Source organism: Mytilus edulis, chromosome 1, assembly GCF_963676685.1.
Source record: "Mytilus edulis chromosome 1, xbMytEdul2.2, whole genome shotgun sequence".
In the NCBI taxonomy this organism is placed as follows: domain Eukaryota; kingdom Metazoa; phylum Mollusca; class Bivalvia; order Mytilida; family Mytilidae; genus Mytilus; species Mytilus edulis.
Window position 1 is genome coordinate 17,763,619 of NC_092344.1, and position 56,568 is coordinate 17,820,186.

At 32.9% G+C, this 56,568-nt stretch overlaps 2 protein-coding genes across 2 annotated transcripts; both read left to right on the forward strand.

Annotated features, from left to right (window-relative positions):
• Positions 1-12,171: 12,171 nt before the first annotated feature.
• Positions 12,172-26,836, forward strand: LOC139525368 (transcription initiation factor IIE subunit beta-like). The gene is made up of 3 exons (XM_071320614.1): positions 12,172-12,270; positions 24,946-24,999; positions 25,316-26,836. The coding sequence occupies exon 3, from the start codon at positions 25,339-25,341 to the stop codon at positions 26,206-26,208; it is 870 nt and encodes a 289-aa protein (XP_071176715.1). The 5' UTR covers positions 12,172-12,270; positions 24,946-24,999; positions 25,316-25,338; the 3' UTR covers positions 26,209-26,836.
• An 8,724-nt stretch (positions 26,837-35,560) lies between these two features.
• LOC139526282 (uncharacterized) lies at positions 35,561-46,092 on the forward strand. Its single transcript, XM_071321413.1, has 9 exons — positions 35,561-35,823; positions 36,930-37,155; positions 37,832-38,139; positions 38,845-38,979; positions 39,392-39,490; positions 40,073-40,293; positions 41,064-42,239; positions 43,465-43,723; positions 44,453-46,092. Exons 1-9 carry the CDS (start codon positions 35,662-35,664, stop codon positions 44,972-44,974), a joined length of 3,108 nt encoding a protein of 1,035 aa, XP_071177514.1. The 5' UTR covers positions 35,561-35,661; the 3' UTR covers positions 44,975-46,092.
• The last annotated feature ends 10,476 nt before the right edge of the window (positions 46,093-56,568 follow it).

Below are 56,568 nucleotides of genomic sequence, written 5' to 3' on the forward strand. Positions count from 1 at the left end.
ATTTTCGAAACGATGATTTCCAACTGGCTAACAGGACAGTTTTGCCTACGGTAACTTTCTCATCATTTGTTTACTCCTATATCTACAAAGCGCTTGAAAATCTTCAAGGTATATATCGCATCACAAATATGAGTTACTGTAACAAAAACATGCATTAGAATATAAAATATACGTGCGCATCACATCAACTTGGTAGAAAAAAGTGAAATCGATGGACAATTTTGCTCTCGTAGTACACAGGAAATAATCTTTTATTGCAAATATTTGCATCAGTTTACAGTTAAATATATACTGTTTCAATATTCTTTTCGTATTTAAGTAGAATATTCGTATTTCCCATAAAAAAATATGTTTTCCTTGAGGATCCAAAAATAAATTACTGTACGATCAGTCTAGAACTGACTGTATTCTAGAAGCGATTTCAGATTTTTTGACTGTATGACCAGTCGTGATTTATGAAGAAAAAAAAACAACAGCAATTTAAAGGTATATACGAACCTTATATATGTGATATTATGAACTATCCAGGGAACTATAACGTGCAATTACTTTCATCAGACAATACAAATATATTTCTGATGAATTTTTTAGATGACAGGATAAAAGTATTTTTGTTCAATCAGTCTTATTTAAAATCAAATGCCTAAAAAGTAATACATGATTCGCTTGTGGACTTAGTAATAGTGTATCGTTACAGTTATCTGTTTATAGCTACTACATTTTTACAGAGGATGACCTTGAGGTCACTCCGATGTATTGTTATCGCTTAAATTTCCGTCACGCATAAATTAGTCAAATTAGTTTTGGGTTTTCAACACCAGTGAAAGAGTGCATTTTCATACCTGCGATTTCTGTTCTCCGGTTGTACGATGGTTCAACAAAAATATGGAATCATTTCAGTTGTTGATTTAATAGTGAAAATTTGACTGAATTATCTTAATAAATACGGTTTTATATGTTTAATTGGTGTTTAAGAAAGAGGTCAGGTGCTCTTGTTCATTCATAAAATTATCGTTCATTCATAAATTTATCGTAAAATCAAAATCACTACACAGGTTATACGTGTAGTGTAAATGACAACCTGTAATCTAAAAATAGCGGTCTCACTAATAACGACAAGAAGAATTTTTAGCGACAAGAAGCGTCAAGAACGGACAAGAAGAATAAATTTAGCGACAAGAAGACTATTTAGCGACATGAACACTTCTCGTATCGCATGAGGATGACACATATCAAATGAACAATTATGTGTGGGACTTAGTTTTAAGAAATGATGGCAACGTAACACTATGAAAATATTTTAGTAAGCTGAAATATATATTTATTTTCAACATGTTTATGTCTTGTAAGATATTTTATTTCTGTCCCATTTTTCAACATTAGCGTCTCGAAATGTGAGATGTTTAAACTGAATGGTTAATTTAAATTAATTATGAAAATTGTTAAAATTAAATAAAAGTAATTATTATACCTTACATATATTTTAAACAATTCTATTGGGTGAAACGTTATCACGTGACATGGAACAATTCGGTTGTTTTTCATTCAATTGCAAGGAAGGACGAATAACCCTAAAAATTTGCACCAGCGGTGAATAACCCTATTATCACATATTTGTTACGAATACGTCTGGTTTTGCATATGCAATAACCTCAAAATTGCCCGGGGCAAAAAAGACCATATTCATATTGTGCCCTGATTCTAAATGACGTGACGTCACTGTGTCCTTAACGACACGTTTGTGATAAAATGTTTAAGATTTTACCTTTTTTCTTTCATTAAATTGTTATAATTGACCTTTGTTTCTCTTTTCTGCAGAAATAAAATATGTGATAAAAAGATTATAACATGTCTTTTCCATATTGGCCCTAGTATCATCCCTCGACCCATATCGGCCCTCGGCTAAAGCCTCGAGGCCGATATGGGAGTCTCGGGATGATACCAGGGCCAATATGGAAAAGGGCATGTTATAATCTATACTTATTCACCGGTGAATAACCTTTTCAGTTTGTTGATTTGTACTTGAGTTACCTCCCATGAAAATGACGTCACAGACGTAAATAAACAAAATGGCAGCGTTCACGTTACACTGGAAGCCCACCGAGAGAAATGGAAATAAGGCAGTGGTCATGAAAAGAGTGCCAGCAGCCGTGTCTCTTATAAACGGTCCTTTTCAGGGCCACCAATATTTTACAAAAAGATTCTACCTTTGTTGTACATTCGAGAAATTCTAGAACACAAAGCCGTTAAAGGTATTTTCAGCTTGTGTGTTTGTGTTGACTGTTGTGGAAAGTCCAAAGAAGTGTTCGAAAGGCCTTTCCAATGTTAGTTCGGTATAATTGTATATTATTGCCCAGTTACAAACACTACCAGGGGATAATCCATAATTATCCCCAACTTGAGCCTGGTAAACTTGTTGTCTCCTTGTGAAATATAAAACATATTAAAAATAATTTCCTGCTTTAGTCTTTTATTGATAAAAAGCCAAAACCTTCTTGCTTTTCACTAGACAACCATGTCCTGTCAGGTTTAATTCTTATATATGTAGATAAAAAAATAAACATTAACATGGCAGCAATTGCTTTTACAGCCTTTAAGGCTTTTATTTTTTTTTACAGAAGAGTGTCCACCATGCACTTGCACTGCACTATATTAATAGTAGAATAGAATGATCATATACAAATAGATGAAAATTATATATACATGCAATTGTAATATTAATAATATATATAACAACAAACCAGTGTATTATCTATACGGAAGCCCTGGAGTGCCATGCAAAAAAAAAAAATCAACTTGTGCGCACAAGTTACCAACTTGCGCGCACAAGTTACTAACTTGCGCGCACAAGTTACTAACTTGCGCGCACAAGTTACTATCTTGTGCGCACAAGTTACACAACTTGTGCGCACGAGTTACACAACTTGTGTGCATGAGTTATTAACTTGTGCGCACGAGTTGTACAACTTGTGCGCACAAGTTGCACGTATCATCTTATAGACATGCGCTGTTTGGCTAAAGAGACTACTTTATGGAACGCCGTAGCTGCCGAATCATGTGACAAACATATGTTTATATACATGAATGCACATACTTTTCAATGTCTGCACATGTTTTTTTCTATTTATACACATACTTTGCATATATATGAACATAGTTGACTTTATATGCACTTATTTTTTATATATATATGCACATACTTTTCCTACATATGCACATCGTTTACCTTATATGCACATACTTTTCTATATATGCACATTTTTTATATATCTATTTGCACATATTTAACCTCATATGCATATACTTTTTTCTTATTCTACATATGAATGTACAAATGTAGTTCTGCATGTGAATACTTTTCTCAGTATATATGAACATAGTTTTTCAACGTAAGAATTACAATTCATATTAATGTTATCTGGTTTTTTTTTCAAACTGAACTAAGCCTAAGGGTTCCAATATCATAAAAGGAATGTTTATTAAGAATTTCATAATGTTGTATGTTGTTCAATTAAGCAACTGTTGGAATCATTTTTATATGAATTCAATATTATTTTGGTATGTATGATGGTATGGCGCTGTTGTCTTTATCTATAGTCACTTGGTTTTTATGTCAAAACGTTGAAGGAGTCGATTTGTTTTTATCGGACCACAGATGAATTGTCACGTTGTAATTGGTTAAACGCCGTCACGTGGTGACCCCCTATGAGACCGTATGGGGTTAGTAAGTTTCATATGGGGTTCATGACGCGTTAATGGCGACGTCATCTATTAATGTTGTTGTGTTTCATTGTTTATTTTTCAACAAAACGCCGTAGAAAAAGTCCAGCGTCCGATAAATTCGTTATACGGTTAACTACTGACCCCCTACAAATCCATAGAGGGTGAATACAATTCATGGATTTTACTAACCCTCTATGGATCCGTAGGGGTTCAGTAGCGAAGCGTATAACCTATAGTATTAAATTTTAACACATGGATTGTTACCACTAACGGGTCAAAAGTTGAAAAATGCATTCTTATAAAACTTAATTTAAATTGCCATTTTCCTTACCAAGTTTAATGTGTTTTCAAAGTATTCAGTATAGTCTAAGATCTCAAAATGTGAATTGTTTTCTATTATTATGGTGTTATAGAAAGGACCAAAGACGGGGAATTTTTTTTATGCCCTGCCGATAGGCGTATGGGGCATTATACATGTATTACCCTTAATCGTCCGTTTTACCGTCTGTCTTTCCATCTTTCCATTTTATTTTGCAGCACTCTAATTCAACTTTGCCTCTACTTAATTTGATAAAGCTCATACACAAAGGTAAAAAAACTATAAAACGCAAAAGTCACCTGCTGTACCACAGTTCTGCTCCTTTATAACTAGGAAAATTTCATTTCTTTTTTGTTTGTTTTTGCACTCTCACCTTAATCCCCAAATGCTGAAAATGTAGACGCAAAACAAGAAATGCAGAGTAAATCAGACAAATCATAATTTAGAACTGCAGCACGTCATATCATATTTGATATTCACACCTTTTTTAAAGCTTTTCAATACGTTTACTATACATTTTATTTTTACGGCGTCGGCGTTGGCTTCGCAATGTATTAGTTTGTGATTAGGTCTAGTTTATGTTGAACCACAAGTGGTGCTTCAATGATATGTTTTATGCAGTTGTATAAGTATTAGAACATCTCATTTCCATAGATAATATTTGGCCCTGTCCCCTTAGTAATTGTCTATTGACTTTGAAAATTTATTGGCATTTGCAAGTCATATTTTTATTTTGGTTTCAACATTTGCATTGTCAAAATTACAAAAAGTCGTTACATAACCATTTCAGTTTATTTTTTTTAATATTTTAAGGAAGTTATATATATACAGGTCCCTCGTGGGAAAATCGTTGACTACTATTCAGACGTTTTATATATATATAATATAATTATTTTCTGTGACTGTATCTTACATTAATTTGTAGGATCCTTTACTATAGATAATTTAGCTGATCTGTAACAGTAACATCTTCATGCCTTATATATCATGTACTGTAGTACGCCGCTAGATTAAAACTGACGTGGAAAGGTAACACATGGCCAGCGAAAGCTCTATTATTGTAGAGCCCAGGTGGTCGTGTGGTCTATCGGGACGGCTGCAGTGCAGGCGATTTGGTGTCACGATATCACAGTAGCATGGGTTCGAATCCCGGCGAGGGAAAACCCAAAAATTTGCGAAAGCAAATTTACAGATCTACCATTGTTGGGTTGATGTTTAGACGAGTTGTATATATATATATATATTTGACCTACTGCATTATTACATACAACATATGACAGACGGAAATTTCGAAATATAAGGCTATTACAAACAAAGTATGAAGCATCCAGGTATTATATCTTAATACCGAATACAAAGCTCTATAGAAATAGTTTTCGCCATCGCTGGACAGTAATACCTTTGTCTCACTATGAAATTTTACATTCACTGTTTATAGATTATTCCGACACCGACAAAGTGCATTCGGCTCTTACTAATGTTTTTACTAATAAAACATAAAACCTGTTTAAAAAAAAAGTTTGAAATCACGAATGCCCCCGCTTAAAATTTTCAATTTTCCAAGTTATAAAGGGGCATAATTGTCCAAAAAAGTACTGCCCAAAATTCTAACTCGGCCTAACTTTGTGTGATTATTAACATTGTGTGTGAATTTCAATAATTTTTGATAAGGCAAATTAACGACAGAGTGCGGAAACCAAACTAAATAAAATTGAGAATGGAAATGGGGAATGTGTCAAAGAGACAACAACCCGATCGTAGAAAAAAACTACAGCAGAAGGTCACCAACAGGTCTTCAATGTAGCGAGAAATTCCGTTCTTCAGCTGGCCACTAAACAAATATATTCTAGTTCAGTGATAAAGAACGCCATACTAATTTCCAAATTGTACACAAGAAACTAAAATTAAAATAATACAAGACTAACAAAGGCCAGAACAAAAATGTTATCTAGTAAAAATTCAAGGGCATATATAGTATCAAAGCATGTCCAATTGACATAGTTTTTTTGTTTATTGCTACTAAAAACTGACCTAACAGAGTTTGAACATATATATTCACATTCTGAATTTTTAAATGCCCATTTAATTAGGTGTGTGAATTTTTTCTTAATGAGAATGTGAGGCAATGTGGTATACAGGGTAGAAAAATCAAAATTTTCAACAGATTCAAAATCACCAATATAAGCATGCAATTTATCAACTACTTCCAACGAGTTCTTGACACTCCAAAAGTAATTAATTCCACTATTTTCGAAAGCCTTATTTGAATAATTTATTATCAGGTTTTTAATTGTACCAAGTGTGCTGGTAAGAAGATTATAGACAATTTAGTTGTGTAACAATGGCTTGAAGACGAAACAAATCTATATTTGTAAGGTCTTTTGTGTAGCTTCGGAAGCCAATACATAGTTGGAACGTTCATTGTATTTGGCTCTGCTTGTAAAGCGGTAGCTAAAATGCATTAATATAACTTGTGACCCGTTATCACTGAATTGTTAGGACAAAAACCACTGAATTCAACACGCCATTAGTGATAATAATCCTTGTGTTAAAATGTAATACAAACGACTCATACAAAATACAAAGTTATGGCATTAAAACAAGTGACTATAGATGAAGACAACAGCAAAATACCATCATACATGCCAAAATAGTATTGCATTCATATGAAAATGATTTCAAAAGTTGCTTAATTGAACAACATACATCATTAAGAAATTCTTAATTCACATTCTTTTTATGATACTGGAACCCTTAGGCTTAGTTCAGTTTGAAAAAACAACAGAAAAGCATAATATGAATTGTAATTCTCACGTTGAAAAACTATGTCCATATATACTGAGTAAAGTATTCACATGCAGAACTACATTTGTACATTCCTATGTAGAATAAGTCTGTGCATATATAGAAAAAAAGTATATGCATATGAGGTTAACTATGTTCAAATAGATATATAGAAAAGTATGTGCATATAAGGTAAACGATGTGCATATGTAGGAAAAGTATGTGCATATATATATAAAAAATAAGTGCATATAAAGTCAACTATGTTCATATATATGCAAAGTATGTGTATGCATAGAAAAAACATGTGCAGACATTGAAAAGTATGTGCATTCATGTATATAAACGTTTGTATTCGGCAGCTACGGCGTTCCATAAATAGTCTCTCTAGCAAAACAGCGCATGTCTATAAGAATACGTGCAACTTGTGCGCACAAGTTGTACAACTCGTGCGCACAAGTTTATAACTCGTGTGCACAAGTTGTGTAACTTGTGCGCACAAGATAGTAACTTGTGCGCGCAAGTTGGTAACTTGTGCGCACAAGTTGAATTTTTTTTTTTGCATGGCACTCCAGGGCTTCCGTATATCTACGACTATTATTATATAAGTATAATAGTCCAAGGTATACTGATTTCTTGCACTACAATATAATAGTTATTACGGTGAGGTTGAATTTCCTGTCATTTATTCATCCAAGCACGAACTTGTATCAGAAAAAAATATCTCTCTAAATTAACCCCAGTTTCAGGTATAGAGATGTGATCTGTTTCTGTGAAATGTGCTTTTGACCATCCACAAGAACCTGCGGTCATCCGATGTTCAGTACTTCAGTACTTTGATTAAAGATTATTTACACCGTCCTCCGTTGACCAATTGATAATAACATTAATCAAGGTTGTCTCTTTTAAAATAACAAAAAATGGATAAAGATAGCTTTGCGTAGGGGGTTAATTCATGTGATATAGTTTTGGTAAGTTTACAGAAATAGAAGGTCCATAATGCATTAATCGAGTAAAAATGGAGCAATTTCAGAAAACTTTAATGATTGGTTTAGGTGTTGGAAATACCTGATGGGTGCCCCCATATAATGCAATGTTCATGTCCGTATCTTATATAAAGTAACCCCATACAAGATTTTTACTAAAATTCTAAATAGACGGTGCACAATACAGTCATTATCATTTATGATAAGGAATCCGAATAAGATTAATTAATAGTTATATCAGTGACGGATTCAAAAAAAGGCGATCCGGCAGTTTGAAACCCTTTTTTAACTATCAATGCATTTGTATGGAAACATATATTTGAAATCCCCTTTTCTCCTGGATTGGACCCCCTCTCCATTTAAAAATGGCCGGAACCCCCAATGTATATAAAGTGATTTATGAGGAGATGCGCTTACAAAACCGGCGAAACATATTGTACCGGTCCAACGGACGAACGGAAAGACGGACTTCTTTATCACTATAACCCCCCGCTTATCAAAGTGGTGTACAATTGAGTGTCAGAGAGACAGCTCTACATCTTAAACAAAGTGAAGGAACTGTGATCAATTATAGGCTAAAAGTACGGCCTCGAATGTGTGTAAATACATGCATTTTTATATAACAACTAAATCTGTGTGTTTGTACAATTTTAAGTATAACGGAGGATATTTCTGAAACTTATATACTAGTATACATCAAACCTTCCTCTTATTTTAGCAACATTTAAACATCCTTATACTTAATGTAGTAAGTCGAGTACACCATATTAAGCTAAAAAAAAATGTTTCATAAGTTTTTAGGATGAGAATGTATTTAAATATATTTGTGTTATTTAGAAAAATGCCACCTTCTAATGTATCGTAAATAACTTTGAAATCACCACTAGAATACAATGACACAAAGACTGATCATACAGTTTTAAAATATACAAGCGAGACTGATCGTACAGTGAGAAATTCAAACAAGTGTAATTTTCTTATTTCTGGCTTCAAAGATCTGGTTGAAACTCTTAACACCACTTGAAATATACTTCATTTAGTTAATTAAGTCTGTTTTTTACGTTAATTTGTACACTAAGAGGGTAAAAAGATTGTGTTTAGGTTCGCCGACTGATTTTTTTAGTGATGCACTTGAAAATCTCTTGATTAAGGCAAAGATACGAATAATGAATGTGTGGAATTTAATTCTAAACCATTTGAGAATATCGATGTTGGCTGAATTAATCATTAAGCAATGTACAGATGATCAACTTACCGTTTTTTTTTCAGTATACCCATCAAATTTAAAATGTGATCCAAAAAGTTCTCGCTTCGAAAATCGCGACTTCCGGATAGCGTTCAGAATAGTATCTACACTGTGTAAACGGAATCTTTTTTTTTCTTACAGTCAACATTGTACTTTTACGCTGAGAGCAGCGATCCCAGGCCAGACACTTGAACTTTTATAATACACTTGACAATTTATAAAAAATCATTATTTCATGTGACATTAACAGAGTTTACACATGAATTTGGGACAAATTTATAGATAAGGACAAAATAATTAATAGAACGACAACATTGAAATGGAGACTTGCTCTTTGATTACCTTTAAAATTTGGATTTTTCGTCCAGTGATTGTTTTATCCTGTATTTCCTTTTAAAACAGCAGATTTTACTGTTTTGGACATTTTTCTCAAAAATTTGCCAATGCTCATTACATTTCAAATCAACACAATCAATAAATTAAACATGAAAATGACTCTGAAGTGTGATGCCATTGACGAGTTTTAATGAAGGAAATTGTATGTCTTTCTCGATTAGGGGACGGAGACGATCATTTAATATTCGGGGGGGGGGGGGGGGGGGGGTGCTGGATTTTGGTTATTTGGTTATTTATTTTTGTAGACTGTTGAAGCATGAATTTCATTAAAACAAGGCCGGACTGATTGTTTATTTTCACAACTATATTAGTTTTAATAATACTTTAAAACACACAATTTTTAAATTAATGTTTTTATTCTTAAATAGAAGCACATGTAGGATCTAGTCATTATGTAGCTTTTAATCAGAATTAATCATCATGCATCCTCTGGAAGTGAATCTTCTGATTTCTAAACTGCAATTATTGTATACGTACAAACCTGTATTAAAGTTGGGCTGTGACTAAGTTTTTTTTTTTTTAAAAACAAATGTTAAACATAGGTGCCAGGCATGCAGAACGCGATCGAAGTGATTTTTTTTCGGCAAAGAAATTTGGGCCACTGAAGGTCCCGAGCAGCTATAGAAAATAAGGATGAAAATCATGCTATTCTGCGCTTTTCCCGGACCCTTTCTTAACTTGAAACGCAAGTTCAGTTTTCTTTATTTTTTCGATAATGTTTTCGTCTCAAAGCCGTTTGAAAATATATAGATTCAGTGTAAAACTTTATTTATGGTATACAAAAGTCCGGCGTCTGTCTGTCAGTCCGTTCGTCTATCTGTCCGTTCGTCTATCTGTCCGTCCGTCTGTCCGTCGCCTACATGTTCGCGCACCGTAACTTGAGAACAACTTATCCAATTTTCATGAAACTTAACGTAGTTGTTTCTTATGATGGTCAAACGATCTGTATACTTTTTAGTGAAAATAAGATTTAAACTTTTTGAGTTACAGGACTTTGAAACTAAAACAGGGGGTGGGTGTTTTTTTCACATGCCGCGTCGTATCTCAGAAACTATTTATGATTATTGCATAAAACTTCACACCAGTGTTAGTTATATTAATTTGAAGATCTGTATACTTTTTCGTGATGGTTCTTTATTTAATTTCTGAGTTGTTGAATTTTTATTAAGCTTTTTGGTAAAAGAAAAAAAGTAGTATTTTTTGGTCACATTTTGCGCAGTTTCTCCAAAAGCGGATTTCAGTTTTATTTCAAAAGACTACGGGCGTATCATGCGCTCGGGGTGCAGCTGTTTGTTAGAATACGACCAGCCAGACAAATAGTCACTCGGGTTTTTCTTTTTTTCCAGTAATTTTAAAACATGATGGCATTTAAGAGAGAGAAATATGTTATTTTTTTTTAGTTTAAATGGTCAAATGCCTGTGGTAAGTGGGGTGCCTCAAGGCTCGGTCTTGGGGCCCCTTCTTTTTCTGATATTCATAAATGACCTACCTGCAACAGTAACATAAAAACACGCTTGTTCGCAGATGACTGTATTTTGTACAGAACAATTAAAAACCAACATGATTGTACCATCTTACAAACTGACTTAGACTGCCTAGCCAAATGGGAACAAACTTGGGGTATGCAATTCCACCCAGAAAAATGCAACTCACTAACTGTAACAAGATCTCAGTCACCATACAAACATAACTATGTACTTAAAGGCCACATTTTAGAATCAGTCAACAGAGCAAAATATCTTGGTATCAAGTTATCCAACAACATGTCATGGGATACCCATATAAGCAACATCACGGCTAAAGCAAACAAGATTAGTCTTTTTACGAAGAAACTTAAAAATTAATCAGGAAGAAACAAAAAGTTTGGCTTATAAACCTATGGTACGATCAAACCTTGAATACTGCTCTTCAGTTTGGTCCCCTAACACCCCAAAACAAAAAAATAATATTGAAAAGGTACAAAGAAGGGCAGCACGGTACGTCACCAACAGGTATCATAACACCAGTAGTGTCACTTCCATGATTGACCATCTTAAATGGAAGTCACTAGAAACTCGCCGAAACATCAATCGAGTAACAATGATGTATAAGATCACACACCAACTTATAGCAGTAGACCAAAACCTTTACCTCTCACCACAGCGAGTCAAAAACACCATATTCACCAATTCACTACAATATCAAACTTTCAGCACCAGAACAGATTACTTTAAGTACAGCTTTTTTCCATACACAGTTGTACTCTGGAATCAAGGAATTGTATATAAATATTCAATTTCTTGCTGGAATTCACTACCACAAAACATCATTAGTGTAAACTCTTTGGATCAGTTTAAAATACTGATCCAAAGTCAGTATATTATAATAGTCATCCACCCTGTTTGTACATATATGTAAATGAGTTATTTTTATTTATTTTGTTATTTTTGCACAAATTAAATTTTTGATTAATGCACTCATTAGATTGTTACTTTTTATTAAGTGTCTGCCGCGATGCGCCGACGTGTAGTCATCAATGTAGTGATGGATCGTCGTATGATGTAGATGTAGATGTAGAAATTAAAAAAACACCCCTTTAAAACATGTTGAAATAGAAGTAGGTATTTCGAGTTTTTTTACAGAAAAAAAAATATCCCACTTGTATCGCAAAGTCACGAATTTTTCATTTTGATATTGCGTTTACGAAACTGTTTCCGTTTCTGTTCCGGTATCGACTTGAGGTTTCCTAAAATATTTACTGGTTTCCTGTCATTACGACGACGTATATCTTCCTTTAACATATCATAAGGTTAACAGCAGATATCAGAGAAAGAATGGTGAATTTATATCGAGAGTAAATCTGATTATTAACAATCTTTTAATACTTGATTTGTAGAATAACAAGCTACATTTCACAAAAAAAAATTAGACTTTTCAATCATCTGAAGCGTCACATCGATTATTGTGGTATAAATTAAAGAAATTGAAAAAAAATTACCATAAGCAGCCGGTAAACATGGTAAAATTATTCCAAAGAATTATCACGTCTTGAAAAGTTGAAATGCTGTCATATTTTTTTTGCTTTGATGCCTTAGTAGCAGTAAGGCATTGTCGCAATCAGTTGTCAGCCTTTAAAGTCGTTTTAGACTACCTGTACCTGTACACAGATAATGTGTCCGTAGCTATTTTTCAAGGCGGCAAAATAAGAAAATTGTTCCACACACAGCAGCCCATAAGAGATAACATTAGAAGATGTCATGGTTTTATTACTAACACTACTTTCTGGCCTTTTTTTTCAATACACCTTTTCACTATCATGCAGTGAATCATGACTATAGTTTATGCATTGGCGGATCCAGGGGATGGGGTGGGGGGGTTCTGGGCATTTGAATGGGGACATATAGCTGGAACACCCCCCCCCCCCCTTTTTTATCCTGGGTTGGTTATGGTAAAAGTTGTAATCGTACAAAGATCTTCTCCTATGAAACTATTGAGACAAATATAGCTAAACTTGGTAATAATCAGTACACACTTTACTGATGTAATCTCATTGCAATTTATACCATAAATCTCACTATAATACATAATATTAATACAATAACCAAATATATATTTGCCGACTGCCCAACGTAATCTAGAGGACACCGAATTTATTACAAATAAATAAACATGACATGTGAAATATAACAGCATGTGTGATATAACCATACAGCATAACATACTGAGTTGTAATTAATAATTATAAATCATCAAAATTTCTCCATCCTTAACGATCCCGCCGGCCAGGAAAAACCAACTATGTCGATAGACGGCGTTGGAAACCTGTGTCCAAACCCTAACTTAGTCGAAAGTTAATATGCTCGAAAGACCGTTTCCGGAGTCATACTTGGACAGTATACTTAAAGATATGACATAAAACAAAAAAATGATATAAAGTGAAACATGAAACAATAATACATTGCACAAACATAATAAAAACCCAATTAAGATCTAGATATGAAATATTAATGAGAAACGATATATACAAATATCGTTAAGAAACTTGACTGTATCAGTGTTGGGTAGAGAGTGATTACTCCACGGGATTATTTCCCGCTCATTTATTACATGTACATGTAAACATGTGATAATCACATGATTAATCAGACGGAACGTTAGTACAATAATTTTCCTCTATACTGCGAAACGCGGAAAATTATAAGTACACACTTTACTGATGTAATCTCATTGCAATTTATACCATAAATCTCACTATAATACATAATATTAATACAATAACCAAATATATATTTGCCGACTGCCCAACGTAATCTAGAGATCACAAAGAAAGGGATGAAAAGAGCCCAAATTATAAACCAAGTTTTCTAGATACTGATAATCTCATATCTAAGGAATCAGCAATGTAACCATCTTTGCTAATATCTGATTTCCACCTTCCATGACGTTTAATACATCTCTCATTTACTTCTGACCTGGCTGCTGCAGAAGCACCACCAGAACGTAAAGAATGCAAACCTAGGTTCAAGTCAGGAGCTACAGTCTTTAATCTACGTACAATATTCTCTTTTGTGGCTGTATAGCTTAACTTCTTATTCTTATATATCAACTTAGCTAACCCCTTAGACCTAAAAATCGGTCGAAATATAAAATAATCCGAATTAACATCCAAACTAGCAAGTGAAATGTATCGCTTATACATAACAACTGGACATGCCAAAGTGTTACCCCTAGAAATAAGTATCTCGTTACCTTGTCTGTATTGATCGGTCTTGGACCGGGGCAGAAAAATAGAAATATGATCATCAAAAATCTTAACATCCCTACATGTAATAGAACTTAATTCGTCAAAGCGCAAAAATCCAGCATAGCCTATCAAAATCATAGTCAAATCTCTAACAATAAGCAAGTCATTTTCAAATTCATTAATTTTACAGAGTTCAAGTATTATATCCGAGGTAACAGGGTCCTTCTTTACGACTGGTTTTCCATTTAATCTTTTACATGATTGAGCTAACGAATGAATGTAAGCGTTATTTGTAGGATCAACGTAACCATAAAGCTCATGTACCCACTTTAAAGCATAAATTATCGAATCTAAAGTACAAGGTGATGACTTCTTGTCAATCAATAAAGTTAAAAACAATGAAACATGAATCGGATCTGCTGGTAATTCTTTAAAACCATATCCTTGAGCAAAAGATATCCAACGATTATAACTAGCAAAGTACTTTTTTGTAGTATTGTCACTTTTAGACTGGATAAGATAAACCGACATCTTTTCTGCTAATTTTCCAAGTTCAACCGAACATCCTACAGTACTCTTCTCTACAATCTCCACAACATGTTGCCTCAGTCCTAAGCCTGAAAATCGCAAATATGGATCATTAGAACATAATATTTAAAGCTATCAACCTAAATTTAAGTGGCCATTTCCCGAAAATGCCGTTTTTACCGGCACCCTTCACTATAACTTTGTCATTTGTAAGATAAATAGCGTCTGAAACAAAACTCTTAAAAATTTCTTGTGCACAAAGTAAAGGCCAAAATGCCGCCGATTTCCATTCTGGTATAACCAAAATACCATTAGCACGCTCATTGCACATTTTGTTTACTGTTTTTGCAATCAAAGAAGGTGGGGGTACCAACCAATTGTTGTCATTTCCCCAATATTGACTAAAACTGTCAACTGCTTCAGTTCCTGGGCACCATATAACTGAATTGAAACGCGAACAATGTGTATTGTAATGAGTGGCAAATCGGTCTATGCTACACGGACCCCAAATATAGTTTAAGAAACTGAATGTTTCATCGTTTAAAGACCAGTCATCGTGATCTGTATAACGACTAAGTTGATCTGCATACACATTCTGAGCCCGAGGGACCCAGCGAGTCTGAATATTAATGTTTTTCTGTTCACAAGATTCTAAAATATTAATCGCAGTTTTTTGTAGTGACAAATTTCTGCTCCCCACCGTCAAAATACGTGCGACATTTTGATTGTCACTGTTGACTCGAACTAATTTGTTCTCCAACAACGAATCTTGAGTATACAAAACTCTCTTGACGCATTCAAGTTCACGCCAAGTTGAACTCTCAAAAGGTTCATTACCTACCCAGTTACCGAATACTTCGGTACGATCATAAGTGGAACAAAAACCACCAAAGCCTACATCTGAGGCATCACAAAACAAATCGACATCAAAATTGTCGTGAAAATTAACTGTGCTTATATTCACACCTTTACTATTCCTTGCTCTGCAAGAAACTCTCCAAAATTCTAACTCATCAATAGCTTCTGATGTAATTTTTACAGATGCCTCCCAGCTTGCTCTACCGTTAACACAAGCATATAAAAATCTTGTTCTCAATCTCACGAGATCACCAAATACTATTTGCATTGATATGAGTTGACCGACTATGCCCGCTAAAATTCGAGCCTTTAACAAAACTTTACCTCTCCCAATCTCGGAAAGTATATAGTTTACAGTTTGCTCTGCTTTATCTATTCTCTCAGGACTGACGAATATTCTACCAGTTTCAGTATTCCAAATGAAACCTAACCATTTCAATTTTTGGCATGGATCCCAAACACATTTTTCATGTGCAATTAGAAAACCTAGCTTTTGAAGGTGAAATTTTACAAACTGACTACTTTTTTGACAAGATTCAAAATCTTTACCACCTCCCAAACCATCATCTAAAAACATAATAATTTGTTCGCCTTTAGATCTGAAATACTTTACAACTTCTCTGAGAACTTTGGTAAATATGTAACCAGCAGTGGCCAATCCAAATGGCAAGACATTAAAAACGAAATATCTGTTTGCACCATCTATCTCCCATGCAAAACCTAAATATTCTCTGTGCAATTCAACAATCTCAATATGGTGATAAGCACTTTTTAAATCATAGCCATATAGAAAATCATGTTGGTGAAAAATTTCCCTTGCTAACTTTGTGTCTTCATATTTAAATCTAAATTTAAATAAATGAGGATTGATGTGTCTACAATCCAATACCAACCTGGGTTTGCTCGATTTATTAAAAGCAACGGTCAAAGGATTAACTACACAAGGTATATCATTCACTTCTGATATACAACCTTTTGACAGCAAAGTTTCAATTTCTGACTTAACAAAACTTGCGTTATCAAGAGATGATCTGTTATTTCTAATAATTTTATGATCTGGTTCTGTTTTGAAAGGTATCTTATACCCGTTTTGTATAACATCAATTATATGTGTATTACCTGTGATTAATCTCCATTCATCGATAGCATTTTTCAATCTACCTACTGGACTAACCGGTTTTTCCACATAAGTAACAAGATCAACTTTTTGTAAACAATCAATTGTTATTGAAACCTTCTCATTGGCGTTTCTTATTTTGGAATTATTGCAATAAAAATTATCATCTGAGCTACAAAATAAGCTTGAACTATCTAAGTTTGATAAATATAAAGAATTACTTATCTTTTGTTTTCTATCAGGACAATTATCTGCCCAGTGCCCCCTTTTTCCACAATTGAAACACTTTCCAGGCTTGAAAGAATCATCTTTATCTGCATTCCTGGCATAAGGAACTTGTCTGGGTTTGATGCTTTTCTTGGTTTTCTCTGCTTTACTCTTGCGCTCTGCTCTAGACTGAGCTCTTAACATTTTTCTCTCATCTTCGGAGTCTTCTGCTATTGGGTTGGCAACATACTCATTAACCACTTTCCAACCGAGTTGAGAAGAATCTGCAAGTTTAATTAACTTTTGTCTCTCTTGCACAATGTCAATACCTTCTGAAATCCTGGATTTAGCATTCTGTACGGTCGCTCTGGTCAAATCATGAACTTCTAAGCTTGACTTCGCCTCTTTCAGCTTTGTTAGAACCTTCACACCATACTTGAATTGGTTTTCGTTGCCCTTCCTCTGAAAATTATAGTTATCGGTCAGAGTTTCCTCCATCTTGGCCATTTGAGTCTGCGAAATTTCTTGTTGACTTTCTTGTAAGGTGGTCTGCAAACTTGTCAGTTTACTGTCCATTATACCGTTTATACTGTTCAATAAATCCTGTTGAGATGTTGATATGGCATTGGAAACTTCTCTCGAAATGGCATTTCTTAAAGGGCTGCTCAACATATCGGTGTCCATCTTGACTGTATCAGTGTTGGGTAGAGAGTGATTACTCCACGGGATTATTTCCCGCTCATTTATTACATGTACATGTAAACATGTGATAATCACATGATTAATCAGACGGAACGTTAGTACAATAATTTTCCTCTATACTGCGAAACGCGGAAAATTATAATTATTAGGGTATCTTGTTTAAAAAAAATATGTCTGATGAATGCACCTGCCAACCAACATGGCCGACATAATTAAAATAGAACAGAGTCGTAAAATGCAGTTTTTGACTAATATCTCTGAAACTAAAGCATTAAAGCAATTTTAATGTTGGTAATAAAATTGAGAATGGAAATGGGGAATGTGTCAAAGAGACAACAACCCGACCATAGGAAAAAACAACAGCAGAAGGTCACTAGCAGGTCTTCAATGTAGCGAGAAATTCACGCACCCGGAGGCGTCCCTCAGCTGGCCCCTAAACAAATATATACTAGTTCAGTGATAATGAATGCCATACTAATTTCCAAATTGTACTCAAGAAACTAAAATTAATATAATACAAGACTAACAAAGGCCAGAGGCTCCTGACTTAGGACAGGCGCAAAAATGCGGCGGGGTTAAAATGTTTATCAGGTTAAGATATATTTGTCCTGAAATTTTCAGACAAATCGGACAAATTTTTTTTGCTTTTGGCTATTATTTTGAATATTATTATAGATACAGAAATAATGTTCAGCAAAGTAAGATCTACAAATAAGTCAACATGACCAAAATGGTCAATTGACCACATAAGGAGTTATTCCCCTTTAAAGTCAAATTTAACAATTTTTCGCAAATTTTTGTAATCTTTTACAAAAGTCTTCTTCTAAAACAACTGAGACAAATTTAACCATACTTGGCCACAAATAAGCATATTAAAGGGTATTTAGTTTTTTAAAATGTGTCCGAGACCCTGTCTGCCAACCAACATGGCAGACATGGCTAAAAATAGACAGTCAGGGGACTTACTGAAATAAGTGATTTTTAAATCACTTATTTGAGTAGCAAATTCGAGGTTTTGTCACAAATTGGGATTTTGTTGTGTTTTCAAAATTTTAAACACATAGGTTTAAATAACATCTTTTAATTAGTAATATTAAAAAATATGAACTTTTTGCTTCTTTTAAGTTGCAAAGTTTATGCCTTTGATGCTATCATTTACTTGAAAATTCTATTTTAGTTGAAAAAATGCTATAATAATGGCTTTACATAATGAACTGATACTTTCTTCAAAGATTTTTCACAGCAGTGGGAGTATTTTTCCTGTGAAGTTCAAGGTTTCATCTTTCAGATTATGTAATAAAATTCTACTGTTCGCGATAAAAATTTCACTGTTCGGGGGTGTTGAAATTTGTGGGGGTTATTAAAAGAATGATACTTAAAGAAGTGATTTTTGGGAAGGAAATTGAGGTCTGATACTTAAACAAGTGATTTTTATGTCATTATCCTAGATTCAGTACAAGGTCATCACCTGAAATGACCTGGTCATCCTAGACAACACAGATGTTGGTTCTGATAAGTTTAGAAACATAATTAGTCCCTGGATCATTAGTATTCTATATTTAAAGCTACACTAATACTAAATCACTTCTTCTAGTGATTATTTTGTACTACTTAAATAGGTGATTATTAAAGAAAGACAACTCTAACTTCCAACCTTTATGGAAATAATGTTACTTGAATCAGTGATTTAGAAAATCACTTGTTTAAGTAAGTCCCCTGACTGATAGAACATAGGGGGAACATTCAGTTTTTGACTTGTATCTCTGAACCTAGAGCAAAAGTATAACGGTTGCACTATTTCATGCATCAATTGTTAATAAAAATACCATGTGAGTGACACAGGCTCCTTGGAGCCTCTAGTTTATAATTATCAAGATGCTTAATTTCTTGATTGACAACTTATTTGTTTTGTTTGGTGGACGTGCTTTTCAACAAACTATTGTCATCTTCTTGCCTACTTGTTACTTTATTCTTATGAGGCTGACTTCATAAGGGAACTTCTTCAGAAGAAAGAAAAGGAAGTTAGCAGTATCCTGTAACTTTACTTATGGCATCATACAAGTAATAACTTGTACAAAGTTTTTGTACAAGTAATAACCTGTAGAAAATATTGGATTGGAGAGTGAAATAACTAAAAAAATCATTCAGTTAACCCACTCTGCTAAAAATAACCGAGTTAAGTCACCAGAAGATCAAAGAAAAATTTACCATTCATGTTACAAATGTTGAAATTACACAAATTTTTACCTTTGTGTTTGTAGCATGGACTCAAATAGACATACAGAATGTTGTCTAAGTGACCATTGGCTTTTTTCCAGATTTGAAGAAATATCTGGATAAGGTGTTGTCAGGGTACAGTCAAATCGGAACCTTGTCAATTTATGACATGGTCACCTATAAAAAAAATTAAATCAACACCTTGTTTATTCAGCATCAGGTCAAATCCTCACCTTGTTTAATCAGCATCAGGTCAAATCCTCACCTATCTCAAGTTAAGGCATTTGTTTAGTCAGTTTGGCACCAATTTTATTATCTTTACCTTTTTCTTTCCTTATTACCTACATGTATTTGAAGTATGGAGGGAATAGTGTTATTGTTTCTTTCTTTTTTAATTAAGGTCTTTCCTTTTTCTATAAGGAAAGACCTTACTGTATTTCTTCTTCTGATTATTATTATTATTATTATTAAGGTCTTTCCTTTTACTAAAGGGAAAGACCTTACTGTATTTCTTCTGATTATTATTATTATTATTATTATTAAGGTCTTTCCTTTTACTAAAGGGAAAGACCTTACTGTATTTCTTCTGATTATTAAGGTCTTTCCTTTTACAAAAGGGAAAGACCTTACTGTATTTCTTCTGTTTATTATTATTCTTTTTCCGCCAAACTTTGACGAAGTTAGCAGCCTAAACCGTAAGACGTGTCGCTTTTATGTTCACACTTTGTATCGGTGTCATGAATACCTATCTGGAACTCACCCTGTTAGTCGAAATATTTTGTCGGTTCGGAGTAATTCCTCCGAAACCAAAAAACCTTGTTATCCTTCCAACACCGTAACCGTAATAGGTAGAAAATAAACGAAGGGTGAAATTTGTTCAGGACCAGACCCCGGTTCTTCGTTACATTTGGATCGAAAAGATTCAACGACTCATTGGTAGGGTTATGCCCCTATGAAAAATAACCGGTGTCGGTGGACAACCAAAACTCAGAAACCGTAAGTCGTAGAGACCTAGGATTTTCACCATTCATCATCAATTCATGTGACTTTGAAAAATACCTTAAGGTCAAATGTGTATGTTGACCTTGACCTTTGACCTAACACCTAGTTATCAGAACAACTCAGAAACCATTATACTTACAGAAGTTTTAAATAGTGGAAAATGTTTGGGTTATTACGGGGCAACTTTGTTACATTTTGACCGAAGAGATTTGACCTTTTTGTAAGGGGCATAACCCCTGTTTTAGGTTTCTGAAAAGACAAAATCAGCTTTTACTATATAACCAAAGGTCCTAGACCCATGGGGTCTTCAGCAATGACATTTGGGACCAATGACCTTGACAAAGGTCAAAAGGTCAAAGGTCAAGGTCATGTACCAGATAGTGAATTTAGTGATTTTAACCTTATTTAAGAGATTTTCAATGTGTTTTAAAGATTTTCAGTGTGTTTTAAAGCTTTTTAAGGTTGACCTTGACCTTTGACCTTAAAACTTTTAAGTCGATATCTGAAAAACGATTGTACTTACAGAAATAGTAAATAGTGAAAAACGCGTTGAGGTGGATGAGGCGCAACTTTTTGACATTTGACCGAAGAGATTTGACCTTTCTATAAGGGGCATAACCCTTGTTTTAGATTTCTGAAAAGGCAAAATCAGCTTTTACTGTATAACCAAAGGTCCTAGACCCATGGGGTCTTCAGCAATGACATTGGGGACTAATGACCTTGACAAAGGTCAAAAGGTCAAAGGTCAAGGTCATGTCCCATATAGCGAATTATGTTTTTTTTACCTTATTTAAAAGATATTCAGTGTGTTTAAAAGCTTTTCAATACATTCTACGTCTATTGGAACATGTATTTTACATTACAAAAGGAAAGACCTCTCAATTGTTCAAGAACAATTGACATTTTAATTATTATTATTATTCTTCTTGTTCCGCCAAACTTTGACAAAATTTCCCTCCGTAACCGTAAACCATGTCGCTTTCATGTTCACACTTTGTATTGGTGTCATGAATACCTATCCGGAACTCACCCTGTGAGTCGAAATATTTTGTCGGTTCGGAGTAATCCCTCCGAAACCCAAAAACCTTGTTATCGTTCCAACACCGTAACCGTAATAGGTAGAAAAAAAATGAAGGGTGAAATTTGTTCAGGACCAGACCCCGGTTCTTCGTTTCATTTGGATCGAAAAGATTCAACGACTCATTGGTAGGGTTATGCCCCTATGAAAATTAACCGGTGTCGGTTGGCCACCAAAACTCAGAAACCGTAAGTCGTAGACACATAGGATCTTCACCAATCATCATCATTTCATGTATCTTTTAAAATACCTCAAGGTCAAATTTGTATGTTGACCTTGACCTTTGACCTAACACCTTGTTATGGGATAATCTCAGAAACCATTATACTTACAGAAGTTTTAAATGGTGGAAAATGTTTGGGTCATTATGGCGCAACTTTGTTACATTTTGACCAAAGAGATTTGACCTTTCTATAAGGGGCATAACCCCTGTTTTAGGTTTTTGAAAAGACAAAATCAGCTTTTACTATATAACCAAAGGTCCTAGACCCTTGGGGTCTTCAGTAATGGCATTGGGGACCAATGACCTTGACAAAGGTCAAAAGGTCAAAGGTCAAGGTCATGTCCCAGATAGCGAATTTAGTGTTTTTAACCTTATTTAAAGGATTTTTAGTGTGTTTTCGAGCTTTTTAAGGTTGACCTTGACCTTTTCAATACATTCTACGTCTGTTGGAACATGTATTTTACATTAAAAAAGGAAAGACCTCTCAATTGTTCAAGAACAATTGACAGTTTAATTATTATTATTATTCTTTTTCCGCCAAACTTTGACGAAGTTAGCCTCCGTAACCGTAAGACGTGTCGCTTTCATATTCACACTTTGTATTCGTGTCATGAATACCTATCCGGAACTTACCCTGTTAGTCGAAAAATTTTGTCGGTTCGGAGTTATCCCTCCGAAACCAAAAAACCTTGTTATCGTTCCAACACCGTAACCGTAAAAGGTAGAGAAAAAACAAAGGGTGAAATTTGTTCAGGACTAGACCCCGGTTCTTCGTTACATTTGGATCGAAAAGATTCAACGACTCATTGGTAGGGTTATGCCCCTATGAAAATTAACCGGTGTCGGTTGGCCACCAAAACTCAGAAACCGTAAGTCATAGACACATAGGATCTTCACCAATCATCATCATTTCATGTATCTTTAAAAAATACCTCAAGGTCAAATTTGTATGTTGACCTTGACCTTTGACCTAACACCTTGTTATGGGATAATCTCAGAAACCATTATACTTACAGAAGTTTTAAATGGTGGAAAATGTTTGGGTCATTATGGAGCAACTTTGTTACATTTTGACCAAAGAGATTTGACCTTTCTATAAGGGGCATAACCCCTGTTTTAGGTTTTTGAAAAGACAAAATCAGCTTTTACTATATAACCAAAGGTCCTAGACCCTTGGGGTCTTCATTAAAGGCATTGGGGACCAATGACCTTGACAAAGGTCAAAAGGTCAAAGGTCAAGGTCATGTCCCAGATATCGAATTTAGTGTTTTTAACCTTATTTAAAGGATTTTTAGTGTGTTTTCGAGCTTTTTAAGGTTGACCTTGACCTTTTCAATACATTCTACGTCTGTTGGAACATGTATTTTACATTAAAAAAGGAAAGACCTCTCAATTGTTCAAGAACAATTGACAGTTTAATTATTATTATTATTATTATTCTTTTTGTTCCGCCAAACTTTGACGAAGTTAGCCTCCGTAACCGTAAGACTTGTCGCTTTCATGTTCACACTTTGTATCGGTGTCATGAATACCTATCCGGAACTCACCCTGTGAGTCGAAATATTTTGTCGGTTCGGAGTAATCCCTCCGAAACCCAAAAACCTTGTTATCATTCAAACTCCATAACCATAATAGGTAGAAAAAAAACAAAGGGTGGAATTTGTTCAGGAACAGACCCCGGTTCTTCGTTACATTTGGATCGAAAAGATTCAACGACTCATTGATAGGGTTATGCCCCTATGAAAATTAACTGGTGTCGGTTGGCCACCAAAACTCAGAAACCGTAAGTCGTAGACACCTAGGATCTTCACCAATCATCATCAATTCATGTATCTTTGAAAAAAACCTCAAGGTCAAATTTGTATTTTGACCTTGACCTTTGACCTAACACCTTGTTATGGGATAATCTCAGAAACCTTTATACTTACAGAAGTTTTAAATAGTGGAAAATGTTTGGGTCATTTCGGCGCAACTTTGTTACATTTTGACCAAAGAGATTTGACCTTTTAATAAGGGGCATAACCCCTGTTTTAGGTTTCTGAAAAGACAAAATCAGCTTTTACTATATAACCAAAGGTCCTAGACCCATGGGGTCTTCAGCAATGACATTGGGGACTAATGACCTTGAAAAAGGTCAAAAGGTCAAAGGTCAAGGTCATGTCCCAGATAGCGAATTTAGTGTTTTTAACCTCATATAATGGATTTTTAGTGTGTTTTCAAGCTTTGTACGGTTGACCTTGACCTTTTCAATACATTCTACGTCTATTAGAACATGTATTTTACATTATAAAAGGAAAGACCTCTCAATTGTTCAAGAACAATTGACAGTTTAATTATATATGTTTTTTCACAACTTTAAGGTAAACTTTTAGGATACATTCAATGTTAAAAAATCAGCACATGCAGTTAAGCAGATAGAATACACAATAAAAAATAATCAGTTGGTTTTGGTTACTTTGTTCAAACTACAATGTACGTGACTTTACACTTCGCACATATTGTAACATTCTCCTTTTTAGATATATTAAAATTAATATTTTTACACTTTTTACTTTGAAATAATGGTTGTCTGTCTAAGAAGTGTACAATCAGTTGAATGAGTTGTCAATCTCCAGTTTACATTAATTTCAAATCGCCATGTACAATGTAGTACACAAGTGGGTATTATTATTGATTGTCACCAAACTCTAGTTAACAACACAAACAATGAATAACATACACAAATGTACATGTAGCAGGCCTAGCAATATATTGACATTAGCTTGTTCACATCAACAATATACATCATATAAAGAATGCTAAACATTGTTGAAATAATGTTATTCTTCTGTTTTAGTAAATAATCCAATATGGATCTCATTTAAGGAGAAGAAGACATTCCACTGAAGAGGTAGGTACCAATATTTAAACTATGTGTGTACTTAAAAAGGCCATGGGATGATATATATAAAAAACTTTATTAAAACGTACCACATTTTCTATGTTTGAACAAAGGCATGAAAAGAGTGAATGTTAACTATGTCACATTATCATGTTGTTTTTTTTATTTTGAGAATTCAGTGTTGATGATAGTAATTTCATAGAACTTTTTGTCTTGTTTTATTCACAAGTTTTAGATGATATATCAGTATTACTAAAAATATATATATTATAGCAATGATATACATGTATTCATTTTTCACAACTTATATTTATTCCTCTTACAGTAAATACATATAAGTAAAGTGGTATGGATCCAGCACTTCTGAAAGAGAGAGCTGCTTTCATAAACAGGGCAAAGGCACAGCCAGCTGTAGAAAAAAGAAAGCATACGGACACTTCTTCTCATTCTTCTAAAAAACACAAGTCATCTTCATCATCAAAACAGAAAATAAGCAATGGAGCATCATCAGCACCAAAAACACCATTTGACTATAAAACAAGTCATGGTAGTTCACAATATAAATTTGGAATACTTGCAAAGATTGTAAAATACATGAAGACAAGACATCAGGAAGGACAATCACATGGTTTAACATTGGATGATATATTGGACGAGACAAATCAATTAGATGTACCAACAAAACATAGACATTGGTTGTTAACAGAAGCTTTAAAAAACAATCCCAAAATCAAAACGCTCAATTTTGGAAATGACCAAAAATTCTTGTTCAACCCGTCTTATGATATAAGAGACAAAAAAGGCTTACTAAATTTGTTAAAGAAGCATGACCTCCATGGACTGGGAGGAATTCTTCAGGAAGACATAGAAGAAGCTTTACCTAGGGCTGAGAAGTGCATGAAAAACCTCGGAGACAATATTGTGTATGTACAACGTCCACATGACAAAAAGAAAGTTTTATTTTACAATGATAAATACTGTCGCTACAGTGTGGATGAAGAATTTCAGAAACTATGGAGAGGCGTGTCTGTTGAAGGTATGGACGAGAGGAAGATTGAAGAATACTTGGACAAACAAGGAATTTCCTCTATGCAAGATGTTAACATTAAGAAAGTAGTAAATATGCAAAAACGAAGAAAGGGAAAGAAAAATAACAAATTTAAGAAATTAAATGAGCATTTAGATGGTGTTCTACAAGACTACTCAGATAAACAATAATACAAAGATAAATAGTGGGTCCAGTTAGCTTTCAGCCTTAATGAATTAACTGTTACAGTATTTTTTAAAAGTACCAAGCAAAGGAATTCATTGTTACTGGCATACATGTCTTTTCTTGAAGAGAACAATCAAACTATAGTCATACAGCATGTATGTATTAAAATTGCATGGATAAATTAATTTAAAAATTCAATGTTTCATTAAAATGGTTTCGGGTCAATCAAGTTAGTAAGACATAACATGAATCATCAAAGATTTCGATTTTCATGACATGTTTTACATAGTCATTTACTAAATTTACAATTAATTTCTTATGAACAAACAGTATGATCAAAGCAATATATGAATTATACAATATATACATTGTACACACTCCAATATTACATACATGTAACGTACATGTTTGTTAAATGTGTAGCTTACTATCCAATGTTTGGGTAAATACTAAATACATGTGTTATTGTGTATGGGTATAATTGAGGATGACCTATTGTATAAAAGTTAGTAGCTCTATTGTGACTTTGTGAGCCAGGGTGTATGTACATTTAGATGTATAAGTATTGCAATCACTTGGTTTAAATGTAATTCAGTTATCAGTCATTGACAACTATTAAAAAAATTGAAAATATTGGATCTTTTTTAGCCATACACCATGATTTTTTTTATGTCCCCACTATAGCGGAGGGGGCATTATGTTTTACCCTTGCCTTGTACATTTGGCTGTTTGTCATTTTGTCTGTATGTCTGTACATGAACGTCCAATAATTGGTTTCCGTTCTCTAACAAAGTTTGCCTCAACCAAATGTCATGAAACTTATACAAAATGCTTATTACCACAAAACACAGATAAAGTTTGAATTTTGGTGGTATCACTTTAGCAGTTCTAGAGTTAAGCCCCTTTACAAATGGAAAAAATGCTGAATTTTTTGTTTCCGTTGTCTAACTTAAGTTAGACGCAACCAAATGTTATGAAACTTATACACAATACATATATTAACACAAAACTAAAATCAAGTACAAATTTGGGTTGTGACTTTTTAACTGTATATTACATGCAAGAAGGGGCATCATATGTGTCCCATGGATACATTGTACATTCCCCATTTATTTAAAAAATAGTTCCATACATAATAACTACAACCAGAGTTTGACATACATAAAAGACTGTATAATTTAGCGGGTACAATAAAATTAATGGTACCAATTTTCTTGCACCAGATGCGCATTTCGACATGACATGTCTCTTCAGTGATGCTCGTGGCCAAAATATTTGCAATCTAAAGCTTATATAAAAGATGAAGAGCTATAATCCAAAAGGTCCAAAAAGTATAGCCAAATCCGTGACAAATGAGTCATCCTCAGGCAAGTAAAAGCTGCATTGTTCAGTGGTCAAGTAAAATTTGATCTGGTCAGTTTAAGATGAATGTTATTTGGCTCCGCCCCTCATAAATTGTCTTATGGTTGAGACTTTTGCTTAATATTTTACATGTTTGTGATTAGGTTAGTTTTAATGAGAACCACTAATGGTAAGTCAATGATACACGTATTTGGTATGCAGTTATATTAGCATTTGAATATTTCATGTCACTGAAGATTATTTACCTCATTTCTTCAGTCATTGTTTATTGACCTTGAAAATTTACATAGTTTAATTTTGCATGTTAAAGTTTGATCAGTTTAAGAACCACGAATGACGAGTCAATGATACATGTGTTCGGTATGAGGCTGTATTAGCAATTTCTAAGTCTCATTTCCACAGAGATTCTTTGGCCCAGTACCTTCAGTCATGGTTTATTAGCTTAAGATGTTTCTCAATTTTTACATGTTAAAGTTTATGTTTAGGTCAGTTTTAGGGGAACCAATTATAACAAGTTATTGGTATTGGGAATGCAGATATACTGTGGATTCATTAATATTCGTTTGATACCAATTTTCGTGGATTTCGTTGGTACAGGGAAATCAGAAATTTGGATATTCAACGAAATGCAAATTTTCTAAAGATATATATGCAGAATTTGCCCAAACCACGAAATTATATATCAACGAATATGCAAGATTTCCTCAAACCACGAAAATTGATACCCACGAAAATAAATGAATCTACAGTATCAAATTCAAATATTTTATTGGACAAAGCACATATGATACAATGCGTATTCCAAGATATAAACACATTAAACATGACAATTTATGCAAATACAACATAAAAAAAACATTTGAAGTACCAATTATATATATAATATCACAGTATTACATAGTATTATACTTATGGTAGAGCAACTGACATTAGATAAACATTGACAGTTCTTGTTTCCCTAACTTGAGATAATTTGACCTTAATCCTTCAGTCATAGTAAATTGACTTTGGAAGTTTTGCACAGTTTTAATAGATATATAAAGATGTGGTATAGTGCCAATGAGACAACTCTCCACCCAAGTCACAATTTGTAAAAGTAAACCATTATAGGTCAAAGTTCGGTCTTCAACCTGGAGCCTTGATTCACACCGACCAGCAAGCTTAATTAAAGAGCCCCAAAAAATGACTACCGTAGTTCAAACCCATTCAAACAGGAAAACAAAAGGTCTATAGATATAGGAAGATGTGGTTTGAGTGCCAATGAGACAACTCTCCATCCAAATAACAATTTAAAAAAAGTAAACCATTATAGGTCAATGTACGGCCTTCAACACGGAGCCTTGGCTCACACCGAACAAAAAGCTATAAAGGCAGGGCCGTAGCGTAATGGAGGCAAATGAGGCAAATGCCTCACTTTTGAAACGACGATCAAACTTTAGAAGTGGCAATTTTTTTAATTTCATGTATTTTACATTATCAATATGCGAGTTTCAAGTTTCAAACTATTTACCGGCACACTACATACAGTGTTTCCAATCTACAGCAGCGATTCTGAATATAATTATTTTACATGCATAGCGGTGACGGTAACAAAAATAAGTGTCCCGATTACAAATCAAAATACACAAATTGAAACAAATCTTATTTATGTCGTTACAAAACTGGTTGAAGACGGGTTCTTTAAAAAGAAAAAAAGATGAAAAGGGAAACTCATGAGTATAAACATCCCCGATAAGTATGCTGGCTTATAACTTTCTTGGTTTATTTTTGAATCTACCAATGTTTACACACTGAACAACAAACATGCCGCAAATGCAAATCGATAAAATATTTCATTGACCAAAAAATAATGATTATTTATAATTAATTTAAACAAAATCATGAAGCGCCTTTTATATGGAAGTCTTTAATGTATAAGGCAATTCATGATTTTTATTTATCTTTAATAAAAGCATGAAATATATTTTTGGTATTGTTTGAAAATATTTTTTTTGTGTTTCTGTGTTTTATTATTATTATTAGCATTGTCTGGATGTATGCTAGCATGTTCCATTGATTATATTGCGGTAGGCCGTGGGTTCGAACCCCGAACGCTAGGTCAGACCAAAGACTTAAAACTTATAATATGTTCTCGTCTTTTAGAAGCTTATAACTTGCTGTTGGACATAAATATATAAATATATATATATATATACATCAGAACGTGTGTTGAAGCTTTTTGATAGTACATGTCATAGGAGAATCGGAAAGTTTTGGTTGACCAACAGAGTTGAAACTTGTTTTGTTACTTACTAGGCTAGCTAATAAAAAAAAACCGCATTTAGTCTGTTATATATTTTTTGTTTTTTTATTTAAGATAGTAATGCTGAAATAAGCTTCTTCCGTTTCATGCATCCGAACCCCGCTTAAAAAAAAAAGGGCCTCACTTTAAAAGAACACGCGCTACGGCCTTGAAAGGGCCCCAAAATTACTAGTGCAAAACCATTCAAACGGGAAAACCAACGGGTCTAATCTACATTGAAAAAAAACATGAGAAACACATATGAACTGCACCAACAAACAACCACTGAAGATCATTGAACATCAGGTTGCTGACTAATACATGTTCAAACATTTTAATAATAACATTTTGGATTATAATATAAAAGTTGCAATCAGTTGAGACATATATGGATCTCTGTGTAGTTTGTTACTGTTTTTTCAGATGTTTTGTAGATCTACAACTACCTTAGGTTATTCACTATCAAACGCATTTCAACCTGCAATAGTCTTTGATTCTTAAATCTAGTGATTGTTATACGACCGCAAAATTTTTGCAGTCGTATATTGGTATGACGTTGGCCTTGTCGTCGTCATCCAAAGACATTTGGTTTTCGCACTATAACTTTAGTAAATGTTAATAGAAATCTATGAAATTTAAACACAAGGTTTATGACAACAAAAGGAAGGTTGGGATTGATTTTGGAAGTTTTGGTCCCAACAGTTTAAGAATTAGGGGCCAACAAAGGGTCCAAGAAGCATTTTTCTTGGTTTTCGCGCAATAACTCTAGTATAAGTAAATAGAAATCTATGAAATTTTATTACATGGTTTATGACCACAAAAGAGGTTGAGATTGATTTTTTGGAGTTTTGGTACCAACAGTTTAGGAATTTAAGGGCCCAAATAAGCATAATTCTTGGTTTTCGCACCATAACTTTAGTATAAGTAAATAGAAATCTATGAAATTTAAACACAAGGTCTATGACCACAAAAAGGAAGGTTGGGATTGATTTTGGGAGTTTAGGAATTAGGGGCCAAAAGTGTCCAAAATTAAACTTTGTTTGATTTTATCAAAAATTGAACTATGGGGGTTCTTTGATATGCCGAATCTAACCGTGTATTTAGATTCTTAATTTTTGGTCCCGTTTTCAAATTGGTCTAAATTAAGGTCCAAAGGGTCCAAAATTAAACTTAGTTTGATTTTAACAAAAATTAAATTCTTGGGATTCTTTGATATGCTGAATATAAACATGTACTCAGATTTTAATTACTGGCCCAGTTTTCAAGTTGGTCGAAATTGGGTTCCAAAATTAAACTTTGTTTGATTTCAACAAAAATTGAACATATGGGGTTCTTCGATATGCTGAATCTAACCATGTAATTAGATTTATGATATTTGGGCCCGGTTATCATATTGGTCCACAGTGAGGTCTAAAATTGAACTTTATTTGATTTCATCAAAAATTGAATTCTTGGGGTTCTTTGATATGCTGAATCTAACCATGTATTTAGATTTTGGATATTGGAATACCACAAGGGTATGGTAAGAATTGTCTTTGGGGGTTATGGCTCAAACCGTTAAGGAATAAGGTGCAAAAAAGGGGGAAAAGGGTTTCCAGGTTAATGGACAATTACTTAAGTACAAAACATAATTTAAAAGCAGTGTATGGTTGATAATTGAAACTCATTTGAATATCTCACCTAAACTGCTTTTAAATTATGTATATTGGAAATTTGCCAAAAACTTTATTACATGTATTAATAAATTCCATTGGAAATTTGCCAATAACTTAAGTTTAATGAACTTCATTGGAAATTTGTTTCTGTTCTCTTAACTGAAGTTTGTCTCAACTAAATTTAATGAAATGTTTATATAATTCTTAGTACCTCTTAACTCAGTTCAAGTTCAATTTTTGGCAGCTTCACTTTTACAGTTCTTGAGTTATGTCCCTTTTTAACATTATATGCTAGTGGGGGCATCATCTATATCCCTTTGGACACATTCCCCATTTATTATTTAGAAGTTACTATTAATTAAAATTAATTTTAACCATGACATTTTATATTTTAATATTTTATGATGTATTTAAATGAGTAGTTATTGTTGCAAACTCCATTAGAAATTTGAATTGAGATCCTTTTTGGAATAAGGCAAAGGGGGAGATGAAAAAAAAATTGGGGGGGGGTCAATTTTTCAGATTTCAGAAATAAAAAGAAAATTTCTTCAAACAATTTTTTTTTTTTGAGAGGATTTATATTCAACAGCAAAGTGAATTGCTCAAAAGAAAAAAGAAAAAATGTTTAAGTTCATTAGACCACATTCATTCTGTGTCAGAAACCTATGCTGTGTCAACTAATTAATCACAATCCAAATTCAGAGCTGAATCCAGCTTGAATGTTGTGTCCATACTTGCCCCAAGCGTTCAGCATGTTCAGGGTTCAACCTCTGCGGTCGTATAAAGCTGCGCCCTGTATTAGTTTGTGATTAGGTGTAGTTTATGGTGAACGGCAATTGGTAGGTCAATCATCATAGGCGGATTCAGGGGGGGGGGGGGCTGGGGGGTCCGGCCCCCCTTAGGAAAAGTTCTGGATCCGCCACTGATCATATTTGGTATGCAGTTGTATTAGCATTGGCACATCTCATTTCCATGGAGATTATTTGGCCCTGCCCCCCTCAGTCATGGTCTATTGACTTCGAAACTTTTGCTTATTTTACATGTATTAGTTTGTGATTAGGTCAGTTTATGGGGAACCACAAGTGGTAAGTAAATGATATTTGGTATGCAGTTGTATAAGCATTGGCATATCTCGTTTCCATGGAAATAATTTGGCTCCCCCCTTTAGTCATGGTCTATTGACTTTGAAAAATTTTCTAAGTTATCATGTATTAGTTTGTGATTAGGTCAGTTCAAGGGGAACCATTAGTGGTAGGCCAATGTTAATTGGTTTTCAGTTGTATAAGCTTTGGCACATCTTATTTCCATGGAGAATATTTGGCCTTGCCCTTCAGTCACAGTCTAATGACTTTGAAAATCTTAGTTTAATACATGCATTAGTTTGTGATTAGATCAATTTAAGATGAACTGCTTATGTTAAGTCAATGATATTTGGTATGCAAATTTATTGGCATTTGCAAGTATTGTTTCCATGGAGATTATATATCCCCACCCCCTCTTCATGATTCATTGACTTTGAAACTTTTACATAGTTTACAAGTTAATGTTTGTATTTAGATTTGGGAACGACTTATAATAAATCGATGGTATTTGGTATGCAGTTATATTTACTATTAGCAATGGCACATTTCATTTACATAGAGATTGTTTAGCCATATAACTCAGTCATGGTTCATTGACTTTGAATATTTGCATAACTTGTGTAAGATGTTAGAGTATTGCTATTTGGATTTCAACATTTGCATAATCAAAATTACAAAAAGGCGAGACATATCTCTGTGATAACAGTTTATAGGTGTGAACTGCGATACTGTTACATTACAGCCTGTATTTACAGTAATAATATTGTATGCTACACAAGTATATTACTTAAGGAACATTTACATTGCCAAAGTTGGTATGCATATAAAATCACAATAGACACCAGTTTATGCGCCCGAAAACAAATTGAACTCTACAACATTCTTAATGTGTCTGTCCCAAGTAAGGAGCCTGCAATTCAGTGATTGTCGTTTGTAAAATTGGCCGGAGTATATCATATATGTCTTTCTTTCATTATCTTGTTCTTTAATGTTAGTTTTTTTTCATTTGAATTGTTTTACATTTGTCCTTCTGATGCTTTTTACAGCTGTAGTATGGGTTTTTCTATTTGTTTAGGGCCGTAGGATGACCAATAGTTGTTAACTTATATGTCATTTTATCTCTGGTTGAAGGTTGTCTCATTAGCAACCATACCATCATGCATGGTCGTGACATCTATTTATTTTCATATCAAAACTTTGTAAATGCCAGACGCGCGTTTCGTCTACAAGACTAACCAGTGACACTTATATAAAAAAAGGTCAAATAAAGTACAAACTTGAAGAGCACCTTGAAGGACAGGTACCGTTGCAAAATCATTAAATTTAGTTTGAAAAAAAAATCCGTGTTTGCATTTTTGTCGCAGTATGCTACATTTAGTATTTAGTATTTAAAAACCTTTAAGAGTATTTCTGTTGCTGTATGCTTCATTTAGTATTTAGAACCTTGATAGCATTTGTATTGTATGAACATCAACATTCTGTTGCATATACTACATCATTTCTTTTCAGCACCAATGTCATTCCAAAACATTAACATTTCATTTTGCTAGATATAAAATGTGCAAATCTTAGAACAACTCTCAGGCTCTTGTTGCAGTCCAGAAGTATACAATTTAGCTCAATGTCGGACATGGCATGAACATTTGCAGCATTGTGCACGTGATGTAGTACAAACTATGGTTTATTGTTAATACTTTTGCATTACTGTGGTTTTGGATTATGGAAACAATTGCATTGGCATTACTGTTGTATACACTATTTTATATAATTTGTAGTATGGAAACAATTACTTTGTCATTTCTGTTGTATACACTACTTTATACTTTGTAGTACGGAAACAATGGCTGTCATAGGTGGATCTAGGGAGGGGGCGGTCACCCCTTTTGTATGCAACAATTGGTTAATTATATAGGGAATCACTGAAGCATGACTGCCCCCCCCCCCCCACCCTTTACAAAGTCCTGGATCCGCCACTGGCTGTTTCATTGTCATTACGGTTATACACACTACTTTAAACCTTGTGGTATAGAAACAATTACTTTGTCATTACGGTTATATACACTACTTTAAACTTTGTGGTATAGAAACGATTACTTTGTCATTACTGTGGTATACACTTTATACTTTGTAGTATGGAAACAATTACATTGTCATTTCTGTTGTATACACTTCTTCATTCTTATAATATGGAAACAATAACATTGACATGACTAAAATTACATTACTGTGGTGTCTACTGTTGTAATAAATAAAAAATAATTTTCTCAAACTGAAATGTCATTCATTATACCTCCAACAGATTAAGTATAATCAGAGACACATGTCTTAAATGTCTCTGGTGTAATACCGTCATTAGTCAGGCTGAGAAAATAAATGACCCTGCGTTATACTTTGACTGAGTAAGGACCGGTGAAGCTCATAAACGCGGCGATACAATTTTGGAGAGTTGAAATATCAATAAACTACAGTGATTAATCTAGGAATGGGTGAGATGTTTAAATAAAAAAACATTGGTCACCCTTAGCATATTGAGATGACTGATCATATACCAAAATAATTTTTGTTGTATCTCGGCAGTTGTAATTAATCGATTTTACTTTACCTCCCGGTGGCGGATCCAGAAGTTTTCATAAGTAGGGGCCCACTGACTGCCTAAGAGGGGGCGCTTCCGTCATGCTTCAATGATTTCTTATATAACCAACCAAAATTGTCCCACATAATGGGCCACCCCACTAAATACGCCTCTGCTTTCTAGGTTCAAATGCCTAAAATTTACAAGTGATTTAAAACGGACAGTCCTAGAACATTTAGAGTGGAGTCGAACGCACCTGCCACGTGCGGAGTTTGACTAAAATTAGTGTTGGCTCACAACTGTAAACTATCACAGTTAAGTTTTATATAAAACAAAAACAAAAAATTGATAAATATATATTTTATGTAAAGGAATAAATGAGATTTATTTCCGCATATCTATATATAAATATTAAAAATTGAAACGGATACCGGATACCTCATAGTCAAACCAATCAAGTTCGACCCGATCTACGGGGAGACAACTTACTAAATAAACAAAGAAACATGGCAAATTTGGATGACGATGAAATAGACAAACTTAAATTGCCCGCAGCTGTGAAACTTGCCAAGCAAAGAGAAATAGATATTGTGGGTTTAAAAGATCTAGAAGAAATAAAATGCCAGCTGAAGAAATACTTGCTGACAGATCGGAGAAACCGAGAAAGTGTAAATTATTTCCTTCTTGGTCTACTTTCGCTTTGTCTTTCAACAAAAAAGCCAAACTATTGTGCACTTTTTTTTTATTCAGGAAAATACTACGGGGGCTTGATATACTCTAGATTATGTTGTAGACACTAGAATGACACTTACACTTTCAATAACACATCAGACAAGGGTGAAACAAAAAAGGGGGGGGGGGGGGTGGTACTTCAATACTCTATATGTTGTCACTTTAAGTTGGGTACTCCACTCAGGAGCGGATCCAGTCATTTTAAAAATGGGGGGGGGGGGGGGGGGGGGTTCCAACCACGAGAACACCCCCCTGGATCTACAACTGCCACTCTTACATTACTGACCATTACACACCACATTAAACAGCAATATGGGTAAAGAATACATTTTTACCTACACAGTATATAAAAAGGTATACATTTTTAAAATGTAAATTATATAAAAACTTTAAAAGGGTGTGCTAACTTAACTCCAGTGCCATCAAATAAGTATTGAAGTAACCTAAGCTAGATGCAGAATAATAACTTTATACATTAAGTGTCTTGTCCCTTAATTATAAAATGGTCAAGATCATGGATAATAAATATCATTATCTCAATATGCTACATTTACCATCATTTATTCAGACAAGTATATTATCAGATAGGCAAGCTTTTAACTCTTTTAAATCGAAAGTTTTTGATGAATATAATGACTGCTAATGTTAAAATGAACACAGGGCATGACATGAAAGAAATCTTTTTATTCTAGTTGGAAAATTCATAACTTTCCTTTTTTGAAGCAGACTGTTATTAGACAAGTTTGAAAGGAAACCATTTTAATTTGATGAAACAAAAGTTAAAATAACTTAATGTTTCATGATTTTAAACCATACAAATACATATATACTTATTTTCAAAAGATTTTTAAAAGCAAATTTCAAGGCAAGCAACTACTGAAGAAATGATCAGTATGATATTTAGAGTCTTTCAAAATGCAACTTTCAATTTGATGTCAAGCATGTACATTGTATAACCTATCTTTTATTGGAATCTAGAAACATGGCTTAATTCACTTTTATAGCTAATGAAAAGCCTCAAATTAGAATATGATATTTACAGGTGATACAAGAATTAATGGTAGCAGCAGAAGAAGATTCCAAAGTGAGACATGAACTCATGGAAATATATGAGAAAACTATTAAAAGTTTAGACTTCTATTCTCATGAAGATCCACTAATCAGAAGTGTTAGTAAAGGATATAGAAACATAAATGTTTTAAAAATGTTATTGAAACAGAAGGGAAAACTGGATGGCAAAATATCAAGATGTCCAGTATTAGTTTTAGGTATAATTAATATTATTTATAGTTTGTTGGCTTTAGCATGGATAAATTGTCAAAAATTAGGAATTACAAATTAAAACCATTTTACCTTTTTAATATTTTTAATTGAATCACTTGGACTATTAGAGTTTATAAGATGATGATATAAAAGATAAAAATCATACACAAATATTTCCATTCTCAATTTTATGTATGTTTATGAAGAATGTTTTAAAGAAAACATGTCCCCATGCATTTATGATGACCAACTAATACATTGTGTGTACCTTGAAAAATATTTCTATGAAAAAAATGTCAAGCAAGTACTTTTAAAAGATTAATTGATGCATATTTTTAAACATAAATGTACGATATATATCTACAGTTCTTTACTCAAACACATCATAATATTTAGTCATACATGTATGTCCTTTGAACTCATTTTGTTTAACTGTACTTTAGATTCAGAGATTTTTGCAATGTTTTTTTTTTGCAAAAAATTGTAGCAAAAAAGGGTTCTTTAAATTCAACTTTTTAATTATGACATCATTAATTGTACGTGCATGCATAGGTTCCTTTCCTGAAATTACAATAATAAATCTGGCATTTATTGTCTTCGTCCATCAATTGCAATCATAAACAAAGCACACAAAAATTTCTGAATTTTACAGTAAAGTTTTCCATTTTGACCATTTTGTAGGAGATACAGGAGCTGGAAAGAGTTCTTTTATTAATTTATTATTAGGCCAGGAGGTATTCCCATGCTCATTATTGAGTAACACAAGTGTTATATGTGAGATTTCTTACTCTGAATTACCTTATGCCACACTTTATCCACACGAGGACGAAGGGGATACAGTCCAACCAGAAAGTATCAGTTCTGAGAGTGAAAGGATGGAAGATTTTAACTTTACAAGACTTTCACAGCTAGTACAACAAAGAGATGAAGAGAAGAAAAGATCATCATTTCAGAAAGCTGAGATAGGGTTTCCATTGCCTATTTTGAAGGTAATTGCATGTTGTCAATTTAAAAATTAATGGGAGGTTTAATTAAGCAAAAAATAAAATATATTCAAAAACTTTCTACTGCAGCATGTGCGTTATTTACCAAAGTTGTGTTTATCTTCTATTATTATCAGTTGTGAAAGATGTGTAGTAGAAAAGTTTTAAATTTGGGATCAAATATGGTATTTACTGCACATACCCATTAATTGTGTTCCAATCATTTATTTTAATAGTCAATTAGTATTTTTTACCTAAAAGTTTAAGTATAATACTGAAAATTGAGGTTCAAATTTTTTTTAACCATAATTATAGATTACAAGATTAAAAACACAGCACTTGATGCATTATTAAAAATATTTTCTGTTCTGACATGTTAAATTTCTTGAAATCTCAGAAAAGTTCTTAAGTAAAGATATGTCGACAGATATCTTCAGAAAAGTTCTTAAGTAAAGATATGGCGACATATATCTTCAGAAAAGTTCTTAAGTAAAGATATGGCGACATATATCTTCAGAAAAGTTCTTTTTAAGTAAAGATAAGTTGACAGATACAATATTAAATCTATGGTTGATATTTGCATGTGAATCCAATTTTTGTGAAGTTGTAGTCAGTGTGAAATTGTAAAATATGAAAATACAAAGATTAAATTAGCAGTTACAATTGACAGCAGGGGAGATAACTGTATACTAAATCAGATTTTATTTTCAGACTGGTTTGATCATTGTGGATAGTCCAGGTGTTGGAGATACACCAGAAATGACAAAGTTGGTTCTAGACTATATAATGGAAGCTTCAGCTTTTGTTTTTATCATTAACACAATTGATGGAGTACAGATCACAAGAGTGAGTGTCTACGTGAAATTTTCAAAGATGGGTTTTTTTACTAATCCTTATTTTGTTTGAAATATGTTTAACTTTCTGTCACATATGTGAACAAATAAAATGTACAACTTAGTGTATAAAGTTTGTACCAAGTCTGTTATTAACTAGGTGCTATGACAATCAAATTTAGATTAAATCTCTACTTTGCTTAACTTTTTTATGCTTGGCTGCTGTATGGCTGTGTGAGAGCACAAAGCATAAGAAAAATGAGTGTAGATTTAATTTTAATCAGATTGATGCTAGGGCAACGGCCTCACACTTAACTATTCTTTCATAGTTGATGTAACCAAATAGCAGTAACATATATATTGTAGTGTAAGAAAGTGGGGAAACAATTATTGGAGAAAACTGAAAACTGCTTTTTAAATTTCAGTTGGAAATGTTATTAGCAGAGATTGCAGACAGAGTCATGACAGAAAACAAGTATTACAAGCAGGACTGTACTTTGTTTGTATGTAATAAATGGGACCAGGTAGGTCAAGTTAAAACTTTCAACTTATAAAAAGTTATTTCAATCTTTCAAACATCTTACATACATTTGTAGAACTAATTATGTGAGCAGCAATAACTGTCATACTTTCATATGTGTTCATTGGTGTAAACCTTGAGAGCTGACCTACACATCCATTTCAGGTTTATGACCTATGGTTATATATTTGGTTAATTTTGAAATTGATAAGTAGAACTTATTAAGTATCTTCAACATCTATAGCATGTTGTGAAAATTTATAACCTCAAGGTATTGGTATTGTTGAAATGCAGTCTACTTTTCCAATTTTAGTCTCAAGAACTAGGAGTATTGCTAACACAGTAAGAAGTTTCTGAACATAAATTCATTCAATATACTTGTTTAACTAGCAATTTTGTCCTCTTTTACCATACAGTTTTTTCGTTTTTTTTCGTTTTCTAAAAATTGCATTTGCGTTCTTTTTGCCTCTGTAAAGGTGGCTGAAAATTATATAGTGTGGAAAAGATTGAATTTACTCATGTACATTGAATGGAACTTTGTTAAACAAAGTAATGTATGCCCTTCAGTTGTTTTTATATCTATCAGGTTCCCATTGATGAAAGAGATTCAGTTCGGGAAGATGCATTAAAAAAATTAAAGAAAGTTTGGATTGGATTTCAGCCATCACATTTGTACACATTATCAACGAAGGAAGCTCTCTGGATCCAGAAGGATGGACTAATTGTTGGAAGATTTGAAAAAATACTTCAGGGAATCATAAATCTACTACCTCCAAGCAGGGAGCAGCTACTTACAACATCAACAGGGTATGAACTTGGGCAGTATCAACAAACTATTATGCACTAGGCTATTTATATAAATATAATATGTAAATTTCCTTGATAATGTAATCACTGGGTCATTTGAACATAACATACATTACCAACATCAACGGGATGATACAATCATTAGTCAAATAAATTGAATTATTAACATCACACTAGGCCATTTTAACATTGCAATTGGTCATTTGTTAAATAAAAATCAATATATTTTATGCATCACTCTTTTTTTCATTAGTTTTCTACTTTGAATATAACTAAATAAGACAAGTATTTTTTTTTTTTGAAAAGTCATTAAATGCTGTAATGTTCATAATAATTTTCTCAGTTGACATGATTTATGTTGAACCTGAAGACCAAACTGTTACCTGAAATAAGAGGTTTGAGGGGGATACCTAAGACTTTAATTCAAATAGAGTTGGCTCGTTTTTTTGTCATAAAATTTTGACAAAATATTTACTTTGACATATTGATAAAAATTAATACAGTAATTTGAACCACACGATGTACAGGGATAATTTCATAGCAATTTGACAAACACAAATTTTGATCATAGAGGCTTGATTTCTTTTTAGTAATACAATGTAGTGTGTGAATAAAATGTTTGGTTTCTTTTTAAAGAGTTAACTCCCACTAGGTGTTCTGTAACCCCTCATGTAACAAGTAAGGATTGAGGGCAAGTCAAAACAATTTTTTTCTGAGAAAACCCTCTGTAACTGTTAGTTTTGAATTCCTTTCATTTCTATCTTTTTTAGCAAATTGTTTGATTTCCTGAACAACTGCATGACTTGTATTGAAAACAATATTCAGAAAAGTACAATCAGTGTTGAGGAAGCTGAGAGACAACAAACTGAGGTTAACACTAGGATGAAGGAATTAAAGGCAGAGGTGAACGAATTCTTTGATCATCAAAAATCAGGTTTGAAATCAAATCTAAGTAAAATAGCAGAGTCTTTATCAAAATATTTGAGAACTGAAGATGTCAAGAAGGACTTAGGTAGTTTTAAGGCTACCGATCCTGAATTTTATCAAAAGAATTTCCAGGATGTTTCAGTTATTATAAGGTCACGAGTATATGATGGGATATCAAAACATATGAAAACTTGGGAAGAGGAACAAAAACAACTTGAAGATATAGGCAAACAGCTTTTAAAAAAGTTTAATGAAAAGTTTCCAGATTTTGAAGCTCAGTTATTTCGAGTTGAAAAATTATTCAGGAACACTTGGCGAGGCGATACAGGCGAAGCAGAATCACCAATGGATGAAAAAATTCCTCTTGTACCAGACATTATAACAGATCGTTACACCAACCTCAATCTGGGATTAAAAGTTATTCTGAGTGTTGCATTAACTCCAGTGTTTCTGATTGGTGCTATTGTTAGACTTCCATATTGGGGTTTGAGACACCTTGGTAATGTAATCAAAAATGAAATGTTACACAGGAGCTTTGAGAAAGGTAATGACAAAGACAAAGTAATTAAAGAATATACACAAAATGTTATCAATAAAATGACGGAGAAGATGGTGATTGATGCCTGTTTTGGGTCACAGTTATCCATCTTGTACCATTATATTGACCACCAGAAACAGAAAGTGATTGAACAGATTGATAGGAAACTTGCCATGCTGAATGAAAGTGCCTTTGATCATTCTGAACCGTTCAATGCTACATGGCATGCTTCAATGGCAACAGTCGAAGTTTTGCTCAAGAATGTAGAATATTTCAATATGATGTTCCTTCCACAAAATCTCCATTTCGAGTCATTGGACAGATTTGAAGTGACTGATGTTCTTTCAGAAGGGGTCCTGACAAAAATAGTTTTAGCAAGAGATACAAAGAAGAATAATGAGCTGATTGCAATAAGACAAACCCAAATGTCCATTAATATTGATATGATTAAACAGTATCAGAAAGAAGAGAGATACTACAGGTAATAATAATAATAATATTTATTCAGGTAAAGCCAATATATACAAGTGTATAATACAACCTTAAGATATAGCAATAGGTACCTCTAATGCTTTAACCCAAGCATGACCCACCAAAGCAAACAAGCTTATTTCCAATTGGGTCTTAATAGTCTTGAAAATAAAATAAATAATTATCATTCAAATTTACAGCACTAAACACAGCTTAAAACATTTGTATTAGAAGCAATTTAATAAAGAGGGTGGTAAAGGGTTATTTTTCGTGCACCGTGTTTTGCCATTTTTATTTCACGTGCAGCGGTGAAAAAAGTTCGTTATTCACCTTGTTTTGTAAATTCAGTGAAAAGGTCAATGTGCAAGACATTTTTAATTGTTCGATCATCGTGAAATGGCAATTTTATTTCGAGTTCTACTTTGCAGATATCCCCCTGTACGCCCCTCATAAAATATAAAGTCTGTATCTGACATTGACCTGAGTTTACTCATAAGGTGTTTTTTACTTCACACTTAAATTGTATTTTTGAAAACAGAAAGAAGGTAATCATGGTGCAGTTTCTTGAAAAGTTTCAGTTCACAACAGATAGCTTCTATATAAAAATTATGAGATGTGGTATATATACCAACAAGTCAACTATTTGCAAGAGTTCAACAGACTTAAATTAAAGCAATTATAGGACAATGCACTGCCTTCAATAATGAGAAAAACTTGTAGCTTGAAAGTCAGCAATGTGTTGTATAAATATTTATTAAAACTATTCTGTATGAAAAATTTGTTGTGGACCTTACTCAGTCAAATCTATTAAAAGAAAAGATTTCCAGATAATTGTCACTAATTTTATCATATTTATTATCAAGTTCCTGACTTAGTACAGGTGCAAACAAATGCAGAGATTTACAAGTTTTAATAGGTTCCAACCTTCACCCTTACCTGAAACTTAACTCAATTAAAAGACATATTATCTCTTTATAGAGTGTAGTGATTCTGAACAGTACTTAACAAAGAATAAATCTTGGCACATTGTTTGCAACCACAGATACTGAGATAGAAATCACCAAACATAAGGGAAGCAGGGTTTTCATTGATGCAGTATTGGAAAGTCGCAACTTTTCTTATTTTCCATTTCAAAATTTAGTGAACTCAATGACCTTTATAAAATCACTTATTATGAATTCCTTGATTATAGTATAGCATCACATCTAAGAAACCTGATTTTTTTTTTATTACAGAAAGACTAATACCAGTAAGCATGATAAGCGTCAAATCATTATTGTTGATACATTTGTTAAGCATGACATGCATGTCTGGCAATGCTTCCCACGTCCTAGACAAAGTCTAAGACAGTTTATCAAGGAGAAACAGTACAAGGAGTATGATGACACTAAGTTGAAGTTCTACTACAAAACCCTGAGTCAAGTCACAAAAGGACTGAAATATTTGCACGAGAGAGGCATGGTGCATATTGATTTATGTCAGGATACTATTATGGTATGTATATGTATTATGAGAATAACAAACAAAAAAAAATGGATTCATCAGAAGTACAATATTGAAACAAAAAACATATTTACTCATTTGTTATTAAGCTGAATTTTGCCTCCGAATGACCTCAGATCTACACTTGGAATAACCTTATGACGTCAAAGAACAATAACTTTTTAATTGTGACATCAAAATTTTAAAATTAATGTCAAAGTTTACGGGAACCTGTGTGATTGTACGTAATGGCGGACACATTTGCATACAAGTGTAAATACATCTTTTAGGTAGTAGGAGAGGAAGAAAAAAACAGTTATGGTATGTCTTGTATGAGTAAGAAGGAAAGATTTATGGGTTATTTGTGACTTTTACCGAATTTCAGTAACTTTTTCAATAAACAACTATGAGTTAGATGCATTTCTGTCAAAAAGTTTGGTTTGAGTGAACATCATTTGTGCGTTTAAGGGCATCACCACTTCAATTTCCATGTTGAACAAGTTGTTAGAAAACTATGATGCTATATTGCACAAATTATTCGGCAAGTTAAATTCTTATTATTGACAATCATTACTGCCATCATTAAGGCTTTTGGCAAGGCAATAAATGGATTGTGTTTGAGTAAGAAGCCAGGAAAGAGACATACATTTTTTTTTTTAGGCAAGTCATTTATTGCTACCGGTATATACATGTATTAGTATGTGAAAAAAATCTATGCGACTGTTAATTTGTTATCTTCAGATTAACAAGGACGGTAAAGTTGTCCTGGTGAACATATCCTGTCCCACATTGTTAGACAAATCCTTGTTCAGTCCTGACATAACCAGTGTTGCAGACTATGTCCACTTCTCTGCTGATATCATGACACACACAGACATGACAGTCTATGAGAAGAAACATGATATATACAGTCTTGGTATTCTGATGTGGGAATTATGGAGTCAAGAGAATGCATTCAGTAGACAGATCAAGCAACATAGCATTATGAATCTTAGACATTTCTCAGAATATCTGAGAGGTGTTGATATACAGAGTTGTCTCCCATCAGTGTCCAAAGATGAGAGTATCACATCATTGGTTAAGACTTGGCATGATGTTATGTCACATTGTCTTGAACTAAAAGATGAATTAACTGCTGCTAAATGGCTAGATAGCTTTACTTATGATCTTGAATGTTCAGAATTTTCTCAACTTTACACTGGAATAGACAATTTAGAGATATCTCCCCATATTTATAGCAGAATGACCCAAGCTGCTATGTGATCTTTAGTTTTGAATTATTTTACTTTTAAATACAGAATATTTTTTGTTATGCAGATTTCCAGATAAGCTGTGTATTAACCCATAATTTACTATGCAATCTTTCAATTTTAAAAGTACAATGGTATTGATTCATATGGTTGTTGATTATTTTTCCCTGAGCGATAGTGGGGGCTAAAATTACACGAATATAATACTTACCCATGTTAAAACTACAATAAAGTAGAAGCTTGCATCAATTATTTCGATTTTGATTAGGACAATTAAGGTAATTTCTCTGTCTGATGTGTATAAGGGTAGCGCATTTGTGTAGGCTCTTCCATGAACTTCTCTTTTTTGTTTGTAAAACAGCACACAAAATGGCAATGTGATTTTTCGGAGGGAGGAGTTTTTAACAGCCAGTCTGTACGGTTGTCATATCTAGGTCAAATATGTCAGTTTCCAAATGCAACACATTACAGTCATAATAAATGAATTAGTAACAGCATGTGCATCATTTAAGAGTTTGGAAGTGTTTTAAATTAATGAAATATGTTAAATGCATAACAATTTGATAACATTCATTATTCTGCAGTAGTCAATATACACATGCGCAAACAAATTTTATTGGATTTAGAGCATGGGTTTATTCACAAAGCGAAAGAAGCACGTCATATAAGAATAACAAATTACTTTTTTCATTTAAATCTACCAGAAACTTTCTAAACACTGCAATGCAAAGAATTATAAATATGTCTTTGTATTCTTACCATCATGTTTATAAGTCAGAGAATATTGACATTATATCGCCCTTTGTTTTACAAAGGGTCATTAATTATTCTCCCTAGGGCCTTATTGTGCTATGTTGCTATTTGAAAATAGTTTTAATTTTGGATCTTACATATCTTCTGATTGGCTGAAAGCTCATTGTTTATCAGCTCATAGACATAATTTTGTCATGTGACGTAATCAACATTTACTCCTTAAAAATGGAATTTAGAATTAAACTATATGGAATGACTGTATGCTTTTTTCTGTCTATTCAAAACAATCTCAAAAATGTGGTGTTCACAATAACCCTCTACACAAATTATTCAGTGTGCACCATGTTTTTTATGTTATTTCTTCTTAAAGAGAAAAAATATTAGTCATTCCTTAAAGAATTTTTGATTAATGTGGTGCTCATAATTATTTCAGGGATACTTATTTTAAATTCAATGATGGTATTTGAAAATACTGTGGGGAAAACTAAGGTATTTAAGACTAAACATATTTAGTACTATACTAAAAAATACTTGAATATAATATTGGAACAAGAGCCCTTCATAGCATTGACACATGGACTGCTTTTCTGATTCCTTTACCAAATAGAATACTGTGGATTCATTATTATTCGTTGGATCTAATATCCACGAATATGCAAGTTTTCAGCAATCCACCAAAATTGATATCCACGAAAATAAATGAATCCACAGTACTGTAAATTCAGAAACTCTTGCATGTGTTCATTTTATTTGATTTTTGAAGAATGGACAAAACAAGTTAGATTAATTATTACCATTTCATAAAAAATCTGCAAACAGTTACATGTATAAGAAATCAAAATGTAAATTGTTATTATTGTGATACTAACCTAGTCACATTATTTGCATTCATAAAAACTTTGCAACAATTTCTGAGTTTATAGAAGTTATATAATGTTAAAACGGTCCTTCTAGTGCTTTCATTTTTTATTACTTTTAATGTTCTGCAGTATATTTTTAAAACTATATGAGATTAATCAATATTCGTGCTTTTTTGCGTCGTTTAATGCTATTATGTTGTCTGCGACGTCATCTGCATCGTTGTCCGAAGACGCATTTTGTGTCTGGACCATTACTTTAGTTTTAGTGAATGGATCTCTTTATATTTTTGGGGTAGTAGTTTTCACTTTTATTTTTTCCAAATTTCTCAAATTCCAAAATTTTGAAAAGTTTGAAGAAAAAAACTTTAATTGCACAATATTGCGCAATAGATTTGTAAGATCTTGACATTTGTTTTGTGTCAGAAACCCATATTGTGTCAAAAATTTGATCAGAATCCAAATTCAGAGCTGTATCAAGCCTAAATGTTGTGTCCATACTTACACCAACTGTTCTGGGTTCTACCTCTGTGCATGGTCGTATAAAGCTGCACCCTGCGGAGCACCTGGTTTTGCTCTGTGTTGAAGGCCTCACTGTGACTTTGAGATGAAGAACAGCATTAAAGTGCTGTTCCTTTGCTTTTTGTGTGTTTTTTTTGTTGTACATTTACTGATTTATGTCATAGATAGATACCCTTTATCCGTCGTTTTTTTAGCTTGGCCACTATCATCATTGGGGTATCTAGTTTAATAAATGTGTCCGGTGACCCGGCCAACCAACCAAGATGGCCGCCATGGCTAAAAATAGAACATAGGGGTAAAATGCAGTTTTTGGCTTATAACTCAAAAACCAAAGCATTTAGAGCAAATCTGACATGGGGTAAAATTGTTTATCAGGTCAAGATCCATCTGCCCTGAAATTTTCAGATGAATCGGACAACCCGTATTTGGGTTACTGCCCCTGAATTGGTAATTTTAAGGAAATTTTGCTGTTTTTGGTTATTATCTTGAATATTATTATAGATAGAGATAAACTGTAAACATCAATAATGTTCAACAAAGTAAGATTTACAAATAAGTCAAGTATCCGAAATGGTCAGTTGACCCCTTTAGGAGTTATTGCTCTTTATAGTCAATTTTTAACCATTTTTCGTAAATCTTAGTTATCTTTTACAAAAATCTTCTTCTCTGAAACTACTGGGCCAAATTAATCCAAACTTGGCCACAATCATCTTTGGAGTATCTTGTTTAAAAAATTTGTCCGGTGACCCTTCCATCAAATCAAGATGGCCGCCACGGCTTAAAATAGAACATAGGGGTAAAATGCAGTTTTTGGCTTATAACTCAAAAACCAAAGCATTTAGAGCAAATCTAACATGGGGAAACAATTGTTTATCAGGTCAAGATCTATCTGCCCTAAATTTTTCAAATGAATCGGACAACCTGTTGTTGGGTTGCTTCCCCTGAATCGGTAATTTTAAGGAAATTTTGCTGTTTTTGGTTATTATCTTGAATATTATTATAGATAGAGAAAAACTGTAAACAGCAATAATGTTCAGCAAAGTAAGATTTACAAATAAGTCAAGTGACCGAAATGGTCAGTTGACCCCTTTAGGCGTTATTGCCCTTTATAGTCAATTTTTGACCATTTTTGTAAATCTTAGCTATCTTTTGCAAAAAACTTCTCCTCTGAAACTACTGGGCCAAACTAATCCAAACTTGGCCACAATCATCTTAAGGGTATTTAGTTTTAAAAATGTGTCGGTAACTGGCCATCAAATCAAGAGGGCGCCACGGCTAAAAATACAACATAGGGGTAAAATGCAGTTTTTGGCTTATAACTCAAAAACCAAAGCATTTAGAGCAAATCTGACATGGGGTAAAATTGTTTATCAGGTCAAAATCTATCTGCTCTGAAATTTTCAAATGAATCTGACAACCCTTTTGCTGTTTTTGGTTATTATCTTGAATATTATTATAGATAGAGATAAACTGTAAACAGCAATAATGTTCAGCAAAGTAAGATTTACAAATAAGTCAACATGACCAAAATGGTCAATTGACCCCCTAAGGAGTTATTGTCCTTTATAGTCAATTTTTAACAATTTTCATAAAATTTTTAATTTTTATTAACATTTTCCACTGAAACTACTGGGCCAAGTTCATTATAGATAGAGATAATTGTAAGCAGCAAGACTGTTTAGTAAATTAAGATGTACAAACACATCACCATCACCAAAACACAATTTTGTCATGAATCTATCTGCTTCTTTTGTTTAATATTCACAATATAGTTCTATTTTATTACAAATTAACGCTTATAAGTTTTAAGGTTTGTTATCATATGTTCTAAATGTGCTATTATATTCAGTATATGTTAATATATATTAAGATATTATATTTTTTACAATCAATTTTTAATTGTTAATGATTTTGTTAAATTTCCATTGATGATTTTTTTATATGGTGTATCTTAATATCTTTATACAAAATGAGTGTTTGCTGGTACACTGCCGTGATTTTTAGCATTATATACAGACAGAATGTACTTTTAAATTGATCCAGTATTTCCCAGTAAGATATTACATGTAGTGGAAAATAGTAGTCAGAAATTGATTTGGTGTATGTATTGTAACACATTGCAGGGGACATAAAAAAATGTATAAATGCTGTCTGTCCAGTCTTGTAAGCCCTCTGCCTTTCACCTGTACAATTCTGATTTTGTGTTGATCAACTGTTTAAAGAGAGTTATGTCTCTTAGTAATATTAATTATATGCATTGTAATCGCCTCAGATGTACAACTTTTGTCGGAATTTTATCCAACTTTTATTAAAGGTTTATTTCAGCAATGTCTTTAACAAGTTTTATAATCAGTGAGGATTAATTAAAATGGTATTTTTAAGAGTCTAGCATGTTCAATTTTTCCCGGATTTTATTATGCTTACATCATCAATGTCCCTAACAAGTTTGAAAATCAGTGACAATTAATATTTTTAAAAGAGCTATGCCTCTTGGAATTCCAATTATGTTCAGATTGCATAGTAATTAAGTACACTAATTTGTACAATTCTTGCCAGATTGGTTCATACTTATATCAAAGGTTCAAATTATTAATGTCTAGGACAAGTTATAAAATCAGAGTCATGGACCTGACATATTGTACTAACCCTAGTTTATTGTTGCCTTCAGTTGTTTTTATACGACCGCAAAAATTTTAATTTTTTGGTTGTATATTGCTATCACGTTGGCGTCGTCGTCCTGCGTCGTCGTCGTCATCCGAATACTTTTAGTTATCGCACTCTAACTTTAGTAAAAGTGAATAGAAATCAATGAAATTTTAACACAAGGTTTATGACCACAAAAGGAAGGTTGGGATTGATTTTGGGAGTTTTGGTCCCAACATTTTAGGAATTAGGGGCCAAAAAGGGCCCAAATAAGCATTTTCTTGGTTTTCGCACTATAACTTTAGTTTAAGTAAATAGAAATCAATGAAATTTAAACACAAGGTTTATGACCACAAAAGAAAGGTTGGGATTGATTTTTGGAGTGGAGGTCACAACAGTTTATGAATAAGGGGCCAAAAAGGGGCCCAAATAAGCATTATTTTTGGTTTTTGCACCATAACTTTAGTATAAGTAAATAGAAATCTATGAAATTTAAACACAAGGTTTATGACCATAAAAGGAAGGTTGGGTTTGATTTTAGGAGTTTTGGTCCCAACAGTTTAGGAATAAGGGGCCCAAAGGGTCCAAAATTGAACTTTGTGTGATTTCATCAAAAATTGAATAAATGGGTTCTTTGATATGCCAAATCAATAATTGGGTAATTGGGGTTCTTTGATATGACGAATCTAACTATGTATGTAGATTCTTAATTTTTGGTCCCGTTTTCAAATTGGTCTACATTAAGGTCCAAAGGGTCCAAAATTAAACTTAGTTTGATTTTAACAAAAATTGAATCCTTGGGGTTCTTTGATATGCTGAATTTAAAAATGTACTTAGATTTTTAATTATTGGCCTAGTTTTCAAGTTGGTCCAAATGGGGGTCCAAAATTAAACTTTGTTTGATTTCATCAAAAATTGAATAAATGGGTTCTTTGATATGCCAAATCTAACCGTGTATGTAGATTCTTAATTTTTGGTCAAATTGGTCTACATTAAGGTCCAAAGGGTCCAAAATTAAACTAAGTTTGATTTTAACAAAAATTAAATTCTTGGGCTTATTTGATATGCTTTATCTAAACATGTACTTTGATTTTTGATTATGGGTCCAGTTTTCAAGTTGGTCCAAATCAGGATTCCATATCAAGTATTGTGCAATAGCAATTAATTTTCAATTGCACAGTATTGCACAATAGCAAGAAATATCTAATTGCACAATATTGTGCAATAGCAATTAATTTTCAATTGGAGTTATCTTTCTTTGTATAGAATAGTAGTTGATAATATATGTTGGAAATTTGCCAGACATGACTATGATGTCATTTTCTATTTTTATTTGCCAATAACTTTATGTAAATAACTTCATTGGAAATTTGCCAATATAAAATGTTGTTGATGAAGCTTTTTTTCCTTATCTTATCTAAAATGTTTTTAGATAATGTATGTTGGACATTTGCCAGACATGACTATGATGTCATTTTCTATTTTTATTTGCCAGTAACTTTATGTAAATAACTTCATTGGAAATTTGCCAATATAAAATGTTGCTGATGAAGTTCTTTTTTCCTTATCTTATCTAAAATATTTTTAGATAATATATGTTGGAAATTTGCCAGACATGACTATGATGTCATTTTCTGTTTTTATTTGCCAATAACTTTATGTAAATAACTTCATTGGAAATTTGCCAATATAAAATGTTGCTGATGAAGCTTTTTTTCCTTATCTTTTCTAAAATGTTTTTAGATAATGTATGTTGGAAATTTGCCAGACATGACTATCATGTCATTTTCTATCTTTATAATTTTCTGATGTATTTAAATGAGTGTTTATGGTTGCAAAGTCCATTTAAAATTTGAATTGAGATGATGATGATGATGGAGTGGCTTGACATTTGTTTTGTGTAAAAAACCCATATAATGTCAAAAATTTGATCACAATCCAAATTCAGAGCTGTATCACGCTTAAATGTTTTGTCCATACCTGCCCCAACTGTTCAGGGATCGACCTCTGTGGTTGTATAAAGCTGCGCTCTGCGGAGCACCTGGTTAGTAATTATTGTTGTCTGGGTTGAAGTCTAATTAATATATAACCTACCGGTATGTCTCCATATATTAGCTCTACTGGTTCAACGGTCCATTTGTGCTACTGCATTCACTTGGTGATTAATGTGATTCAATTTTTTTTTGTGTGCAAAAGTCTGCTTTCAAACCACTGAACTAATTTCAACCAAACTTTAACATGATGCTGAGTTCACAAGGAATTCGAATTCGATTCACATTAACTATTTTGAATTAGTGTAATTAGCATTTGAAATGTTTTACATCCTAACTTCAATTCTAATTCAAATAACAATGTGTGTCAAATTTGCTTTACTGTCCTAACGACATTAATTTTAATTCGTATTAACAAAAACATATTTCTAATGCGAATTGGTTAATTCGAATAAGCAAATTCAAATTAAAACAGAAGAGTATGTGAACGCGATTAGGGAATTCAATTCAACATTTAATGTAAGTGTGAATGAGGCATCAATGATCCCTGAAATGTCTATATAAAGTTTATAATTTTGCTTTAAGCCACAGCTAAAAAAAATTAAAAATAAGGATAAAATACATTTAATATTCAATAGAGAACATCTCACAATGATAAAATACTCAAAATGCCAAGGTAACCTTCCTACTCTGTGCACCAAAAATGCCAGAGGACTCTTATAGGAGTTATTGACTTTACATGAGAATATTTGACTGATTTAAGAGTTTTTGTCTAGTCTCATCCGGAGCCTGAAAACTATCAAACATTGGTAGATACTGTAAACAGCGAAAATGGTCAGTTATAAACTTTTAAGATAAACAATAATGCTATAATGACCGGAAGCCTCTGATGACTGGTAATGGGCATAATTTGCTTTTAATACTAACATTGCTGTGATACTACAGGCCAAAGTATTTGAAAATCCAAAAAGTTATTATAAAAGATAAGAAATGAAAAGCTTATTAACGATTAAGAAATAAAACAAATATCTACAGTTTGACAAGGAATCAGGAGATGTATTCCTTATTTTAAAATGATTTCTAAAACAAATTTTCAAATTTTGTAACACCAAATTTCTTAACACAATATCAGTATGTAAAAAGATCATTTTACTTTACTAATTTACAAGTTTTTGTCCATTATCTTCAAAACTATAATAGATTTGAAGAAATTTTAACAGCAAAATATTTTATCAATAGAAAATCTACAATAAAAAAAACTCATTTTTGAATCCATAGAAGGCTCCTAAAAGTAGTTAATGCCCTTTAATGCTGATTATTAGCCTACTTTAATAGAAAGGCAAATACTGTTAACAGCAAAAATGATAAGTCAACATTACATCTTTACACTGACATCAGAAATTGCAGGCAAGGCGTAAGGTTCTCCACAACCCATATTTTTTTTACATACCATGTACTGCCCATTCCAAAATGTTGTTGTCTTTTATCATTTGTGATTATTTTAATGTATAGTTATAAATTTGTTATGAATTTATGTGTATGTTTTTCTTCATTTTTAATATATATATTTTTAAATAAAGTTTTACACAATTGTTGTTTTTTGCAATGAGTAAGGCTTATGGTACTGTCAAATCATTGTGTAATTCAAATTAGATAAAAGTGCTTCTCAAAATTCTCAATGTAAGTGTTTTGATCTGTAGATTTTAAATTCATCTTTGTTTCTGTGTATGACTTAATGAGTTAACTGATACATTTTGTATCATATTTATTTTGAAATGACTCTAAATAAAGGCAACATTAGTATACAGCTGCCCAAAAGTCATAAATCGATTGAGAGAAACAAATCCGGTTTACAAACCAAAACTGAGGTAAACACATCTACAGAATGAAAACACATCAACTACAAAAGGAAAACAAAACAGAACAACAACACTGAAGTGCAACACAAATAGACACCAATGCAACATACATAGAAACAGACCACCTAGGTAACCCAATCTCCTGCTTAATGGCAATATTAAAAATATCGCTACAATGACATCATTACATGACAGGAATACAGTAACTAAATACAAGAACATTCAGGAAAGAGAAAATCCAAACTATACTAATGGTATGATGCTGTATTTTTCTATTATCCATTAGTTCATTGGTCTATTAATTTATTTCTGTTCAGTAACTTTTTATATGTTGATAGACTTTTAACTTAAAGGGAAATGGCTATAAAGGATCAGATCCATTTATACAAAACATGTTGAATATGTATATTTCGGCCAGTTTAAATAAGTTTCTGTTGATAAGAGTTTTAAATGCCAAGTCAGTAGATTTTGTTTGCTCCTTACCGTTTTTGAACTCCATTGGAGAAAAAAGAATTGAAAATGACACTTTTGCATGGTGCATAGTTTTGCCTTGTTAAATCTCTGAAACCTTTCTCGTCATTTCTGGTTTTGTTTGGCTAAATGATGTTTAAGTCTTCGTGCCAATACTACTCTCAACCAGAGACCAAATGATGTAGATGGTATTATTCATTCATTTATTTATTTTATGGTATCCATTTTCGTAGATTGCGGAAAATAGCCTTTTTGTGGATATTTAATTTCATGGTTGTGCCTAAGTTTGCATACTATTAGTTCATAGTGTGCTAGTGACCAAATACGGTATATATGATACTGACCCCCTATATACTGTATTAGGTTACTAGCACACTATGTAACGAATTTATCTTACCGACTATCTTAACGTGTGAAATTTAGACTAGTGACCTATCAAAATGAGCAAGTGTTCAAGACTCGGTTAGCATTAAGAAACTGTATACTTCCATTGATCCTACAAAAACAGATACCAACAATAACAACTTGTTAGGTTTAAATGTGTTTTATGAATTTATTACAATATTAATAATCAATTTCTTCGTCTGTTTTTCTCAGTACCGTTTTTTTTTTTATAAAGGGACATAACACCACTACTAACCGTGTATGAAATAAGCCCCGCCCCCCTAACGACGTTATGACGTTAGCAATTTGATAAATAGCTCTTCTATGAAATCTAAATAGTTCAGCTTTATGAAATTTATATCCATAGATTAGGCAGGTATTACTGTTTCCAAAAATATAAAAAAAAATATTCTTTAACTTTTCATAATAGTTTCAAATAATGATACAAATGTTGCCAAAACGTCAAAAATATGCGTGTCAGACGTAACAAATTATTCGCAAAATAACTTTTGCTGGAACTTTTGTGGTCTAAAAAAGAGTTTAAAATCCGCGAAAATTTGCATGAATGATAAACGTCATATATAATTTATTATGTCATTGCTGTTTTTTTGTGTTGATGGAACGGTCAAAGCTGATTTTTTTTTAAAATGAATAATCCTCGCCATGGTCAGGTTTCGGAAAATGGTAAGTTATCAAAAGTTATCGCTTTTTAAAATATCAGATGATATACAATTTTGTTTTCATAAATTATTCCTACAAAAGTGCTTAGATAGACCATTTCAAATCCGGAATTTTACAGCACTCACACCACAAATAAAAACGCATTGGCTTCGGGAAAATGTCTTGCAAGATTGTCCAATGTCGAATTTCGCAGCTTTTTACCAAAACACTGTCAGTTTCAACGTCATTATATTAAATATTTTATTTGTAGCATACCAACTAGTACTTGTGCGTAATTGTGCTTTCACCCAACAATACGATAACATACTTTTTGATAGGCTATTAAGTTGAAATGACCTCGTTTTTTAACAAATCAAATGTCTTGCAAGTTTGTCCACTGAACAATTTTCTTACGTTTTGAACGTTTTCAACGCTATACAGTATATGTATTTTCAAATTATTTCTAAAAGTTTGTTCTTTGTTTTGGTGTTAAACACCACTACATCATGTACATGTATAAACGACATTTGTTGTATTTTATTGACCTGTCGTCATAGGTAGGAGAAGCTGAACATCAGGCGACCTTAAGGTAAAATATTTGCAATAACTGTCGATTAGGATCGGACTCGAACAAATCTCGCCACGAGCTTATCTTAAAATCGCCGCAGGCTTTTTATCACTTTATATGGACTCATTAGGCCAATCACCCTCCTTGACCATCGACATTGAAAGCAGTTCGTATTATCATATCATCAATGATATATGAACGATATTTCATTGTTTTTAAATAACAAGTACGGTTCGATTTCATGTTTTAAGATCAGAGAACAAAACAAAATAACCAAATTACAAATTTCGAAAATAGATAGAATCATAGAAACCACGATAAGAACTGTAATATATAACAGTAGTTATATTCAAATAGAAAATGAATAATTATCTAAAATAATAATAAAAAAAAACATATGGTAATTTGTCTATAAATAGGTAAAATATTTCAGATTACTGGGGTTGTTCATTTAACCAAAATTCTAAAGTTGTGAAAGGGCTATATTACGAGAGGATAAAAGATCAACCGTTTATTTTCAAACTTGTGAAGCGTAGAACTGCGATTTGCTATTCATCTGCAATACGGTTCATTTGTGCTGAAATTGAAGGAGGCAGTAAAATTGTTTTACCTGATGAGTTACACCTCGATATTATACAAAGCTTGTAAACATATCAGCTAGATGAATATAATTATTTTTTCACGCAATCATTCTCTTTCTTGATTTAATTACTCCGTTGTAAACAATAGAAGTCTTTTTCCTTAAAATCCTTTCACTTATCATCACACACACCCCCCTCCCCCCCAAAAAAAACACAAAAAACAACAACATTATAAAAAAGATAAAAGATAAAAGCACAAAGCACAAAACACAAAAACTATGTTATTTAAGCAACATGAATTGCTTCCTCCTTTCCCTC

What these genes read in the sequence shown, in the direction of transcription:
- LOC139525368 (XM_071320614.1), top strand. Translation starts at nt 25,339, where the DNA reads ATGGATCCAGCACTTCTGAAAGAGAGAGCTGCTTTCATAAACAGGGCA.
- LOC139526282 (XM_071321413.1), top strand. Translation starts at nt 35,662, where the DNA reads ATGGCAAATTTGGATGACGATGAAATAGACAAACTTAAATTGCCCGCA. An exon ending in ATGGAGTACAGATCACAAGA is followed by an intron (nt 38,980 to 39,391) that starts GTGAGTGTCTAC and finishes TTTAAATTTCAG; the next exon opens with TTGGAAATGTTATTAGCAGA. An exon ending in AAAGAAGAGAGATACTACAG is followed by an intron (nt 42,240 to 43,464) that starts GTAATAATAATA and finishes TTTTTATTACAG; the next exon opens with AAAGACTAATACCAGTAAGC.